Here is a 71,134-nt window from a genome sequence, read left to right on the forward strand (position 1 = left end):
AAAAGCTATCAATCTTTTTCTATTTCTTTCTTTTTAACTTTAATTACTTTAGTTTTGTTGATATTATAATTTGTCTAAAATTCTGGGCTTACTAACACTCTCTTTTTTTAGATACACCTAAAACACATGACGTTTTTTAACAATTAGTCATCAAGAAACAATTTAAACAATTTTATTTTCCTAATTATTTGGCACGCGATTGAATTTTCTTAAGTGATTTGGTATGGATTACATAACTGTCAAATGTGATGTAATATCTTAGCGAGAAAAATAAAACTAAGAACATTGGGTTAAAATGTTGGAGAGGTAAACATCTGTTATTAAAGTGAGTAGTTTGACATTAGCTTATAGACTTCAAAACATGTATGTGTTATTATGTGTGTATGCATATTATATATAAGCATATCAAAGGTACAGACATTCATGAATAGATGCCTTAGAGAGATATTGAAACTGAGATGGCAGGACAAAGTGCCGAACATAGACAAATAGTGCAGCTGAAGTAGAGTTCATTGACCTCTATGTATAAGGGAATGTATAGTCAGCAGTAGGCCCTTTGTTTCCCTATCATGTGTCAGGTACCCATCAGAGTAGGGTCATCCAGAGAGGTCCTACACACTTGAGCCCGGGATCTGATCTCAGGACTTTTGGTTTAACATCCATAAGCAACCAATACATACAGAGATAGGTATTGATAAATACATACAGAGATAGGTATTGATAAATACATACAGAGATAGGTATTGATAAATACATACAGAGATAGGTATTGGTAAATACATACAGAGATAGGTATTGATAAATACATACAGAGATAGGTATTGATAAATACATACAGAGATTGGTATTGGTAAATACCTACATAGATAAGTATTGATAAATACCTACAGAGATAGGTATTGGTAAATACATACATAGATAGGTATTGGTAAATACCTAAATAGATAGGTATTGGTAAATACCTACAGAGGTAGGTATTGGTAAATACATACATAGATAGGTATTGGTAAATACCTACAGAGATAGGTATTGGTAAATACCTACATAGATAGGTATTGATAAATACATACAGAGATAGGTATTGGTAAATACCTACAGAGATAGGTATTGGTAAATACCTACATAGATAGGTATTGATAAATACATACAGAGATAGATATTGGTAAATACCTAAAGAGATAGGTATTGGTATAATATGTATACCGCAGTGGGATAATTACGCAGGTTGGCAATTGAGAGAAGATAATTAAGGGGGACTAATGACTGGGTGATGACTTGCAGTGGGTAACTATTCCGTGATTTTTTTTTTTGGGTAAATTAATTGTTTCATTTAAGGTTGTTTTTCACAAGGAGAGGGAATGTAAGTAACATTGTTGTTTTCTCTATAATGATATGTCACTTTATGATATTTATGTAATGGCAGATGATGCATAAGTTAAATTTTTAAATCTGGCAAAAGTCTACTTGTTCCTGCTTAGGACATTGCTTTATGTAATGCTGTCTATTTATTACATTTTAAAAACACATTCATGTTTCAGTAATAATTTAAATTTAGACATTGCTTTACTTTATGAGCAAAGCCTATCCGATAACAGCTAGTAAACACACACACATTGATATATATATATATATATATATATATATATATATATATATATATATATATATATATATATATATATATATATATATATATATATATATATATATATATATATATATACACATATATTTAATGGTCAAAGCCTGAAATCACCATGCTAGACAATTCAAAATTTAAAGAAAATATTATTTATTGACTTCTTTACTTTACTACAATGATCAAAGGAAATTCAAGAAAATGAACAAGTTATATGTTTAATTAGTTATTATTAAAGTTGATTCCCAAGTTTGTGTTTTGTGGACCATGTGTCTGCTGAGATCTGAAAAAAGATTAAGTTGAAGCTTTTAAAATATTCTTCTTTTGATTAGCATATTCAATATTATTATGTCATTTATATGAGTTTATTGAAATTGATTAAATGCAGATGGCTAAGGGCCCTATATGTTGCTTACTAATATAAGTATACACATACTTCTTCTAATAAAACACTGCATAGATTATAGTTTTTTTTTGTAAAAAGAGACAAATCACACTAGCTGCCACCCTGATTGAATTTAAATCTCAACATTATGCATGCAAATTTTAAAGTAAATCAGATATGAATTAATGTATGTATTTTTACTGTACCCTCTCTCAGTGATGCAAACACTTTGACATTTAGTTAGTCTGTTAGCACCAAACTCTTCTTCCTCATCCATCACATCTTGTGAGCCATTTTCATATCTGATCACCACATCATAGTCTGCAGGGTCTAAATGTGGATCTAAGTGCATCTCTTTAAACTGTAAAAATACTCAGGTTAAAGTTGAGTGTAATAATTTATATAAATTTACAAACATTTGACAGTTGGAAGAAATTACATTCTAGCCCATTAGAATATTCTTTTAACTTAAATTCCACTTAAATTTAGCCAATTTTTAAACACCACCCCCAAATCATAACAATAAATAACCAATAACATTTCATTACTTAAAGCCAAACAGACATCACCTCCTTTATAAATCATAAGCATAATTATAATGAAAATTAAATTATTTTAAAGATAGGCATCTGTTGCCAGGCTTGGATTTCAAAAATGCACTATAAATATTCAGTTCGGGAGCGGAGGGGGGGGGGGGGGGTGAGGCTGTTTTTATTTATTTTGCCTGCCGGTTCAGACACAACCAAATACACCCCTGAGGGCTACTAAATTGAATTGAATGACTCACTGTGTAAGCGGATAAATCTTCAAATACACGTTTCAACACAGGACTACTCCCAAGGACAATTACATGGCACTCTATGCCAGCTTCACTAACAGCCTCTGAAATATTTTTACAAATGTGTTAGCCCAGTGGAGTAGCGAGGTTGGGTGTTACCCGGTGCGGCACTTAATGGTGTCACCCCCCCCCCCCCCCCCCCCAGAGGCGTAGCGACCCTTCCCGGGGACGAACTTTCAAATTTTAGATTTGCACCCCCCCCTCCAAACTTTTGATTTGCACCCCCACCATCAAGTTTTCTCTATATATTTTGCTATTTTTGCCTTGGTGTCACCCCCCTAAATGGTGTCACCCAGTGCGATCCGCACCCTCCGCCCCCCCTCGCTACGCCTCTGTGTTAGCCTAACATATTCTAGTTTTTAACATTAAAAAAAATTAAAATCCTTTAACTCATAATTAATATTTCACATTTTGTTAGTAATACTAGGAAATTTGTTTTATACCTGAGATTGAAACTTTCTGACTAGATAGCAGTAGATAATCATTTTGAGAATAGATTTGTTTATATAGGGAAGTACTAAACTGGCAATGATAGAAGTGCTTTAATTTATGGCCTAGTGGTAAAGCGCTAGACTGCTAGTTCAAATCTGGGTTCAAATCAGTAGAACGTCTTTGAGTCAATCCAGCTCTGATTAGGTACCTAACCCATGTTAGGGAAAATTAATGCAAAGTGCTGACCTAACTATCCTTTCATATGCCAAGGTCACTGAAACAAATGAACTCTACTTCATCTGCCCCATGTGTCTTGGGCACAAAAATAAAATGATGACAATGAATATAAACTTGAGAAAATTATGTTTATTTTTATTAATTATTAAAAATGCATTTTTTGCATAGAAAATATTTTCTTTTAGCAGAACTGTTTATACATTACCTGGATCTACAAGAACAGGTTGACTAAACTTGTCCATATCTCCTGAGATGTCACTGTGTATATGAATAAGAATGGATTATGTATGGGATGGTGTAGTTGAATAGTAGAGTGTTTGAGTGCTAACCCAAATGTCTCAAGTTCAAATAAGGATTGAAGTCCATAGAACTCCCCTGAGTCTCCCTGCTCTGACAGCAACCTACCTCTTAGTAGAGAAAATTAACGGTGGCTGGGCATAGTGCTGACTATGTTATTCCCTCATATGCTGATGTCACAGAAGCAGGTGAACTTTTCTTCCATAGGGATCAATGTAGGCCAATTCAACCCAATATAGGCCTACCATATTTCAAGTTTGTATTATTTTGTATGTTCCATTTTATTTAAAATAGTGTACCTAAAGGTTTATATTTCAAAATTGTTTAAATAAATACATTCAGTACCCTTTTATTTTTAATATGATGATATTATAGTTATAAGCAACACATACTTCGACACAAAATTTTACACTTAGAGTAACGAAAAGTGAAAGTTTTCCTGTTTGTCTTCACATCCTCACCTGATTTATAAAAGTAAAGTGCCCTTTACTTTGAAGCTTGGGGCAGAATGAAGTAGAGTTCACCTATTACAGTGAACTTGGCATATAAAGGAATAGTGTTGTCAGCACTATGCTAAGATGCCTTTAATTTACCTGAGTCAGGTATCCATTAGAGCTCTAACATCATAAAACTTACAAAATATTTAATATTTAAATTACAAAATATAGTCTGATTACTTTTATAGAAATGCATAGACTCTAACATAAAAATCAAATTAATTTTTAATGACTAAATTTGTGACTAATAAAACTATTTGATTATTGGCTTCCAAGTAAGTTGATTGGTGTAAGCAGCTGTGTCAGTATGTATGTGTATATATATATATATATATATATATATATATATATAGGAAAATATATAAATAGGCATATATAATATAGCCTACATTATAAATAGGCATATATATAATAATATTAATAATTTAATAGTATTTGATATATAGTATATAGGCTATAGGCCTACACACATATAGGCCTATAATATATATGTATGTATGTATATTGTATATAATTATATAGGCCTATTTATATAATATAGGCCTATACATTAGGCCCCTATGCAAAAGAAAAAGCTGTCTAAATGTACTTCGAGAATTTTAATTCTAGATCTAGACTATTCTAGACTATACTAGAGTCTATAGATTCTCTATATTATATATCTTTATTCATCAGTCTGCAAAAAAGTGGGCGGTTATAGATCTAGTTAGTAGTTACATACATGATATTATATTATATTAATAATATTATACATGATATAGTTAAGTAACTTAAGTAGATTCTAGTAGATCTAGGCCTAACACTACTAATAACCTAATTGAAAAGAAATGAAACTTGTGTTGTCAATTAATTGTATGTTTTATTTTAAATGTAGGTATAGTTCATACCTCAGTTCACAAATCCACCTACAAATTTATATTGGTACCACAGCTTATATTTTATAGGTCTACTGCATAATATAGATCTAGCAGCGACAGGTTTTTATTATTTTAACTTAACTAAATGCGACTGTTTCTTTATACACATTCTATAATTAGTAATAAACTATTATAACTACGGGAATTTCCGAAAAAATTCGTTGGCATTTCGCTACAATTTAAAAATTACATTTAATATTTATTTATTTTAAAAAAAAATGAATTTTATGCAATTTATAATAGAATACATAATTTTTTGTTGAAAGTTATCAAAATTATTATTTAAATCTTTTTTTAATTAGGGGCTATAAGGCCAAGATCTAGATCTAGTGTTATTTATTAGTTGTGTATTTTATTTGGAAATACCCAGTACGATTTCATCTGACCTTTTTTACTTTCTCGTATATACGAAGTATAGAGAAAGTATTGTAATCGTGCAAAAAAAAAATCGAGATTTTTATAAATCTCGACGTTTTACACCTCACTGATATCGGAAAAACATAATTTCGCAATCTTGTCCGTATGTCTGTGTGTCTGTCTGTGTGTCTGTCTGTCTGTCCGTGTGTAAACACGATAACTTGAGTACCGTTACAGCTAGGTTGATGAAATTTCATATATAAGTATTTTATCAAAATCGTAGATCCGTATCAACTTTTGAGCGATTTCCGATAACCGGAAGTGGTACTTTTCCTACTTTGAATTTTTCAAAAGCCTATAACTTGAGTACTATTTCAGATAGATAAATGAAATTTCACATGTAAGTAAAAGATCTAATTCTCTACCTTCTGTTAAATTTTGAGTAATTTCCGTTGACTGGAAGTAGTACTTTACGCTACTTCCGATTTCTCAAAAAACTAATGTAAATTTTAAAAGTACTAATAATATTGCGCACTATTATGCGCTTTTTTATAAGGCGTTCACTTGGTGTGCAATTAATTGTCTACGAGATTTTATTCTATTTTTAAAACTTTAAGTATTTAAAATGGACTAAAAATCATGTCTATAGCCCGAGTTCCCATCCCCTGTTATTTTATATAAGAATATTCGAGAAAGTTTAGGGGAGATCACTCCCGGTTTATTATTATTTTTTTTTTTAAGAATTAAAATATGTACCTACTAGATCTAACTTCCCGAAATTTATCAACGAAAAAAACCAATATATATATATATATATATATATATATATATAATATATATATATATATATATATATATATATATATATATATATATATATATATATATATATATATATATATATACTAGGCATGCTGCCTAGCTTCGCTTAGGTTTTTAAAAAACATTTGAGAATTTGAATACTTAATTATTTAGCGATGGATTGGGTGGAGGGTGCTTTAATTTAAACAGTAAAGCTAACTTTAGAAAAAAATGTTTTGTTTGTCATTTAAACCCCGTTCTAAGAGAAATAGTGGAAAGTACGCAATGTATAAATAAAATGGAATTAGAACTACACAGGTTTCATGAACAGTATATCTAATGGTTTATATTACATTGCCTTTTGAAATTTATTTGATTATCTAATTAGGATACGTAACTGAATTAACAACTTAATTTTGTACTACAACAAATGCTATACTTCGTCATTTTCTGTTTCTGTTTAAAATAGTATACAATTATTTGAAAAATAATAATTTAAAAAACGTTACCTCCCTTGAAAACTGAACGTATGACGTATGTCTTTGCTATGCTTATATAAGAAATTATGGTATATGAACATATTTAACAACTATAATGGCTGTTTCCGACGGGAATACATTTTTTTGTTACCCTCCAGGGTCGGTCTACGACGTCATATAATATTAAGGGGATCGTTCGTCAATTTATTTATATATATATCTCATATAAGGTGAACTTCACTCACGATTATCTTTTAGCCCTCGTCGAGGGCTTTGAGTCTGACCAACAGTTTTTCCATACGGCATAGTCATCTATAGTAGTGTATGCAAAAACTTAGCATGATGTACAGACGTTAAGTAACCTAAAAATTGTGTTAAATTTTCCCGGTTTTTGCCATAAAATACAAAGATTATATAGGGAAATACAACTGGTCAGTTTTGACCGCTTTACGAAGTTTTCCCAAATATGCCGCGTTTTTTGAGACACCCCTAGGTGTTCTTCTACCACCTCACTAAATATCAAGGGGGGTCGTCGGAGGAAATTTTTTTTTTCGTAATAGAGCTCATATAAAGAGAATTTCACTCGCGGTCACTTTTTAGCCCTCGTCGAGGGCTTTGAGTGTAACCGACAGTTTTCCCTAAAGGTCAAGCCATTGTCCTAGGAGCATGCAAAAAGTTAGCCAGATATACTGAGCTTAAGTACCCTAAAGTCTGCATTGAAATGACCCTCTGTTTTTCCCATAAAATACAAAGATTATATAGGGAAATACAACTGGTCAGTTTTGACCGCTTTACGAAGTTTTCCCAGATATGCCGAGTTTTTTGTGACACCCCTAGGTGTTCTTCTACCACCTCACAAAATATCAAGGGGGGTCGTCGGAGGAAATTTTTTTTCGTAATAGAGCTCATATAAAGAGAATTTCACTCGCGGTCACTTTTTAGCCCTCGTCGAGGGCTTTGAGTGTAACCGACAGTTTTCCCTAAAGGTCAAGCCATTGTCCTAGGAGCATGCAAAAAATTAGCCAGATATACTGAGCTTAAGTACCCTAAAGTCTGCGTTGAAATGACCCTCTGTTTTTCCCATAAAATACAAAGATTATATAGGGAAATACAACTGGTCAGTTTTGACCGCTTTACGAAGTTTTCCCAGATATGCCGAGTTTTTTCTGACACCCCAAGGCCTTCTCTTACCACCTCACAAAATATCATGGGGGGTCGTCGGAGGAAAAATTTTTTCGTAATAGAGCTCATATAAAGAGAATTTCACTCGCGGTCACTTTTTAGCCCTCGTCAAGGGTTTTGAGTGAGACCGACAGATCTGCCCTACGGTCAAGCCATTTACCTATAAACATGCCAAAAATTAGCCAGATGTAAAGAGGGTAAGTGCCCTAAAATCCGTTTTGAAATGACCCTCTGTTTTTCCAATAAAATACAAAGATTATATAGGGAAATACGACTGGTCAGTTTTGACCCGTTTCCCGATTTTTCCCGGACATGGCGAGTTTTTTGTGACACCCCAAGGCGTTTTCCTACTACCTCACAAAATTTCAAGGGGGGTCGTCGGAGGAAATTTTTTTTCGTAATATAGCCCATATAAGGCGCCGGTCAGTCGAGGTCAGTTTTGACCCCCTCTCCGTAGACGTTTCGGCAAACCGTCACCGGCCCTCGTGTTCTATCGCCAGAAGGCACCATCGTGCCAAATTTGACGCGCCTGCGGCGCCGGGAAGTGCCCTATCGGGCACTTGACCACTTTGCTTTATATATATAGATATATATATATATATATATATATATATATATATATATATATATATATATATATATATATATATATATATATTATACTAATCGACCACAAACAAACCAAACCTATATAAGTTTTTAAAAATAGGACATTCATGACAAAATACGTAGACTCAGACATCTACAATAAAGTACAATAAAAAACAATTTTAAAATTAAGTTATGTACCTAGGCCTAGGGCTGAACCAAATTATAAATCATACTATTTTAGAGAATATCATGGTTTATACCCGTATTTAAAAACAGTCGCAAAGCATTATTTTTTATTAAATTTAAATATATAGTATTATATAGGGGCCTATCTAAAGGCTTGTAAAAGTTAGACTTTCAAACCTGACGGTCTATGGGGCAAGTGAAGTAGAGTTAAGTTAACTTATATTTCTGTGGCCTCAGCAAATGAAGAGATAGCGTGGTGAGCACTATGCCCCGCCGCCTTTACTCTCCCTAACGTGAGTTAGGTACCCATCAGAGTTGGGTGGACTCAGGGGCGGTCTACTGAATTGAAACCGGATTCGAACACGAGACTTACGGGTTAGTAGTCCAGCTCTCTACCACTTGACCCCTCCGTCCCAGTAAAGGCTTACAGATCCAGAATTATGCCAAGTTACGTCAGCTTTCAATTATCCAGCTGATAAAGTGGCCGCCTTCTTCTAGCACCCTTTCCTCTCATCAGAGTAGATCTGTCTCCACCAGGTCTTTTCGTACCATTACATCTATCAACCTTGCATCCCCATGGTACACATGCCTTTACAAACAATTCCAGTGCAGCCCAGTTCATTCACAAACTTTGGGCTGATAGACAGCTAAGGAGTCGTAAAATCAGGTGAAATGTCAGACTTTTTCCGGGTTTTTATTTACTTTGTAGAATATAATAGAGATTTATCAAAACGCTTAGTGCTTACCAAGCTCAGTAAATATTTTTGAAAGAAGTCGAACACACCACCACCTAGCATTCTATTTCGATTGTCGCCTTATTTCTTTCTGCTCGGAGCAATGTACTGCTTACATTATAGTACTAAAAGGCCTTCAAGTGTGTGCATATATTAAACGCGTTCCAATACTCAGACTTATTTTTTTCCTCAGAAAGTTTACTGTCGGGGAATATTTCTGGTGTTATGCCATCTTGTGTCAACCATCGTGTTTTAATGAGGGGCCTACCTATCGCTGGTATAATCGGACTCTAGGTTGGTTTAGTTGCTAGAACTGTTTACGTCGTTACCTGATGGGTTTGTACCTGTAATTAGGCTTCTCTTTTCCTCTCTATTTTTATTCCCTATTCTTTTTTTTCCCATCATGTTGATTTTGCTGTGTGATAACGCATTGTCTACTTCTTTTTCTAACGATGACTTAATTTCCATGATTTTTCCTATAATTGTAACATATAACTAAACCCTTTATTCCCTTCTCAAAAACCAATAAATCTACTGCACGGGCTATAATCTATCGGGTATTAGTGCTATTTCTGGTTTAACCCAGAGTGGTTGACTTCTAGTCTTAACTTAATTAAAACACAAAACAAGCATTTATTATCTAAGCATTTATTATCTAATCATAACTTTATTAAATAAATAGTGGAGTCAACTTTTAACAAAAAATATTTATAAAACTAAAGTTAAAAACGTAACCTGACACTAAAAGGAAAAAAAAGATAAGTAAAAACGATTTTAAAGAGAGAATGAAATTTATACACATAATAATAAATACATACATTATTAAGGAATGTTCACATTTTAAGTTCTACAAAGAGCTGATGTGATAAACTACTACGTCTACAACTAAAAACCGTACTTGTAAGTTTATAGAACCGAGTCGCACCAAGAACACAGATTGTTACTTCCTGTTACCAGAGTACCAACACGTTTATATACAGATCTAGTTATAGGTATAAAATAACTCAGAAGACAGTTTCACTAACAACACATATATCAGTCAGTAAAGGTTAATTAATCCACACTTCAGTAAATGTCAATTAATCCACACTGGTAGAGCAGCGGTTTGCATGGACCAAACAGTTCTTGTTTTGAAAGCAACTGTGAGTTTCGTGAAGCCTGCATAGTTACTGTTTCAGACTAGTTGTCCGTACTTGACTTTTGAATCGATAGATTGCTAGAGCACACAGGGGGAGGACGTCATTAGTCTTGTGCGACATAAGCAAAGCTATCACTTTTATTATACACTGTATCTTGATCGTTGCTGGCTAATATTACCTCAGGGCTACTAGGCATACTGTTTGGTTTTCTGTAGCTTTCAACTCCAAAAGCGCTGATATTGTTTCCATCACTCTGAGCTCCTCTATGCACATGAGTTGTTAGGTAACGTTTTTGTACACGCGGCATCGCATCACCTAAAATAAACACAGCAGCACCACTTGAACCTGGGCAGGTACACGTTGTATAAGTGTACCGTGTATGCTCATGATCTAAAGTTGAGGTGATCGATTCTTTATGAACCCATTGTCCAACAGATATTTGTTTAAAGCCTCCATGTGGATGGGAAACTATTATTGTTAGTTTATCTATTTCTGACATTGTAAATAATTCCTTTATGTGTTGTTCTCTTTCATGTAGACGTGTAAGTAACTGAGATAATTCTAAACCAAGATCTAAATCATGTGTTACAAACTGAACTAAAGATGTATCCTTTGCAACATTTTTATCAGTCACTCTAACCCCACACACTTTAACAACTGGCGAATACTCATCATCATACCTAAGTCTCACAACAGACTGGCGAGCTTCTGATGTATCAAATACAACATGGGCCGCTGTCTGCACATTTATTAAATAATAAACTTTAGCTGGTGTATCTGAATTTTCACATTCGTGACATGGACACGTTCTGCTGTTGGGGTCATGGTTACAATCTTGTCTGCTGACTGACACAATAAATCCAGACCCCGTTCTCAGACGATGCTGCCCACGTACATTGTAACATGGGTAAGGATCTCTAGAACCCTCCACATACCTTGGTCTATTTAAACTAGAAAATTTTGCTGTTACTCTCCCAGTTAAGTCTGATAAGGTTTTAATATAAGAAAAAATATCATCATTTTGATATCCTGGAGGCAAATGTTCTATTGTAAAGTTATATACAGGAATGAATTCGGGATGTCCTGGGTTTTTCCTACAATCAACCGTAGTTGTATGAAGATCATTTTCATGTTTATTTTCATCAAAGTCAACATCTTGTTGATCACCTGTAAAACAATTTTAAAATAAATAGCATATAAAACAATGCTATGTATAGTCATACATACTAAATATTATGTATAGATGAAACAGGAGAACAAATATTAAAATCAAAGATAATGTAAAAAGAGGTAATTACTCTGAATTTAAAAGTCAAAAGATATTAAACACAGTGCTTTAAAAGAAGTGCAATTCGAAATTACACCCGCGACTTCCTCCCTATAAAACCTATTTTTTGTCCAAACATGACGTTACATTAATTGGTTATGATAAGTACCAAAGGAGAGGAAGGGACTTAACAAAGTCAAAAAGAGAATTTGAATAATTAATTAATTGGTCATTAGCTGTTATGTGTAGTTTTTTTTTTTTTTTTTTTTTTTTTTAGTTGTTCCAAATTTATTCTGACATGTGCTATGTATCACAACTATGTATTATAAAATCTTTTTTTACCACACATCCATTTGAACACACTAATTCATCAACTTCACCCTTTTCCTGATTCAATACACATCAGAGCATGCATTTTTTCTCTACACTATATTAACTATATATACACAAAAAAACTGTAACACATATGGTTACCAGCCAAAGGGGGATAAAACTATGAAGTTTTTATTCATTGGGTTGCGGCCCCTGTGGGACTGCAACTGAACTGTTGACGTTTTTTTATGCTTTTGTGAGCGAAATTACCTGTGTTCCATGTCATGTGACATGTGCCTAGTCGTGTCGCACACGCAAGGCTGCTGTCTGTGGACCAAGATGTAGATCAAAAGATCAAAATAGAAACAGAAACTGTAGCCCTAAAACAAATGTAAAATAAAAAAGTTACATTCAGGACAACACCACGTGTAAGCTACAATATACACGGGTACAATAAATTATGTTTTCGGCCAGTACACAGTACTGCCAACAAGTACCAATAAGTAGTACTACAAAATAAATACTTAATTTAATACATCACCCTAACTAGTGTGCACATGCAGCACTAGCAGGAATACATAAGTAAGTATTTTAACAAACATAATTTAAATATCTACACTACCTTCATTAGGTCTACATCTTGGTCCACAGACAGCAGCCTTGCGTGTGCGACACGACTAGGCACATGTCACATGACATGGAACACAGGTAATTTCGCTCACAAAAGCATAAAAAAACGTCAACAGTTCAGTTGCAGTCCCACAGGGGCCGCAACCCAATGAATAAAAACTTCATAGTTTTATCCCCCTTTGGCTGGTAACCATATGTGTTACAAAACAAACAACTGAAAGTCAATTGTACACAATAAAAATATAATATTTTCATTTTCTCTTTCCTTTCATTTTGCTTGCAACCTTTGAACTTTTTGTAACCTTCTTCTTCTTCTTCTTCTTCTTCGTGGTCGAGTCGGCAAAAAGCTCATGGTTAATGAATTCGAACAAAGTCTAGAGTTCAAACCCACTGGCAGATAAATCTCGATCCCCTTCAACACTAATAATTAAGAACGAAGAAGAAGAAGAAGTAACCAATTCAGGTCCTTTATGCTTTTTGGGATTTTTTTCATCAACATACTCTTAAAGATAGTCTAATATTTCTAAATAGGAGAGGTTTCCTGTCTTGAATATCAGTTTTTTGCCATCATTGAATTCTACATCAATCTGAGGTTCTATCCTGTCTGATCTGATATCAAATCTGATGCCGGTTCCAACATTGGTTTCTAATACGTTAGGCAAGTGAAGGGTTGATGCCACATCCCTGATAGATGTTACATTATTCATATATGGATCAAAAGTAAATTTAATTTTCTTAACAGGACGCAAATGTAATATTTTAATTAAATAACTTGTAGCTTTTCGAAATGCGAAAGCCATGTTTTGTATTTGGTTTCACTGCTTGTTGCTGAGTAATTTCATGTCATGCAAAATCTGTGTATTAGCATTAGTTGTTCAATGGTAGTTATGTTGTTTTTGTCTTTTAGAAAACACCTATTTCGGCTGAGCATGGGTCTGACCACGCCCTTCCTTCATATGCTAAAAAGACAGAAAGAGGTGAACTCTACTTCACCTGCCCTTGTCCCGCCAAGTCCCAATAGGCGATTTTATTATCAACATATAACAAAAAAAATTGAAAAAAAATTAAGATTGACTGGGTGTGTCTCGAACCCGTACCACCCACATGGTATCAATTACACTCTCATCTCAACAACTATTTAGGCACCTTACGAATTATAAAGAATAAAAGGCTTACTTTAAAAATTTAACTTACGCGAATAGCCTTATTCTTTCAAAGTAAATTTTATCCGAGAAAATTGTATTGTATACATTTCATAGAGTACGTAGATCTAAATCAAATTTGAATGAAATATTTCTTTTCTTTTTATTCTAAAATCGGAATATGACGCCATGAGTTTCTGTTAACAATTGGCATGTGACATCATTGTATTCAGAGTTTCTTCCAGGCATCTCTTCCAGTGGGGGCAGAGCCTACCAGTCTACTGCCCACCGAACGAAATGTAATTTATATAGAAAATATATACATTTAACAGTGTCTCCCCCCCCCCCCCCGAAAAAAGTCTACCGCCCCCCTCGAAAATTTCAAGTGCCCCCCCCCCCCCCCCCCCCATGCAGAATAAAGTCTGGAAGAAATACTGATAGTTTTATGCGTTCTTTTTCACAACTATAAATACTTTTCCGATTGCATAATTAAAACTGTTTTTCTACATTCGAATACCCCATTATTTTTTGTTTCTTCTTTAAATAAAAAAATACATTAAAAACATCTATTATATTATTTTCAACAAAAGTCCGTATCAAGTTCTCAATATAACGCTGAAGATTCTGATGTGATATCCTGCGAAAATATTTTGTGGACAGAGAGAGAGAGAGAGATAGATAAAAGCATATGGGCTTTTACATATTAGGATTAGTAGTAATAGGGTGTCTTCTACTACTAGTTAACACAGAGGCGTAGCGATGGGGGGGGGGCGGGGGGGGACATATGTCCCCGGGCGCCGACCTTAGGGGGGGGGGCGCCAAATTTAAAGTTTGAGGGGGGGGTGTAAATGAAAAGTTCTAGGGGAGGGTGCAAATCAAAAGTTTGAGGGGGGGGGGGGGGTGCAAATGAAAAGTTAGAGGGGGGGGGGGTGCAAATCGAAAGTTCGTCACCGGGCGCCGGGAAGGGTCACTACGCCTCTGATTTAACACACTATTACTTGCGCATTATCATGTTCATTTGGTGTGCAATAGCTATTAGTCATGAAACTCTATTGTATTTAAAAGTACTGAGAAATAAAGCGAGAATGACCCCCCCCCTCAACAAAAAAACAACTTTGTTGAATATTCTTATACGAGATATATGGCCCGTTGAGGGAGAGGTACAACGGGCGCTAGGTTGATAGTGTTGTCTTTTTCTCTAAACCGAAACCAAAACCGAAATCACAACCCCAACTTCAAAATTTTTTTAAATACATAAAAAATGCCACTATTTCAATCAATCAATTCATCATCGCATGACAAAGAAAAGGAAGGGATGGGCGAGGTGAGTCGTTTGAGCACCACAATTTACACACATATATATATATATATATATATATATATATATATATATATATATATATATATATATATATATATATATATATATATATATATATATATATATATATATATATATATATATATATATATATATATTTATATATATATATATATATTTATATATATATATATATATATATATATATATATATATATATATATATATATATATATATATATATATATATATATATATATATATATATATATATACTAGCTGCATACCCGTGCTTTGCCACGGTAAATCTTTAAATGTATCAACTTGGGTACAGAGATTTAATGATTTGTTATACTATAGTGCTACACTTGTATATCCCCTTAAAGCAAATAAAGCAAAATGAATACGCAGCTGACTGCATCATTATCTTTCTATAAGGTGTGTATAAGGAGTGTGTAAAAAAAATGGCGCAATTGTAATCTTTATGCTTTTTTGGAAGGGTTCTAAGAGAGCAATAGTTTAGTGAGAATTAAATACATTAAAATAACAGAGCCGACCTCCATAAAATAGACCTTACGAGACATGAACAGCAATCTGAAAAAAATCCAACACTGTACCGACCCACACCTAACTCACCGTCATTCTCCTAGCCCAGGGGTCGGCAACCTTTTGAAACGCAAGAGCCAAAAGTTACAATTTACAAACTTTCCCATATTTTAAAGAGCCATAACATTTTTAGTTCAATATTCGGTATTTGATTAGGATTAGGTAAATAAAGTTGATTTGTTATTTAAAATAAATAGCTTTAAATATGAAATAATATTTATTCATATAAAAACATAGACATGTTTCGCCAGAATAGTAAAATTAGTAATCAAATAATATTATTCTATGACTATCTCAATCCACTTTAGAAGCTGTTAATTTTTATTTTATTTTTTCTTTACGGATATCACCGACTCATGGGGTTTCTCCCATTAAGGCCTCAACACGACAAACGCCGACTAACTGGCTTGGATATCGGTTTGAATAACTTGCATCGTTCGCTTCTATCCTTTGGTTCTCACCAGGCTTATCTTCTATCCCACTGAACGCAGGGTAAAGTCGTACACCACCGTCCAGTAAAAATGAAATTATATAACTATTAATATTTGTGCAAGGAGCTAGAGAGCCGCATCTGGACGTCAAAAGAACCGCATGCGGCTCGCGAGCCGCAGGTTGCTGACCCCTGTCCTAGCCACATCAACCCGCAAGCACCACTCGTACATCACTGTATTATCCAAACTGCTGCATCTGTGATGTTTTTTATGCTGATATAGCAACCAAAACCGTAACTCATAAACCTCTCTAAAATTTAATTTTACATATTAAACAAATTAGCATTTTAGAAAACTGGCGCAACGCTCTAACTGATATCTGCTGAGATTTCTCTTCTCCCCTTCCCCGTGGTATAATGTAAACCGCCGACGTACAACATGTATTAAACCACGTACATTTAATTTAACTTTAGCCATTCCGTAGATTATAATAATTTAATTATTTAGCGTGAGTTGAATTTATTTTTATATTACCTCCATTGGAAAATGACAAAACAGTTTATTAATTTGTTTTTTCGACCCTATTATTATTAAAATATATCTACTTTTTCTAAGAATCTAAACGAAAATGATATTTGACATTCATCCGCATATATGTTTTTTGCAATGTGCGTGTATTTAATATTTTCTTTACGTTATTCGAAAGAGTAAAAAAAGAGTGGCAACTATAAAATAAATTAAAGTCGTTATATAAACAAACCCTACTCTATTACTTATAATAAGATACTGCGAGGCCCTGAAAAGCACTGCATGGTGCGATGTTTACTTTTATGGTTCCAAAATCTATAGCGATTACGGACTGACACACTAACAGCCGGCTTATATTATACTAGCTGCATCCCGTGCTCCACCACGGTAAATCTTTTTTTAAATGTACCAAGTTGGGAACAGAACAAAACTAAACACAACACAAACGAACGCAAAAAAAAACACAAACGAAAAAACAAACACAACACTCATAACATAAACTCAATTTAAATGCAATCATAAAGGCATATTGCTCACAGTCTATCCCGTAGCGCCAAAATCGCGCCCTTTCCGAGCGCCGGCGGACGCGTCTGACACAGGGAATGACTATAAACCAGAGGCGTAGCGACCCTTTCCAGCGATCGGGGACAAACTTTAGATTTGACCCCCCCCCCTCAAACTTACGATTTGCACCCCTTCCCCTCAAAATTTCAATTTCCACCCTACCCCCTTAAACTTTCGATTTGTACCTCCCCTCAGACTTTCGATAAATTAAAGGCAGTATTTAGAATATCCGTGTTTTACCGACCATATTGCACTTTATAAATTTATGCATTTTTTCAGTACTTTTTAAAATTTACAACAAAGTTCCATGACTAAAACCATTGCGCACCTAATGAACGTGATGACTTAATATAATAATGGAGAATAGTTGATTAAAAATTATAATTAGTAAACAGTACATTCAGTGAATAAAATAAATAAAATATAGCCTTTTATCAATCAATGCTAATTATAATATTCCAACAATAATGTACTCTTACAAGTCTGCATAATTTGCATTCACATTTTGCTAATTATATTATTATTTAAATTATTATTGTTATTATTATCCAACAATTATTCCGTCTTGGAGATTTTGCATTCACATTTTTTAGCGTGAGTTTAATTTTTTTAGCGCAATTTCCATTCTTTTTATTAACTCGTCATTTCTGGATGTATGAATGAATGGATGGATGGATGTGTGTCCGCAGCTTTAAGTCGTATCTCCTCCTCAACGAAGCAATATCAAGGACTAGTTCCAAAAGCAATTATGTTAAGCAAGTTACGAGGATGAACATAGGCCATAAAAACTCCGGGTTTCTTTCATGGATTTCCCGGAAAAGCCAAAAAAAAACTCGAAAAAATGCAGTTTTTGGCCCATATCTCGGCAACCAGACCACTTAGCGACTTGAAACATGTACCAATCGACTCCTGCCATAATTTAGAACAATATTGCCGAAGAAAGGTTTCAAAAATATCCTTTCGTTCAGTCACAAATTTTTTTTTGAATTAATTAAAATTTGGACCGAGTTAGTAGGCATTTTTATCCAACCACACCACACGCGTCATCACGTTCAATAGCTGCGCCATCACGTTCAATGGCTGCGACATCACGTTCGGTAGCTACGCGCGCAATGGTTTTTAGACATGTAACTCTATTGTAACTAAAACATGTATTTTAACCAATGGTTTTACTAACCCTGCTCTTGATTTACGCTACGACAGAGCTATTTTTAGATAACATAAGGAAATTGCGCTAAAATTTCACTAGACTTTTTAATTACCTTGTTTTAAATTACCTCCTATCGCATCTTTACCTTCCCTGCCTTGTGTGACTATTTTCGATAGGACGTAGTATAGTGTCATTTATTCTTACAATGTTAGTTTCTCAGCTTTGATGATACCAAGCAGGTTCTCAAAAGTATCTATCCATTTGTCGCGCCACTATTTAAGCTGCTATAATAAAAAGCTTGGGTCGCGCTAATGGTTTTAATAATTGTATTAAATACATGAAATATTAACTACGCTTTTCTTATAGTTACTTTAATACTGGTGCGTTTTGTATATTTAAAGAATGTCAATTTATTTTGTTTTATTTTATTTAAAGTGCAAAACATTTTTACTTTCTCGTTTACTGAGAATATAGGAAGTAGTGTAATCGGGCACAAAATAAAAATCAAGATTAAGACAAACGCTCGAAGTTTTACAAGTTTCTTAGTAGGAAAATCATAGTTATTAAAAGTTGGTTGTAGGTTTTTCTGTATGTGAATGTTTGTAAACACAATAACTTGAGTGCTGTTTAAGTTAGGTGGAATGAATTTTGTATAAAGCATTTGATCATGTATTTTACTATCGACTTATGAGCAATTTACTAAAACTTGAGTAGTCTTTTAATTAGAGGGACATAGCTTCAAATATAAGTCCTAGAATGAATAACGAGACTTTATTGCATTTTCGCGTATTTGCGATAACGAAGTACCGTTTCAGTTAAGTGGACGAAATCTCACGTGTATGTATGAAATACTAAAATAATATGTAGCGTTTTATACATTTTCGAGCCATTTGCGGTCACCGTAAATAGTACTTTACCTTCATCATTTGAACATTTTGTACAATATTTTGTCGGACAGAATATTATAAGAAGTTTTAGCCACAACGTGTATTCTCAAAAAGAAAAAAAACAACAACTAAAAACAAATAATCAACAAGGATATGTTACGAAGTTATCTACCATGTCAAGAGCTCAATTCCACTAAAAGTGCCATCCAAACCGTTATATGAATTTACGTATAAACGAGAAAGTTTAGAGGAGCCCATTCCAGTCTTTTACCACTTATTTTAAATTAAAAAAAAAAACATTACCGTTATTCTCATCGGTTACTGTAGGGTTCAATTCTTTTAGATCTAGAAAATCCTGTAAGAAAAAAAAAACAAAAAACAAAGTAAGATATTTAGGGACAACTTAAAATTTATATCCATTCTCCATATAAATACAGACGTATAAACAGAGTTAGGCCCTATATAGCCTAACCGTCCCCGCGCGTTTCCGCGGGGGTAGAAGTTAGTCTGCCGTAATATATAAGACAGGTTTCATCAATCCCAATCAATACCAATCCTATGTTCTTAGACGCGTGACTTTGTTTTCTAAAACTGAGTTATTTAAATGTAAACAATGCCAGCGCTTGGATCATAATTATCTGGACACGGGTTTACCAACACTACCGCATGAAAACCTTGAGTGTACATTAATCACTCACCGAAATAAGGAGATATATAAGGAACACACTTCGGTTACCACCCATGTAACAAAGAAGTAGAGGGGCGCTCTCGGGGGCCCCCAGTTACACTACCGCAGAGGTGCCGCGTACGGCCACTGGCTACTCAAAACTAACAAAGGCTCAATTGTGCTCATCGGATAACCCAGAGCGCCAAATAGCATCCTGAAACAATGATGCAGATTGCGTCAATCGCTAAAGTGAAACAAATCAACAGGATATTTTCTTTAACACGCTGAAAAAAATAATATTTCACGTGTTATAAACATCTGTGTGATTTGGTAGCATTACTAATGTGGTATTATTAGAAGTTCGATCTCAATTTCTGATTGGATCTTCTAAAAATAGATGCTAATTGCATCATTCGCAAAGTGACGAAGCTGTTTGGATTTTTTTACGGATAAAAGAAAACAACCCAGTTCATAATCTAACCTTGGTTAGATTTTTTTATTATTACAAAAAAATTTATTACAGGCCCCTCAACGGCATGAGCATTTGGGGCCGAAACTGAATTTTTTTTTTGCAGCCTAATCGCACCCTACCAGGCCAGGCGGACATGCCTGATCCAATTAAGTGAGCAACTGTAGCGCCCCATCTTATCCATTATCTATCACACTGTTTAGAACGAACGTGGTCGCCATAGAGCTAATGGGAAAGACCAGAGCGCCAAATCGCATCCTGCCGGGGGCCGCCCGTGCGAAATTATTATTTTTTGTGCAGAATCCTTCCCTGCAATGTTCTAATTAACTCCCCCAACCGCTTCCTCCCGTGGCGCCGCCCTTGCGAAATTAATTTTTTATGTGTGCAGACACCTCACCTCTAGTGTTTTAATGAACTCACCAAAGTTTGATGGCGATCGGATAAACGGTGTGAAATCGCAATCGACCTTTATTTTTATATACCGTATATAGAGAAAAAACAAATCGCGCCCCACCGGCGCGCAACCCCTGTGAATTTGAATTTTTTTTCGCAGAAACCTTCCCAGAAAAGTTCTCATTCCCAAAGTTTCACGGCGATGTGGTGAGAGGTGTAGTAATGCACAAAAGACAGACAGGCGGACAAACAAACAAACAGACACACACGCACTAATACATTGCTTTATAAAAATATATACATATACATATATATATATATATACATATATATATATATATATATATATATATATATATATATATATATATATATATATATATATATATATATATATATATATATATATATATATATATATATATATATATATATATATATATATATATATATATATATATATATATATATATATACTAGGCATTCTGCCTAGCTTCCTTTAGGTTTACAAAAAACTTATGAGAGTTTTAATGATTAATTAATTGGTATCTGGCTGTTATATGGAGTGCTTAGGGCTTAAGTTTAAATAGTCTGAGTATTTTCATGTCATGAAAGCGTTTTTGTATTCGTAAACTTATAACTCGCAAGGTAATTAGAACTGCAAAGGCTTCATTAATAGTGAAAGTCATATATTATATTAAACTTACTTTTACAATTAATTTTTACAATTTCAGTAAAATAAATAACTAAATGTATAACGAAATATTTATTTAAACGAATGCTATACACTGTGTTTTTTTTTTATATATGAAACGAGCCGACCCGCGTTGTATCATACGCTGCTATTTAGTTGTTGTTTTTCTACTTTTCGGTAATTCATAATTTGTGAATTCGACAGTACCAATGCTGCCACTGAAAATATTTGCTTTAAAACACTAAACCCCCCTTCCCTCCCCCCACCCCACCGAAAGCAGCCTCCTCTTAGTTACCTCCTCTAAGTTTAAAATCGTTTCAAACTAAATTATCTGCCCCTAATAGCAGTCACCAAACCCGGCTCTACGATTGTAAAATGTAAACATTTAGAGTGAACCACAGCTCACCAGACCATGTGGGGGTGGGGGGTGGGTAGCGATAGAGAGAAAGAGAGGGCACTGCAAGGCGCGCTTGCAGCTTGTTTTCTAACGTCTCCCAGAAAATAATTATATATATAGAAAGAATACAAATTATTTAAAAATTACTACTTTAATAAGTTACCTCCCCTGTACATGGATCGAATGACGTACTCTTTGTTTACATTTTCCCAAACAATGTTTTATATGAGAAAATATCGAATCTGGACAAATCTAACGTCCCGAAGGGTTTTTTTCCGACGCAAATAAAGTGTTTTTGTTCCCTTCAGGATCGGTCTACGACCTCACAAAATAGGGGGATCGTTCTAGCTAGGCCAATGCAAAAATTTAATTTCAGTAAAACAATATAATAGTTACATATTTGGATAGGGGCTGTCAATCTGATTACAGATCAGTTTGAAAAATCTGACCATAAACAAAAAAGTTATGAATTTTTTAGTCATTAAAAAACAGCAGTTTTTTCAGACAACCGGGGTAGACCCTGAAAGAGGAAAAATACTGGGAGGGTATGGACCAAATTTTTAAGCGTTTTTCACTAAAAGTGGTATAAAAGCCAGAATACTTTATCAATAGATGTAATTTTAAGACATTTTATAGATTTTTGTATGCTGAATCCAATGATGCTATTTTAAAAAGTGTCCTTCGATTACTCAACCTACTAATCTCATAGATTATGTAATACCCCCCTTTCAATTTTTTTTAAACATCAAATAATCAATGTGATAAGAAGTCATTCTTTAAATGTAACGCTGTTTTAATCTAAAATATGACATTTGTATATGCTTAAGCTAATAGTAGATTTAAAATGGTCCAACATTGTTACATAACTATCAAATGTTAAGGTTATGTAATCCCACCCTTTGCTCAAAATATACCATGAATTTGTTTTAAAATCACTTTTGCTCATTGTCAGTTAACTTCAAGTTAATAGCCTACTAGAAGAAAATATAACTAATCAAGTTTTTCAATACAAAGAGAAGAATGCTATAGTACATTTGTGATTATGTAACTTCTTAAAAGATGTTATGTAATCTATGTCCAATACTATAGGTCTACTCTATTCCAAAATGTAGGCCTATTTCATTATAATTATATTTCTTGTTATTTTAAATATCATACAACTTTTTGCTATAGAATGAGTCTAGTTACAAATGTGTCTGATCAGAATCAGAGTGTGCTTTATGATAATTATGTAATATTATTACCCATATTAAAGTTAATCATTTTTACAATGTCAATAAAATAAACATAAACTTTGGAGGAAAATATTTTTTTTTTAAAAACTTGCACAAGGTATAGTTAAGTTATAGATATATAACATAAATTTATATTTATGCCCAATGTTTATGCTAGTAGTAAGTAGGTTTATGTATTTTGTAAGCCTACCAGTAGGCCTTTTACAATTAACAACTTTCTTAAGAAAAAAGCACGTGTTTGAGTGCTTGACTGTGTAGATCTAGTAGATTCTAGAAATTGTGTAAGATTACCGTGTTTGGCTATACACAGACACGTGTACCACCACCAGCTTTTGCCTAGACTTAGTTCAGACATGTGGGTAACCAGGTCTTCTGACCAACGAATTTTATTGCCCTATTACGTAAACACGACCGCTGGATAGGCTAGTCGGCCAACCCAATGAACGTGTCAGATGAATATTATGTAATCACAGAGACAAAAGTCTGGCAAGATTTCCTGATCTATGCCCGAGGGTTAGTAACATCAACTCCACAAAGTGAAGGGGGAGGGAGGTGGGGTATGAAACCACCGTGTACCGTACGGGTGTTATACAACATCAAAAGCGATGCTCGTCGGCTTGTCGCGTCACGGACTAGTGGGGGCGGGGTGAGACTATGGGTGTTACATACGGTGTAGGATGGTCAGTGGCTACCCCCATCCACCCCGGTAAACGGAAAAAAAGTCACAGGAAGAAAAAACACAGAAAAAAAGTCACAGTTTTTGCTAGGAAAAAAAGTCACAGAAAAAAAAGTCACAGTGGAAAAATTTTATCGGAAAAAAAGTCACAGAAATAAAGTCACAGAAAAAAAGTCACAAAAATCTTTTTAGAAATATTTTTATTAATTTGCTAAGAATTGTTAAATTTTGTATATTTATTGTTGAGGGTTGTATTTTTTGATAGCATAAATTATTTATAGACGTTAAAAGCATTATGATTCATAACAATTGTAAGTAAAAATACTCTAAGATAATTAACACAACAATCTCAACTTTTGTTACGTATTTAGTTAAATACGCGGTAGAAAAGTTAATTATAAAAGAAATTTAGGCACATTTTGCCGTAGGCTATTCTCTGGTCGGCCTCTCCGCAGTAGGCATTGTCCGAACATATTTTGTGTTGTTGACGTTATGCGTCAATGACAGCCTCTGAACCTTGTCGGCTTTCTGTTTTGATCCTAAGTTTTGTTATGTAATGAGCGTGATAAATGTGGGCAGTAAAGGTGGTTGAACTAAACATAACTATTGTTGCCATGAGTTGAGGACAGCAAGTCAGATGAACTTACCATTTCACGGTAATTTTATATTGGTAATTAAAAAAAACACGATGAAAAACGTGGACTTTGGAGCCTTCTATTAAATGCTACTAATCTTAAGTTTAAAATAATTACAATCTACATACTTCATAATAAATATTTTTAGATGAAATATAAAAATTCCTATGCGTATACAGCCTACACACATTACATTACATTTAATTAATCCTAAGTTAATTTGCACTCTCTAAATATTTAATACATAAAAGTATTAACAAATATCATGCAAATATATATTTGTGACTTTTTTTCCTGTGACTTTTTTTCCTGTGACTTTTTTTCCTGTGACTTTTTTTCTGTGTTTTTTTTTCCTGTGTTTTTTTTTTCCTGTGACTTTTTTTCCTACAATCTCCACCCCACCCCATTTTGGTCGATTTGACAAGCTAGTATCCCCCACGTTGTTAGTGATATTAAAATTTGTAGAAAAGAGCCCCGGATATAATTTAATTTATTTTTAAAGCCATTTTTACGAAAAAGTAATGTACACAATAATGAAACGTTACACGAATCACATCACAGCATTGTTTGATCGGGCCGAAGCTATTCGGATTAATTTCTAAAGAAGATTAGTTTTTACGATTGGTCCTCAGCCGTAAATACTAACAAAACTTTTGTTTGACGTTTCAATGGGTTAAGACAAAGTTATGCAACATGTCTGTGTGCTTATAAATATAAAGTAGCAATAGTCGTCGAGTCAAACACGGGAACACATGTATCTATCTTTAGACATTGTTTATAGTATCATCCAATCGGATCAAGCGCCTAGCGTCACGTGACCACACACTCGGCTGTGCCACACGATGTGTAGATCACTACAGCAGAGCGATTCAGTCGGACGGCGGCCGACGCGTTAATTTTTATTTTCGTTCGGTTTTAAAATGTATGGACGGCTTTATTACGAGGTGCTATAATACATGTCATACATTAAAATAAACGGCGGGATTTCGGGAATACAGCTCAGGGTTCAAATGTAAAATATTCCAATAATAGACCGGGAAACTTAGTTCAACTTTGCGGTCCGTTATCTCCACAAGTATTTAACTTATTTTGACCACGAACCCTGAGCGTTATACGTCTACATATGTATTCGTCTGCCAAATTTAACTGTTGTAGTACGTAAACTCGATACGTGTATACAAATTTTGTAACGCGTCATCAGGTTAAAGACGGCGATTCGAAGCACAGCAGGGCGGTTCAGTCAGACAGCGGTCGGCGCGTCGTGTTTATATTTTCGGTCCACTTCAAAGTCTATAGACGTCCTTATTATAGGGCCTTATAGGACATATCATACATATTAATAAACGTCGAGATTTCAGGAATACAGCTCAGGGTTCAAATAAAAAATCGATCCATAAATAGCTCAAATAACTTAGTTTAACTTTGCGGTCTGATATCTCCGAAAGTATTTAACATATTTTAACCAAGAACCCTGAGCGTTATACGTGTACAATTAATCTATTCTTCTACCAAGTTTCACAGTTGTAGTACGAAAACTCACAGAGTCTATAGACTCCAAGTAACACCCCCCTTTTAAAAAGGTGAAAAAGCCTCCCCCCTAATCGGCACGTCGCCGCGGAGGGTAAAAAATGCGATTTAATCGGCGATTTCTTCAACGTCTGAAATAATAGAGAAATCAAACTAATACAGTTAAAAAGGTTATTCAATTACGAACAGAATGATGTATAACATGTTAATATAAACGCAATAAAAGCATGCAAAAAACAGAGTTGAATATGCAAGGGGTAGGGAAAAGCCGATTTGTCCGATTTTCTCGGCAGCGGCATTGGCCTAGCTAATCGTTCGTCAATTTATTATATATATCTCATATAATGACAATTTTACTCGCGGTCATTTTTTAGCCCTCGTCGAGGGTTTTTCGTCAAACCGACAGCTATTCCATACGGCCTAGTCATCTATAAAGGGACATGCAAAAAATTAGCATTTGCGAAATCAAAAATTATTTTTTTACAGAACCATTCCTTAGAGTGTTATAATGAACTCCTCAAAGTTTCATGCCTATTGGATGAACGGTGTCAAACAAAAATCGACTTTCATTTTTATATACCGTATATAGAGAAAAAAAAAACAAATCGCGCCCTGCCAGGGCGCCACACCTGCGAATTTGAATTTTTTTTTTCGCAGAAACCCCCCCCAGGAATATTCTCAACTACTTCTCAAAGTTTCACGGCGATGTGATAAGAGGTGTGGTAATGAATAAAAGACACACAGGCAGACAGACACACATACATTGCTTTATTTATATGTTTATATGTATATATATATATATATATATATATATATATACATATATATATATGTATATATATATATATATATATATATATATATATATATATATATATATATATATATATATATATATATATATATATATATATATATATATACACGCACGCCTTAAACTGCATTTTTTTATGTGAAAGTGGTAGTAAGTAACTCTAAGCAGCAACATAATTATCTAGCGGCGATATCTTTAAATGTAGATCGCTTAATGCTTCGTTAAAGATACAACATCAAACAGTAACTGAAAATAAATTGAATACTAAATGACAAAATGCAGAAAATGAAATAAACCAAGGTTGATTTATTTACTTGTCTTCAGGACCTTTAAAAGCTCAATATTTTAACGGTTTTAAAAATATGTGCTTTATTATATCTTTTATTTGCAGATGTTTTTAGAACGTTTTAAACTACACACTTTTGGGCTGAAATAGACCTTTATTTTTATAACCTTTATTGTTTTTTTTCACAATGTCGGTTTTCTTGTTTTAATTTTAAGCTTCGTGGTAAATATTCTACCTCAATTTTACTTCTAATGCAGCAATGTCAGAAATCTACTTTTGATTTAACAAGATAATATTTTGTAGTTAAAAATTAAATACAGATTACATTACTTAATAATGAAAGGGGAGAGCACAAAATAATGAGTTTCAAGGAATTGCTTGATCAGATTGTTTATAACAATAAGTTGTAGGTCACATACGGCTAGTTTCACTGGACGTTTAGAAAGGATAGAAAACCATATATCGCGAGCTACTTCTCTGGTTTTAACGTAATTATTTTAGTCGCATATTGTGTCGAGTAGAAAAAAAAATGTACTAAAACGGCGAAAGTAAAACATAAAAAGCTTATAGGCTTTTAAACACACAGGTAGCTTGTGAAATCTCTTACTTATTTTGGCGATCAATCTATCTATATCTATAACACACACACACACACACACATATATATATATATATATATATATATATATATATATATATATATATATATATATATATATATATATATATATATATATATATGCATTACTACGCCCAGGGCTCAAACGTGAGAACCGAAACACCTACTTTCATTTTAAACAGCGCAATAAGCTGTAGATATAATGGGTTGCTATATTCGCTCACTAAATCGAATCAACAGTATCATCCGGCGTGTCTGAAGGGTAAGCCCCTTGTTATCCCGTGAGCGCTATAGCGCCTACGTTAGTTTCAAACAGTGCGAATACTATGGATACAAATTACTGTCGTTAACTAAACATAATCAGGCGCGTCTGTCGGCACACCTTTCGTTATCCCGTGAGCACTACGCGCCTACTCTAGTTTTAAGGAACACCCAACAATATTGACAAAGCGGCACACGAAATCCGTAGATTAAACTGAGCTATGGACCGTACCCAGCGCTCAAGTGTTAGTGTAATTTTTGGGCTCCCGGGAGCATCCCTTTACGTACCCGAAACTTAGACGGTGAGTGATCAAGGTACACTCAAGACATTCACACAGCCCACCCCATTTAACTACTTGTGGAATTTTGTCAATGAAATGTTTATGTAACTCAATTATTGATGACGCTTTAAGTTTGAATATTTTACTGTGATTGGCTAAGAAGACAAAAAAAAACTATACCATACCACGTAAGTAACACGGACTCTCCAAATGTCCTACACACCCAACTCCCAATTCATTTTATGAGGATTTCATGAACTTGATACCAATCGTGTACTTTCAAGTATGCGGCATGTTTTCTAGAATTGATTTATTAAATTGTAAACATTGTCGGCAGTATATTTCTTGTATGTTAGTTGTGGGGGCGCTGGTTTGTCTACTCTACTGCCCAGACGTCACAGGGCGTGCTGTATAAAAGCCTCGAGTTTAGGTCAGCCAATATCCGTATTGTTGAGAAAGAACACATCTCAGAGAACTCTAAGAGTCATGGGATTCGCGTGCGCTCTTGAAGCTACCAGTAACACTACCGCAGAGGAGCCATGCGCTAGCATTGGTTCGGTCTAATCATCGAATATAGTTGCCCATCATATTCACAGTGTGGGAAGTTTTTGAAAACTAATGTAAGTGTCATAGAATGTAAACGCCCGGTGTTCCCATATAACAATATAAGCACAATGAGACCTACATTAAAAGAAAAACAGACGTCTTAGAAGTCGCTATTACGTCTGTTATTCTTTTTAGTTCGTATGATTTCCCCAATAGCAAAATTGACAAACACTTTTGCGGTTACGATGCAAAAACATTCTACCAATACTATGATATAAATACTATTAATTAAGTGCTTTGCCAGCGCGTAACGAAAATCTTATAGAATTATATTGGGTTTTAAATTTTGTCGGTAGTATATCGACCTACATATCGATGTAAAGATTTTTGATAGTTAACATCAAGACTCTAATTTTATAATCTTACCACCGGTATGTTTTTATCATACAATGTCGGTGTTGCAGCGACTCCACTGAAATTAAGTCCTCCTGAATTTGCCCCTGAGTGAATATGAAAACTTGTTATTATCAGGTTTGAGTGCCTTCCTCTAAATGTGTCATTTAACTTTAGAACTGGAGCTCCACTACTTCCGGGACACGTAGCTGTGTTGTATTTCAGTTCACTTAATGTAAACATAGATTCATCTTTTGTGTGTTGATGGGTAGGTTTACCAAAACTGATGTGCTTTGGCATTCCATGTGGATGTGAAATGATAATTATTGCATCATTATCACCGGGTAAACTCTTATACAGCTGTTCTAGTGTATTGACTTCCTGATCTAGCTGAGTAAACAAGCTCTGGTTGCATGTGACACACTCAAGGATACACGAATCCCCTTCAATTCTACGTTCATACAGTCGAACTCCACTGATTTTTTTAATATCCTTTCTCTCACTTTTGTCATGATAAAACAGCTCAGCTGTTGTACACTTAGCCTCTGCATGATCAAACACCACATGCGTGGCTGAGGCTATGTAAACACTCCATGTCTCATAGTTTTTTTCAGACATTCTTTTATGTCTCAGACAGTTACACTTGTTATTTGATGGCTCTGTGCCCACAACGATACCACTGCCTGTAAACGTATGATTTTCGCCACGTTTATCAGCCAACTTTGTATAGAAATCTGGTCGGTCCTGGCTGACAAAATTTACCACAAGCCTCACAGTTAACGCTATACAGGTCAAAATGTACTTTTCTAGGTTGGCATCGTAAATAATGTTTGCATCATTTAAAAACCTTGCCGGGTTAGTGATGAAATCTTTGCATTGGACAAAATCTTTATGCCGAAGTTTTTTATTGCACTGATCCCATTGCTCTTCAATACTGACTTCGTCATCCTCAGTTAGTTCTTGAATTTCTGGGTCAACTAAAAATAAAGCGAGGGAAAATATTAAAATACAAATTTTATAAGAATCAACAGCAAGAATGTCCGATACCAAATAACATATTTAAACTCTCAACTTTTACCGAATCTCTAAACTTACATTTAATGTAAATGTTTGGTACCGTAAAAACGTAATCAGTGTTTATGTAAATGCATTTGATAAATCCTTGAACAGGTCAAGGTATTAAAGCCTCTAGAATGCATTTGAATGCGAAATATCAGGAAATTAAAAGAGGTGGTAACAATTATTTGAATTGCTTATTTGAGCATTTCACGAAAAGTAAATAAGATCTCAAATAGAAAGAAAACTTTTGATCAGCGTAAAAGAAAACAACAAGTACATCTCTTTGCAAAGAACTTTAATTTCATCAATCTACTTGATGAGTTAACATAATTATATGCATTAGGAGTAATCCATAAATGACGTCACCCTTTTTGGCCTATTTTTACCCCTCCCGACCCCTTAACATATTACTATGGATGGCTGCCTAAATATTACATTTAACTTCTCTATACTTGTATTTGCTTTAAACTTTAACAAATACAGTTACTATATGCCGTAAAAATATTGAAAAAAACTTTTATTGGCAGAAAGTTTTGTGGAAACTGTATCTTAATATATTTTGTGGATGTCAACACCAAACTGTCTTTCCAAAATTAACTCACATTATTGTAGTAAAGTTGCGTGTGTATGTGTGATATTCAACTTTTGTGTAGGCATTATACTTAAAGAAAAATGTGTCAACGGATCCCTTATTTAAAATGGTATATACATCAAAGAAAATCTTCTGGTAAATTAGTTGTGAAAGTTAATTTAGACACTATTGCAGTGGTCACATTTTATTTACGCTTGCAGAAAACAACTAAATAGTGTAAATTTAAACAGGAATATGTTAACATTTTTCAAAATCTACTTACCTTCACATGGTAAGTTACTGTTTGTACTCATGATATCGTTTGAGGAATTTTTTTACAAAATCTGTAAGAATGAAATAAGATTATTTGTGACTGCCACATACATAAGTAGGCCAAAATAAACCAAAACTAAGCCATAGCCATAATAATTTTATTTTACCTTAACCCCTGCCCTCAAAATAAAATAATCAGAAACTTCACAATTCTGACATATACATTGAATCTGCTGCTAACTTTGTAGATGTGTTTTGTGAATTATATTTTGTTTTAAATTCCAACTGATCTCAAAATTAATTATGTAAGTATAAGGTACCTATTAAGGGTAAATTATAGATACCGGCCATACTAACTGTATATACCACAATAAAACTTAAAGCTGTGCAATCCGAGTTGAAATCACGTTATGTTAACAAATTAAAAACATACCATTTACCCCATATTATTACACAACAGTTCATAACCCCCCCCCATAGACCCCTCGGTATATATAAAAAGTATGAGGGGGGTGCAAATCGAAAGATTGAGAGGGGGGGGGGCGCAAATCAAAAGTTAGAGGGGGGGGGGGGGTGGCAAATCGAAAGTTTGTCCCCGGGTAAAAATTGGAACCCCTCCCCCCCCCCTTGAGACGATCCTGGCTACGCCACTGTATATAACACAATAACGGGAATGGTATCACCAGTGTAATCTGGATATTGACGTGTTTTTTATCAATTTTAAAATAGGCCTACTTATATTTTTCGTAAATAGAAAAAAAAAATGTTACCTTAAAATATAGAATTATAGAGGTTTCAGGCACAAATTAACAGCAAACTGTGGATTTACTATGACATATGATGTATAATAATATTTATTTTTTAAGAAAAAAAAAACATTAAGGAAGTGTCTATATCCAGTCGGCAGGGTATAAATCTAGTGAATAAATATCAGTCAAACCTGAAATTGATTAAGGCCAGAGTGAAAGGGATTGCCCGAAAAGTTCGGAATTTCCCGAAATAATTGTGTAGCATGGGGAAAAAAATTAGGTCTATATTTATCCAGTATGGTAGTGCATTTTGAAACTAACAAGCTGACACAGCGCTTTTTTTGTTGCGTTCTAAGGTTGGAGAAGAAATTATTAAGATTAAATATACGTAGGCCTATGCAACTACGAAAATAAAGCATCCGCCAAACGTCAAGTTTAGTAACGTAATAAGACCAGTATCAAACATAATTTCTATATAAAATGTTAAAATAACATCGAAAGATATAAGTTTGGGTCATAATCTAGTCAAAGATAATATATTGATAATTGAGTTATTTTAATGAAGCGAGTTTGGTCGCATTAACCCCCAAACGTTAAATAGTGTGAAGTATGAACATTTTTCTTCTCTTATACGAAGTATAGAGAAAGTATTGTAATCGTGCAAACAAACAAAAAAATCGAGATTTTTGCAAATCTCGACGTTTCACACCTCCCTGAGTCGGAAAACATAATTTTGCAATCTTGTCCGTATGTGTATGTGTGTGTCTGTAAACACGAAAACGAGTATCGTTACAGAGAGATTGATGAAATTTTATATATAAGTATTATAATTATCAAATTCGTAGTTCTTCATAAACTTTTCAGCGATTTCCGTTAACCTGAAGTGGAACTTTCACATGCAAGTTAAAGATTTAATTCTCTAACTTCTGTAAAATTTTAGTAATTTCCGTTGACCGGAAGTAGTATTTTACGCTATTTCCGATTTCTCAAAAACGCATGTGAATTTATAAAGTACTAATAATATTCCGCACTATTATACACAGATTTTTTGGTGTTCACTTGGTGCACAATTTTTTTTGTACGAGATTCTATTTTTTAAATTATTACGTAATTAAAAACGGATTTAAAATATTGTCTATATCCCGAGGTGCTATCATCCGTAGTGTTATATAAGAATATTCGAGAGAGTTTAAGAATATTAACCCTATCCCTACAACCCTATTTCACTGTATTCGACTACAAGGCGGGTCATTTTGACCCGTAAACTTTTTATATAAGAATATATTATTGCATATGTATATTTTTTATGGTATAACTATTATTTTAATTATAAATGGACACTAAAATTATAGTATATACATTTCTACACTAAATTTTAGTTTTAGGAAATTTATTATTATACTTTTTAGGCATAAATAAAACTAGACGTTACAAAATTATAAAGACTTATACCTTTACTATAAATTTATTTTTCATATGCAAGAAAACTTAATCACAATTAGTATCAGTTTGCACAGTAAAGCTATATAGACTAGAGATAGAATTTATATATTTGACAAATAGTTATTTTACCATCTAACTTGTTATCGTATCTCGAAAAAAATAACTTGTTTGGATGACGCTATTGGGCCCAACACTCAGTGGGTGGTTTCAGAAGGCTTCATTTTGTCTACTATTTGATCTAATGTGAATTGCAGTAGCTTGGACATAGTTCTCTGTGCTCAATGCTCAACTTGGGGCAGAACCAACTCTTTTGTAAATCTGCTGCTGTCTATTTGTAATAGCTGTCGCTTTATATTTCAACTTATTGGGGACATTAGTTGCAAATTGAAAAATATGGTCATTAGCTACCACTTAGTTTACCCATTGGGGCATATTGCTAGAGCAAGGTCATCATTTTGGCATCAATATGCATGCTTGACACAGATTAGTAGCCAAAAACTTAGTTCAATGTAACGTACAAAGTTATCAGAGATTGATACATTAGTTATTCTCTTGGCTATTTCAATATCCATTGATTTATCAAAATATGATTCCATGTACTTCAAAGCTGTAGTCAAGGAGTTGGTCCTATTTTACCCAACTATGGTTGGACTGTCTGAGGTGACATGGTCTAACACCCACGGGCCATAAAACTGACCTCATCAGATGGCTTTTATCGCAAAATACTGCATAGATACACATCAATATTGACTTCCTGCTGTATCTTTATTATATCAAAGCCTATTGCACAACTTCCTAAATACTAATTGACAGTATGGCCCTAATTTCCAAATTCTGCAGCAAAAATAAGTTCAGGTCTGATTCATCGCTTTCAAATTGATACAGTAGCCAATGAACCCATGCAGTCATCAGTTGGTACGTCTTTGTATCTACTTACAACTTCTCAATGTGTAGGTCCAAACCTAGCAATGCACTCCAGTTTTATTTGTAACAAGAAGGTTGAGTCTAAAAACATGCTATCAACATTGTTGAACAAAGGATTGTGCGATTGTTGTGCTTCGACGCTGAAAAAAATGTTTCTAATTGGTGTCTTCAGTAAGCAAGGAAGGGATACTAACTTAGGAGCCCAAAAGGTCTAGCCCCAAGGGAAGTTGTTTGAAAGTTCTATAGATTTATACCACTTTCCCCAACACTAGTAGAATTTTTCTCTATATAAATGTGTATGGGTCAATTTGACCCATGTTTGTAGGGAGAGGAATAGTGAACCTAAACCTGCTCACCCTCATGCACACGTGCAAAATTAAACATTCATTTTTATGTTGAAATCAAGCATTGTATGTGTAGGTAGCATATCTAGAAGCTCAAAACAATTGGTCCAGTGGTTGACCAGTAATTAACTAAAATGTAGCACTGTCGGGTCAATTTGACCCGCCTTGTAGGGATAGGGTTAAGTACGTTAATCACTTGATTTCACTGAAGTATTTTTAAGAATTTTTGCCTCATGCTTTCTGTCAATTGCCCAAGCATGGGACAAGACGTCGCATCCTTGACCAGAAAATATTTTTAATTCATATGCTATCGCAAAGAAATTAAACTAACTCTTTTTTATTGTATACTTTTTTAACTTACCTGGAGTTTATCTTTAGAAAAACGGGTTTACTAGAGATTAGATCTAAATAGTAGTATAGTATTAGTAAGATATTGGTTACGCTCTGACCATGTTCTTTAAATGTCTAAATGAGACAGCTATATCGTATTGTATTAATTGAACAACCAAATTAACATTAATTTCAAACTGAATGAATAAAAATTTTCCTTTATTTATTCTTTAACCTAGATCTAGATGAAATTGTTCCTTAGAAGTTAAGATCACTGCTAACGTGTGGTTCTAAGCACAGTGAAGCAAGTAATGCCGCAGTAAAAGTAGGCCTGCACTAATTGTGTAGTCTCAGAAAAAAATAGGTGATTCCCAATTTTATTTAGTTATGGAAATACCGATTTTTGGGAATCCCATTTCTAAAATTAGATTTTTACTCAACTTGACAACGCAGATACGGTTTAGAAGAAAAGTATCTGCTCATTTTCTTTAAGGGTGGTTAGCGGCCCCGCAGCTACTCCACCCCATTGACGATTTAGTTAGGGGCCCCGAATATTATAAAAAAATATCATTATCATACATAAAAAAGTATTATTTAAGTTTTTCAACTAACATTACACATTTATTTAAAGAATATATTTAAATGAAAACATCAAGCACACATAAGAAGATTACAACAAAAACGTTTCTAACGCATTGTAACAAGAGTTTACAATATTTTGTAATTGAAATATCAAACGGGGCCCCCAAATATCGAGTTTTTTTTTTAGTGCAAACGAAGAAAGCATCTCTCAGCAATAGTGCATAGAGTTGTCGTCGTGTTGATGTAGAGAAATTTTTCTTTTAAAATACTACAACTTTTTTTCTTTCAACAGTGTTGTGAGTTGGCGGCATAAAAGAAAACAAACTATATATGTTTCAAAGTGGAAGGTCATCTTTGTTTATTCTGATAGGAATTTGGGGGGGGGGGGGGGGATACAAAAAAGGTTGAGAATGTTATAAGTGATGGGCACCTGAGTTTGAAAGAAAATAGACAGATCGACATTTTGCAAGTATATCCAAGACTTTATATGACTGAAAATGCTGGGAGTCGTCTAATACACCGTAGGAAAGGCCCACGAAGTATCCATAACTATTTTAAGAACGTTAAATTGTGGTTTCATTAATATTAATTAATTTTAAATTGTTGTGACCACGTTGGGTTAATACAACCAGACTACACAACATTATGTATTATATAGTTTTTTATAGATTTCTAGTAAGTTTACTATTGTTTTTTGTTTCAATATATGGTCAAAGGAGCACAGCATGCTGTCTACAGCTGGGAATATCACTGAAAAGCCTCACTGAAAAGGCCTATATTAAAATATTTAAAATATCACAACTTTAGTTATTTTAGTCCTAATAATTTAATATATATATATTGTATCTATTTTATAGGCCTCTTCAATATATTATTTTTAAATATTTAAAAAACTCTATTCTTTCAGATTTTAGAAATACGCTTTATAATTACTATGATTTAAAAAAAAAATTACAGAATAATTAATGTGCCAATGAGAAATTTTTTTCCCCTAACTGTCAAAGCTCCTTTTTAAAATCCAAATTTTATCATTGGTCTGTTTTTGAACACACTATATTCCTATATCATACTGTAATGATTAGACATCACCTACATTTTATAACTTTTAGAATTAATAATGCAACCATTAAACATCACCTAAATTTAAAATAATCTGTGTGTGACTCAGCAATGTAATCATCAGATGACACCAATGTTTGTGTAACCTTAACACTGTTCCACTAATGAAACCCTAAGTTTAAGCCCACAGATATCTACCCTGTCCACAGAACTTGCTTGAGTTACATCCTTCACCGCCAATGGTGCTGACATAGACCAAGTGGTAGCACCCAACACAACAGTTATCTTTAAACGTGATGGTACTAGAGCTTCTCTTCCTAGCATAGTGCTGAGGCATAATTGAAACAAGACTCACCATTTTTAACTCAACAGCCAAGAAGGGGAGTATGGACAACAGTAGAATAGCTAGACAATATCCTTGTCAAGCAAGTAATGAAGGCTTTCAAGTGCCAGCTGTCAAATACATCAATTTGTTCAGGTGCTGTAAATTGTTTTTTTCTGTCGAGAAAACATTAATTTTATTGACATCTTTATCAATTACAGCATACAGCTTGCCACAAAAAATATTTGTAATTTTAAAAAAAAATGTGTTTTTTAAAACCGTTACCATAAAGTTTAAATTAGATGCTTTTGGATTAGAGTAAATTGTGAACAAAATGTATAATGTATGTAAAATACTGGAGATTAATTTCTTTAAAATTTTCAAATGTTTACTTTTTATATTTTTGTGTGTATGTTTTAAAATTTAATTCAAATTCACATTTTAATTTTAAGTAGCTCAAAATATTATACTGAAGTCTGTTAGTCTGTTTTATAGTGTAAAATCTAAAATACATTGGTCAAAACAATAATATTTTCTCTTAGAGACAATGATATTTATTTTCATAAATAATAAATGTAACAATAAAACAAGATCTGCTAGGATAGTAACTTTCTATTGATGAGTCAGTCAAAACTGATATCTTTTTCCTTTTTAAGAGTTTAATAGTCACAATATATTAAAATATACTTCAATTGAAAACAATGCTATCAAATATAAATGTGTTAAAATTAGTTTCTGAATAAAGGCCTACTTAATTCTTCTAGGATACACTACCCTGATTAACAAAATGTCAACCATATCAAACTTGAAACAGTAATACTGCAAAACTGTTGTCAATCTGACCGACTTAATTTTGGAAGTCTTTATCTTCTTCTTCCTTTTTAATTGTAATTTTGGATGTGAATTATGTATCATGTACCATATGGCCAGTTGAGTCAGATTTTAGCCAGGTTTTCTTTTTGAATTTGCTTCCATAGCCTTTGTCACTCCAATTGCAATCTGTATGAAAGCATTGGTTTGATTTTGGAGTTTTTTCTCCTCACCCCTAATCTTATTGTCCCCCTTAACAAACTAGCCTCTAAATTATGTCTTCAATTTTTCTTTTTTTTTGGTAGAATAATTATTTGAATAATAAAATGTCTTCATTTTTAAACTTCAAAATTTTATTTCCACAAATTAATGTGATTATTTTCACCCCAGGACCTCAAGTTATCTTTGACTGCTATACCCCCACTGAGTACTATGTGCTAATGGGCACTAGGGCTGTGGTCAACATCCAACTGATTGGCTACCCAGCACCCACCAAGCTAAAGCTTGAAAAACAAAGTGATGTCAACATGACAGACTTTACTGTGGTATACAGCAACACTACTGGCCCCATTGGGAATGTCAGTGTTGTGTTCAACAAAGCTGAAGAGAAACACTTAGGCTGGTACATACTTGTTGTTGGAAATGGAGTTGGTGAAGACCTACTATTTTGACATTTACAGAAGTCAGTTATTAAGTAATGGTGAGACTAAAATAATGAAAAATGAATTGCTTAATCCTTTATTGTCTAAATGAGTCTAGAACTTTTCTTACTTTTTTTTACCAATGTGCCTAAACTCTATAATTTATTTATTTACAAGTTGTAATAAAAGTCTTGCTATAAACAGGAATTTGAATATACTACAGAAGTTTTATCACTAACAGTCAATTTTGTATGGGTTGTTTTTCAAAATTTTGACAATAATATTAGTAAAATTCAATAAAATTTCTCCACTGTTCAATACAGCTTTGTTTATAATGTATCTAATTTAGTGATACAAAAAAAGTAGTTCCGTCAACAACATTCAATCTCTCTTAATTAAATATTTTAATTTTAAAAAAAATAAGGTAATTGTAAATATACATTATTTTCTAGGGTTGACATTAATTTTATTTATTAGGTTAAAATAATAAACTAGAATGATTTTCAAGTGTTTTCCTTTTTCTTTTCTTTTGATAATAGTGTATTTGTTGAAAAATTCATTATTTAACTTGCCAGTATGAGAAGTATAATTGATTTTATTCCTGGAATAGTTAAAACACCCAGTCCTGTCCCTTTGTACTATTTTGCATTGGTTTTTTTTTTTTGTTAACTTATGATTGCTTTTATTCTACTGCTCTGATTAAGTTTTATAATATACAATAAAGGTCTATTAAACCTCTATACTAGTCTATAGATCCAAAAGTAGACCATGTATTAAATCCATAGAGAATTATCCATGTAATAAAGTGTTTCTTAAAATACTAATAGAATCATCAACCTAAAGAAATGACAATTACTTCTAGTCAATCCAGACAGTTATTTTATAATCATGTCATTTTCTGGTTATTTTATCTAACAGCTTATAAAACATAACAAAATAACAGTTCCAAGAAAACTTAGCGCAAACAGAAGTATGCACAAATACAAACTAATTATACAAATACACTTTCATTTTGTAATATTTTGTGAAAAAATGTTTTATTATACTACAATGCACATTCTTTGTTAGTGTTAATGGTCAATTTAAAAAATCACTTGATCAATTAAAAAAATAACATAATTTTGTGCGCAGTTATTCATTGCATAATTTCCTAGTATCCCAAAATAACGCAATATCAATCCCTTCAGGTCAGTACTATGCACAGACCAAACTATACCTCATATACTGAGTTTATTTAATAAGATGGACTCTACTTCATCTGCCGTATGTGTCTTGAACACAAAATGGAAGTGATGATGAGAATTCCTTCTCATGTAAGGTAAAAAAACAAAGAAATCTTAGATTTGATGTCACATAAGGTACAGCATTAAGGAGCAGTCACTATTGTGAACTATAGGGCAGACCTGTTATTAATCTTACCATTCATAGTTTAAAATTTTTTTTTCTAGCAGTATAACATTGTGAGTATAGTAGCTATACTATACTCATAATTAAAAAAAAAAGACTTGCCAAAAGCTTGTTCATAGCACCAAGTTTCCCATTGACAAGAAAAAATATTCTAATATATTAGCATTATAAATTTGATTGTTGCTTTTATCAGCTGCTTATTATTTTCGTTAGTGCAATTACAGCTCTCTGACAACACAAAAAAAAATGAATTTAAAAAAAATGCAATTCTTGTTTATATTTTACAAAGTAAGTATCAAATGCAAAAATAAAAATGTTATGGAGACTAATAAATTACAATACTAGTAAGAAACATTTTACAATTGTTCATTTTACCAAACAAAGGCAAGAAACTTTACTACTGGTATGAAAAAAAAATTGAAAAAAAAAAACAAAACGATTTAACGATTTAAGCACATTTCATGCTATGTGTAAATCTATATTGTAGGTCTACTCCATTATGAAATAAAAGCAATCGCCCTGATGAGAGTAGACCAGCCTAGAACTTAGAACCACATTGTGAATTTTATGCTGTAACTAACTGGAGCATGTTTTATGTTTGCTATATCAATTCAAGAGTCATGGTTAATAAAATTTACGTTTAAATCTTACTATCCAAAATTATGGTTTTGAGCCTGATGCTAGATGGGGATTTTTTGCGGAAACTTTGTTGATGCGATGCTCAAATGATAGGGGTTCGAGTCTGTTTAACATTACAGGTAGCATGCCAAACACTGTGCAAACAACAAAGTAGTCATCATTACCAAACGTTATATTGCCTAGAAAAAAATTTCGGAATATTATTCATTTGAGGAAAATCTGTCTACTTCAAAACAACTGGTACTTTTTCCATCACCGCTTGTTTCTCTGTGAAGGTGAGGCGGAATTAAACGTTTAGTAACGTGAGGAATGGATCCTCCTACAATTAAAACAGCACCTCCGCTAGAGCCGGGGCCTGTTGGTGTGTCATATATGAAACGAATAAAATAGTTCATCTGGCGTGGCGAAGAACGTATGTCTTTGTGCAACCACTTCCCAAATGAAACACGTTTACACGAGCCGTGAGGATGAGAAACTATTACAGCCAAATTTACATCATCAGACCTTTTAAATTTAAGATACAACTGTCTATCTAATGAGTAAAGACAACTTATTGTTTCAGACAATTTAATGCCTAATTCTACGTCATGAGTAACATACAGAACTAGTGACCTCCCTGTGTTTATATCAGATTCAACTACTCTCAAACCATGTAACAATACCTCAGGAGATGCATCATCATCAAACCCAATACGAAATGAACTTTCACAAGCTTCACTGCTATCAAAGACAACATGATTAGCTGTTTGGACATAGATACAGTATGATTTCTTATCAGTTGATTTCAAAACTTTACAATTAGCACAGGTGCATATAAAATCAGCATGATCGCTTTCAACCAAAGAGACGATTGTTCCTGATCCATACCTAAGACATTTCGTACCTTTTAATTTACAACTAGGAAATGTAGCTTGAGTTACTGGGTCAATATCTGGACGACCATGGCTTGTATAGTTTACTGCAATTCTGCCAGACAATTCTGAAACAGTTTGTATACAGCTATCTATCAATGATCTTTTTTCACTAACCACTGGCAAATTCAATTCTTTAAAAGAATTCACTGGGTGGAAATGTTCATGGGATGGATTTTTCTTACAAGATGATTTTTTGCCTTGTATGTCATCGTCATATAATATTTCAAGGCCCCCATGACCTGTTGAATAGAATAGTTTTATCAACAATAAAATACAATAAAAATACTCATGTGTATGTGATTGTGACGACTGCAGAGCAGAAATGTAAAAAAAAAAATCCTTTCAACTCTCTAAGAAGATATAAAATGTCACACAACGAGTTACCAGATTTGAGTTTTTTTCCATCCTTTTGAATTTCATCATTTGAAGAATGGATCTCAAATCCTAGATGAAAACTCTGAAAAAATGCAATTATTTAAAATAAACTAATAGATTTTCACACACTATAATTATACCCGTACTTTAAAGTACATCTGCAATGCATTTACACGGATCAGACGGAAGATAAAAATAACCAGCTCGTTTTAATCATATAATGTAATTATCTTTGAACGTAATGACATTCCGGTCCGAATAATACACACTCAGAATACAAAACGTGTCACCATCTTGCATAGATTAACAAAAAATAATTACTTTCTGGTTAATACAGAGACCAAAAACTAAAATATGAATTATTACCTCATGCAAGTATTCTGCTACAGTCATCGGTATACGCGCCCATCCGCTATTACCATTTCCTTCGCTTTGAGAAAAAGTATGCAACAGAAATTCTGCTATGATGTGTGTTGAGTGCCTTTTTGTGAAGGAGTCATTCAGCTTTATCACTGGAGCCCCTGCACAGCCATCGCAAAGTGGTGCATCGTATTCCAATTGATTTAAAATGAAAATTGAATCTTTTTTAAAATTAAGTTCGTTCTCTGAACAGGAACCGAAACTGATGTGTTTTTCCATTCCGTGGGGATGTGAGATCACAACAACTTTGTTTTCTGCGTACTCCAATATTTTGTACGTGTCTTTTTGAACTTGAAGTGAATCTCTCAATTCTTTGCAGATTGTTTCATCACAAGTGTAACCCATTACAATGCACGTTTCATCTGAATTATATTGGTATATTTTTTCTACATTAATTGTCTTTACACTTCCTATTAAACCATCAAATGTGATATCCACTTTGGTAACATTTTCAGCTTCCAAGTTGTCAAACACCACAAACCTAGATGTGGCTATGAATAAACACCACGTAGGGTGAGGCTTTTGGACTTGGTCTGAGCATTTACATTCTCTCTCTGATTTCTTTACCTTCACAACTATACCATTTCCATACAGTTGTTTATTATGAGCATTACTTTTAAAGAATGTTTCGTAACTACCGAATCTCTTTGAACTTGGGAAATTAACAGTTATTTTCACAGTAAGCTTGATGCAGGATACAATGTATTTGTGAACGGAATCTATTGTACTGTCTACGACACGTAGTATAGTTCTGAGGTGCTCAGCATTATTTAGCATATATTCTGTTACTGGTATCATGCCATTGAGAACTGATTTTCTATGACATATCTCCAATTTTTCTGATTTCTGTGCAGCTGAAACATTTAGAAATGGTTTTCAATGAAGTAGGCTAAACTTGTTAACTATAGCTTTAAAATAAATTTAGATCTAGATGATATAGACAATTTGAATTTTTGAACATTGGCAGTTATTTCTGATACTGATTTAATGTTCTAATAAATTTTTAAAAATTACGCTATAACAATTTTAAAACGTGGGCAATGTGAGCGGATATAATGCAATACGTGTAGGTTAAATAAAACAAAAGTGAAAACAAATATGAATTTTTTTAGGGCCATCAATCCCGAGCGGTTCAACAACTAAAGAAAATATCGTATCTTGTCACTCCGTTCATTTTTTTTTGTCTTTTTGTCCAGTACGAATACTTTCTGACAAGCACCGTTTATAAAAATAACTTTAGTTCATTTAATAATAAAATGTCCATATTCGTCTTTAAAGTTAAATATCACAAATACGAATTGTGTTCAGTTTTTGATAAGGAATACAGTTAAGTTCATACAACCTGATAGAGTGCGTGGAAAATGGGTTTGTTCTTGTCTGCTGGAAAAGAAAACAATTTATTTTTATTTTATTTCTTACAACTAAAATTACTTGGGTAACACAAAATAAGAGATTTCACAAATTTAATAATATTAAAAAGTTATTAGAAATGTTGTGTCAAAGAGAGATGATAATCATTAGTTAAGTATTCACATTAGTACAGAAGATAAAATCCAAAATAGAGAAGTAGCGACCGTTGTTTTGTTTAAATACACTACACAGCCTCTCTCTAAGATACCCAAAACAGGTGTAGCATTTGTTTTCATATGTTTTATAAGCTGTTAATTGTTCACTTTAGTTAAAAAAAATTAAAGTTTATTGCATAATCGCCACTGTGTTTATAGAATAACATACAATGCTCTGAGTAAGAAGATAAAAATACTAATTACCTTTGTTCAAGTAAGGGAATTGTATTATAATTATTTCTGTAAACGAAGAAAAGATGACATAATACTAGAATAAAATACAATAAATAATTTTGACAGTTTATACATTTCACAACAAAGACGAACAATGCTAAATTGTGAACTCAATATTAATATGTAAAATGGATCTTACCGTGTGTCATATGTACTTCTGCGTATTTTTCCAAATATTGCTTGGCATATACAGCGCCTCTTTAATATGTATATAATGATCAAACCTAAAACCACTAAATATATATATATATATATATATATATATATATATATATATATATATATATATATATATATATATATATATATATATATATATATATATAAATTACAACCATAGCGTGTTTGGACATAATATATTGTCTATATATATATATATATATATATATATATTATGTAAATAATACTTTAGCTAAATCCTACTTTGTGTAAAAAAAAACAACGTACATATTACTGTTGGTATTCCTATATACAAAAAAAGATTCAAATGATTTGTATCTGTAAAAGCAAATTGCAGAAACAATATATTACAAGGAAATGAGTTTAAAACAACTATTTATGTGTAATTTGTTAATTAATCAGAAATATAAACATATGAACGCAGCCTTATAGTCATAAATCAAAGTTTTGATATACACTCTACTATATTTTCATTCGATTGAATACTTCTATTTTAATATTAAACGATTTTTCTTAACTATATGTGTTACGGTCCTCCTTTATATGTAATGTATACGTTTTTGAACCATCACTCACTTGATCATACTACTGAACTATATTTGGAGTTATAAATGTAGGAATGATCGAGACATACCATTTTGAGAATCAGTGTGTGAATTTTGACACTCAGTTCTACAAGATTTATTGTTGTTTATATGTTCATCAGTTCTGATATGACACCATTCTTTCAATTTTTCTGGCTGTGAATCGTTACAGTAATGGACTACTCCTTGTAAACAAAACTGCTCGTTATTGTAACATTGATTAGAGCAGTTGTTAGGATTTTCCGAAGAACATACGCTTTTGCTGCTCTCTGGAAAAATCATTTTAAGTACCTTTCAATATTTTGAACAAATACAAGAATATAAATGAAGTTTAACTGTCTACGAAGCAGCTTGTGTTATTATTTGAGATAATGTCAAGGCTTAGTTTTAAGGTTTATTTAACATCATACATTTTGATTTTGGATACGACATTTAGTTTTCGTTTTTTTTAGGTTTTTACTTTCTCGTATATACGTAGTATAGAGAAAGTATTGTAATCGTGCAAAAAAAAAAAATCGAGATTTTTACAAATCTCGACGTTTTACACCTCACTGATACGGAAAAACATAATTTTGCAATCTTGTCCGGATGTCTGTGTGTGTGTCTGTGTGTCTGTGTGTCCGTGTGTAAACACGATAACTTGAGTACCGTTACAGCTAGGCTGGTGAAATTTCATATATAAGTATTTTATCAAAATCGTAGATCCGTATCAACTTTTGAGCGAATTCCGATAACTGGAAGTGGTACTTTTTCTACTTTGAATTTTTCAAAAGCCTATAACTTAAGTACTATTTCAGATAGATAAATGAAATTTGATATGTAAGTAAAAGAGCTAATTCTCTACCTTCTGTCAAATTTTGAGTAATTTTCGTTGACCGGAAGTACTTATTTACGCTATTTCCGATTTCTCAAAAAACGCATGTAAATTTATAAAGTACTAATAATATTGCGCACTTTTATGCGCTTTTTTATTTAGCGTTCACTTGGTGTGCATTTCTTTTTTCTACGAGATTATATTCTATTTTAAGAAATGTGAGTATTTAAAATGGATTAAAAATCATGTCTAGAAGTCTATATCCCGAGTTGCCATCCCCTGTAGTGTTATATTAGAATATTCGAGAAAGTTTAGGGGAGATCACTCCCGGTTTATTTCATTAAGTTTGAATAACAATAAAAAAGATCTTAGTGAGACAAAATCAGGCTTATTTGTATATCCCGCATAGTACATAGTATTATCGTTTAGATATTTAATGTAGTATTTTAATATATTTTGACTGATATGTTACAATTCGATTTGAGAGTAACTATTAAAACGAAAAACAAAAATACAGGTCATTTGAGAAATTGGTTGTTGAAAAATAATAATTTAAATTTAAAAAAATCTGTTTTTATACTAACATTAATGTCACAAATTTGAGGAGTACAGAGCACTTGAAATCTTGCTTACTTACAATAAGAAAACTGAACAGTTAGTAAAATTTGTTAAATATTAGTTGGAACGAAAAAATAACTATCTAATAATTTCATTTCAAACGATAATAATATATTACCTAAAGTAATTGTGTAATAAGCTGTCTTCCATGTGTTGCAAGCCATACAGTTTATAGTATAATTTAGACTGTACTGGTACATTACAACATTAACATCTAGTATCCCAGGTAATAAACCTTGCGTTGGGATAGTTATGTAACACTGAGTTGCGTACAACTTTGGATGTTGCGAAATTACTGAATGGTTGTACACGGGGGTTTTCTCACTCAGCATATGTTTCTAAAAAAATATATAGTTATGTAAACATAATGTATACAACATATATAAATATACACTCAAGTTTTCTATTTTGCACACTCTGGGGTTTCTGAGTGGTAGTGTGAACAAAGCAGCACCTCAACAACAAGAAACATCGTGCAAATTTTATTTACATTTAAAAATGCTCATGTTCCAAACACAATTATTTAAGTATCCTATACAATTAAATTCACCTCCTCTAAGAAAGCTATTCTTTCTAATATATATATATATATAAATAAATAAATATATATATATATATATATATATATATATATATATATATATATATATATATATATATATATATATATATATATATATAAATATATATATATATATATATATTCAACGATTAATCACTCACGTTGCTTGACTGCAATTTAAACATGCAAGAACCTTTTGGGTGTATTTTATGGCCTGTACAACTTATTTGTATGCTATCATTAGTTTCTAGATGATAACATTCCAAATTTTGAATTCTTCCTGTAATAATAAGATATGTTTTCATTAAAACAAGATTTAATGCTAAATTTATTACCAATTTGCATTTCATATGTCCTTTTCTTATCTAAATCAAAGGTGATATCTGTTGTGTCTAAATGTATGTGTAAGCTATGTGTGCATATATATATATATATATATATATATATATATATATATATATATATATATATATATATATATATATATATATATATATATATATGTGTGTGTGTGTTCATATGTAAATATAAGTAAATTTGAATCTGTAAAAACAAGTGAATATACTTATAAGCCTAAGTAAAATTTCACTTTATATATAGGGGAAAGTGGGCAATTCGTACCCAGTAGGTAACAACAAATTAAAAAAAGAACTTCATGTTTAATTAAACTGTTTAAACTTTTTATTTTCACATTTTCCTTATAATAAACTGCAAAATTGGATTTAAGAAGCAATTATTTTAATTATTATTAAAAACACTTTTTATTAACAAGCTTATAAATTCTCCTTTTTAATGCATAATATATATATATATATATATATATATATATATATATATATATATATATATATATATATATTATGCATTAAAAAGGAGAACATAAAATATTGACTTTAAATATATAATCTTGCAGCACTATTTAAATAACTATAAAGAAAAGTGTGGATCGAAGTTTCAGTTAGGCAGACTAAGTTTTGTATATTGTATAAGTATAAAATCTCATACTTGGTATTTTACTCTTTTTTCGGTTCCTAAAATAACTATAACGTAAGTACCGTTTTATTTAGGTGAACGGAATTTTATACATATGTATAGAATCTTATTATCTTGATTGTTTAAAATTTTTAATGATTACCGAATACGGATGTGGGACTAAAATGTAACTTTTACTAGACCGATTTTTATCAAATTTTTACGTAGGTAAAGACTCGATGACATTGAACTGTGAGATAAAGTGTTACTTATTTATATGTTTAATTAAGTGTATAGAAAACAAATAAATGTTTTCTTAATAAATTACTTATATTCTGCTCAATTATGCACACATTGTATACGTTCATTTTTGTGTGCAATTCTTTTCTTGATTTGAATCTGTTACATTATTTTACAAAAAAGTTTAGTATTTAAAAAAATAATTTAAAAACAATAGCATAACAATCGTATTAATAATAAGATTTTATGTAATTATGCACTAAAAAGGAGAAACTAAATGATTTCCTTTAAATATATAATAACACATTACTATTTAAATAACTAAAAAAGCGTGGGTCACTATAATATATATTGAAAACCTTTACTAAAATATAAGAAGTGACCCACTCTTATATTTCTGTTGTATGTAAAACATTAACATTGCGATTAAATATAACAATTGTTAGTAATCACTCATCGCTCTTTGGGGGGGGGGGGGGGGTAATGCTGATCATATTGTTAATGATCTGGGAAGAAACTGATTTTTGTTTCTACCAGGCTTTGTTTTTCTTGCCTATTGTCAGAGGAAGACCTCCAACCTCAAAAGCTGTACCAAGCTCACGTCTTTAGTTTTATTACCCAGCGTTCACTAGCTAGACCATGATCCACTCTATTTAAGACAGACATTAATTATAAGCACGTTTTCTGTATTTTTTTCAATGGTTAAATTTCTTGTCTATGGAATAGCTGGAAAATCACAAGATCAAGATAAAGAGTTTGTAGCGTCAGATCAATGAATGTTGTGATTTAACACAGGCCCATATTGAAACCGCATAAGAAGCCCTAAAATGTTTTTTTTATTTTATTAGTGAATTACATTTAACTTATAATACAATGAAAGTAGTGTGATAGCAACTATCTGATACCAAAATTTGTTGATTAAACAGGTGATGCTGTAGGCAAATCATCTAAAACCTTTCTTATTCATCTTAATTTACTTTCGAGTAATGAATAACCTATTGTAATTATATTTGAAATCTTAGAAAAATGTCATTCAAATGTATACAATCATTATAATATAGGCATATTAAAAAATAATGAGATAGTAACAGAATCACAAGTTTACCAAAAATAATGCTAATACAAAACCTTTAAAAAGTGAATGCTAGCAACAAAAAAATGTATGCTTGAAACATTTATTTTACTAAACGCAATTTAAGGTTACTGATTTTAAAAATAAAAGTAGGCTATTTGACATATTTTCCGAATTTGTACTGAATCTAAAAGAATGCTGAGTCTTTAGTTCCAACAAATATAATCCGAAATTTTTTTTTTAACCGAGTTTTGTTGAAACATCTAAATTTTGAAAAAAAGGAACCTTTTAACATACGTAATTATGCCAAATCATTTTTAACTCACTCCTCTTCTAGCAAAATCCTGATTACACTAATGCAAGATAGCCAGACATTATCTTGGTCGCTACTGTGTTGGTATGAAGTAACTTAAATATACATTTTAAAAGTATTTTAAATTATTTTTGTCAATTTTCAATGGTTTGCACATAATAGCAACGCCGTCTCCATTAATTTTGATAAGTAAATAAATATGCTAATATTATGTGAATTTTTAAGAATTTATTTTACTTACTAAACATTTTGATGTTGCAAGCATAAAGTTGCTTTGATGGTTCATTCTTGTAATATGCAAATAGTGTCATGTTTTTTTCTGAAGGTATGAAATAATCTTCTGGATTTTTAAAAACTAATTTGATGTAAACTGTTAATTTGCCTTCTATTGTTTTTGTATATGCTTCGATATATTGATCATAAGGCTGGTAAGCAACACATTGTATTTCAGTTATTTCATGATCATGACTGCATGAGACAATTTCTTTTCCATCATACTTCCAATATAGTTGGTTCGGCAGTGTCTCGTCAGTTATTGTGTGAAAGAATGTGCATTCTGAGTTTTCATCGCATGGCTCACACTGTTGACCTAATAAAGACAATGTCATATTAATTTGAATTTTGAATTTGGTAATTGTAAGAACGAATATTCAAGTGCAGGAAGTGATTATCGTTGCATACGTAAGTTTTACCCAGATGTTTTAGCAATCATGCTTTTTCATGAAATAGTATGCGCATTCCATATCAATGGAACAATAGCAATATATTGCGTTCTAATTCGCCTCGACATTTTTTTGCAATATTGTACATTTAAAAATAATATATAGATCGTTGTAGTTAACCCTGATCATTAATATTTCTATGACTTCTAAATATAAAATACACGAAATTAAATGCTATTTTAATGTTGATGATATTAAAACATTTGTATTGTATTTTAACGCATATATATATATATATATATATATATATATATATATATATATATATATATATATATATATATATATATAATCAATACAACGTAGAATTTATTGTACATGATCTGCTTACCTACACATGAGGAAAAATATAATATGGTCAAGAAGGCTAGCTGTTGAAGGGCTAGCATTCTGGAACTTAAATCTGTGTTTCCGTGCTGACTGAAGTTCAGCAGCAATTGTCAGATATCACTACTCTCTTTGATGCCAGGTTTTGTTCATTAGGCAGACAGACTGCAAAAGTTTAGAATTTTTTCTCACACATGATAGCCATGCCTCTTCCTCTCACATTGCATAGCACTGGTTTGTACATTAGGGTTAATTCGCTAACGGGACGACGTACGGGCCATTTAGAGGGTTATCATGCGCGCGGGCTACATCTAAATAAAAATACTTTGAAGCAATATCACTATTAAATGTGGAAGCTTAAAAGGTCAATTCCTGAGATACGAGGCTAATCAAAAAATGATTTATTTTTAAAAAAATTAAGTCGAAGACATAACTTTCCTAACAATTAGACGATGTCTTTAGATCAACCCGTAGGCAGAACACCAGCTCTATGTAATAAGTAGCTGCATGTCGAAATTATTTTTTTACTAATATTTGTTTTAAGAAACATCAACCGTGTCAACATTGGTTAAGAAACCCATACGCTATAAATGTAAGTGTTTAGTGAATAGGAAGTTTAAAAGAAACAAAAAAAGTATTTTACATTAAAATTGTTTGTAATTATGTTGCAATTACGTTAACCTCTATGTATAAATAAATAAAATATAAAATTATGAAGGTTATAATAACCAGGCACGCCCAATAATTCTCTGTATAAAGTAGGGTGATGCATAAGATTCAATACTGTTCAAGATAACTTAAACCATTATAAACTAAGTATATTTGATAATTTGATACCAGTTTAAATTCTGAAACATTAATCGGTAGCCTAGAAGTGAAAAACACGTGTTTGGTTTAATTTGCTACGATGCTATGACTGATACAGCGGGTTAGTTTTTAATGAGTGTTGTTGTGACGCTATTCACTGTTCAGCAGAACTGTGTCGTCTGTTTGATTTTCGATTCAAATACATGGCGGGCAAAATGGGCAGGCTTAATTTGCTGTTGTCTCGATCAATTTTTTTTCAAGTTTTCTTTTTTACCCCACATAATTTAAAAAAAAACTAATAAATGAAATTAGTTTGGTAGAACGAAACATATACATTTCTATAGTTTAAAGAAAGTTTGTTTCTTTTTTACAAAAATGTTAAATACAGTAAAATATTAACGCTTTACTTACTTAATGTTGTGCTCGATATTCTCAGCGAATAGGCAAAAGCAATGTACAAATGGAAAGTTTGCATCACACACTAATAGTTCATTGTTAAAACTAGATCGTTATCGTTGAATAATATGCAAAAATGACGATTATAAGTATGTTACTGAAATGTTAATTAAACGTCGGTTTTTGGCGGCCATCATTACCATGACTACAGGTCGAAAATCGGATTTTCCCAATTTGTTATAAGCTCAAGTTATTTCCCGTGCCGTTTTCATTCACATAATTAAAGTAAGATTTACCTTTTTAATCAGGCAAGTTTGTGCTTTTAAACTATCTTATAAAAAATTGATGTTACATTTCTCCGGATTTATTTTATTCAAATTAACTTTTAATAGTATTATTTGCCAAATAATATGAACAATATATATAATTATAATAAATATATTATAATAATTATAATATAAATATGCCGTTAATATAAGGAATTATTAGGTAAAATGCATCATCTTTCTCTCTCTCTCTCTCTCTCTCTCTCTCTCTCTCTCTCTCTATATATATATATATATATATATATATATATATATATATATATATATATATATATATATATATATATATATATATATACATTGTACTTTACTGTAAAGTACAATGACTTGTGTGTTTAGTAATCACCATATACCCGGCATTGCCAGCTCTAAGAACAACCTACCAAAACCAAACCAACACAAACACTAAGAAAGCATAAACGCAAACAAATAAAGCAAACGATAGCAAACCCAAATCCAAACACGAACCAAACCACAAATGCATACCCAAAACCCAAAAACCCATAGCGCACACAAAAAGCAAACACAAACGGAAAACCCAAAACAAAATCTAAAGAAAACACAAACACAAACAAAAAAAAGGAAACAAATAAAAAAAGAAACACAACCGCAAACCTAAACGCAAACAATAACTCAAAATAATGCAAAAAACGCAAACATAAAGACCAACTTAAATGCAAACATAAACGTATACTGTTCATAGTCCAGCCTTGGACGCCAAATCGCACCATGCTAAGGGGCCGGCAGAAACGCCTGATTCAACTTTGTAAACGACTGCAAACTGAAGGATAGAAGTAAACATAGAGGACAATTAAGGGTTGGCTTCTAAACTGTAATTGATTAAAGTTAATATTTTCGGTGCAAAGCAATGTCATCTGATATATATATATATATATATATATATATACATATATATATATATATATATACATATATATATATATATATATATATATATATATATATATATATATATATATATAAGTGTTAAGGAAGCTACATTTGGTACACAATCTTCCAATTTTGGTTATACTATATAGAGAAGAACATTTGATTTTGACATCTGCTTAGGAAGCTTAGGAAGGCTCGTCGAAAAATCATAAGTATCAAAATTTTTATTAGCATTATACATTAACGATTAAAGAATATTATGTTGTCCTAATTGTTGGAACATCTCTTTCAAAGACTGTAAACACATATCCAAGATACTGTAGAAGATTTCTACTTTGAAATTCTGTTTAGGATCTTGTGGTGTCAGCGATTAATTTAGTTTGGTAGATAGTATAAAAGCTCAATACTGAATAATATACAGTCGTAATGAAAAATATAGATGACCTATTAGTTTTCTACATCAGTAATATGACATCAAAAAATATAGTCAAAGTGACTAGCAAAAAGCGCCCCTACATTTCCAATTGAGGGAGGGGGAGGCGCATTTTCACCAACGCAAATAACTATATATTGGCCTAATTTGACGAGAGTACGCAAAATTGATAGTTCGCTCTGGTCTCGGAAATAGATCGCTACGCCTTTGTATATTAGTCTGTCTATAGTTTATATAATATAATCAAAGTTATTCATCATAAGGTTCTTTTTAATATACAATTTGGCTCTCCGCTTTGGATAGCGCCCTAGGCGACCGCCTAGTTCGCCTTATAGGTAGCACCGGCCCTGGGTAGAACACACTTCAGTGACCTCCCATGTGTCAGGGACGTAGAATGGCAATCTCTGGAGCCCCCGATCACAATACCGCAGAGACGCCATAGTGCTTGCAGGGGAACCCGGGGGGTGAGGGTGGGGGCTTTGGGTCGTACAATCTACGGGGCGCCGGCAGTTGCGCCTGTTGAAGTTTTAACGCTGAATATAGTAGTACCCCTTACCCGCTATGCAGGACGCGCGATTAACAGAACTCTGGGCGCCAATTTATGTATTGACGAAAATCGCCCCCTCCTTAAATTTTTATAGCACTCGGATGATAGGTGTCGAACCGCATCTGACTTTCATTTTTTAATATACCGTATATAGAGAAGAATCGAATTCTCCCGGGGCTCCACCCCTTGAGAAATTGATTTTTTTCTCGCAGAAACCTCCCCATGAGTATTCTCAACAACTTCCCAACGTTTGATGGCGATCGGATGAACGGTGTTAAACCGCAATTGACTTTTATTTTAATATACGCTATATAGAGAAAAAACAAATCGCGCCCTACCAGGGCGCCACCCCTGTGAAATTGAAAATTCTTTTTGCGCAGAAACCTCCCATAGAGTGTTTTCATCAGCTCCCCAAAGTTTCATGGCACTCGGATGAACGGTGTCGAGCCACATCCTACTTTTATTAATTTTATTTACCGTAGATATAGAAAAAAAATCGCACCACTGCAAATTTGAAATATACCGTTGACTTTTTCAAATCAGGCGCGTCCTCCGGCGCCTCTTCAGGCTGCGATTTGGCGCACGGGGCTTTCCCGATAAAGCAATGACGTTTACGTTCATTTAGTGTCAAACCGTAATCGACTTGTATATTTTATATACCGTATATTGAGAAAAAACAAATCGCGCCGGGCGGTCGTGTAGGTAAACCCATGTCCCGATAAATATGATCCGAGCGCAGGCATTGTTCACATTTTAATAACTCAATTTTAGAAAACTGTCTTGTATACATTACTATTATACTAAACCTTTTAATTCGATCGCCATAAAACGTTGGAAAATGCTGAAAATTCTCCTAGGGAGGTTTCTGCGAAAATAAACTTTTTATTTTGCACGGGCGGCGCCCCGTGAGCGCTGTTGCGCCTACCTTCATTTTTACAGAGCGCTATAGATGTTGTAATATAGTCGTACACTAAATCGAATCAGGCGCATCAGCCCACGTCCCAGTAGGGTGTGATTTAGTGCCCCCGGGCTATCATGTGACTAGCCGTCAGACTTTTTTCTGAGCCCGCGGCAACCCGTGGGGACGGGCACGCTAGTAAGTTTCCCTTTCAAACCTGACGGTCCATGGGGCAAGTGAAATAGAGTTCACTTGTTTCTGTGACCTCAGCATATGAAGAGATAGTGTGGTCAGCACTATGCCCAGCCGCCTTTACCTTTCTTAACGTGAGTTAGGTACCCATTAGAAGTGGCTGGACTCAGGGACGGTCTACTAACTTGAACCAGGATTCGAACTCGAGACTTACAGGCTAGCAGACCAGCTGTCTACCGCTAGACCACTCTGTCCCATCACGCTAGTACTTATTGAAAAGAATAAACTAACGTCTATTGAATAGGCATGACACAAAAGATAGTTTATCGCGAAGATCAACGTACTAAAAAGGGCTATCCGACATTACTCCCCCCCCACGTCAATTACCCTCCCCGGACATTTCCGTGGGGTAATTGACGGGGGAGGGGGGTAATGCCCTTTTCCCACTAAAAGATAGTTCAAAACGGAAAGCCCAAATAAGGTTGTTTTTTTTCTTTGCAGAATAAGGCGGAGTGATCTTCCCAAACTTTCTCATTTAATCTTGAACAACAACGAGTTTTGAGATGGCAATCAGGCTATAGGCAAGTATAAGTTTAAATAAAAAAACTCTAGTTTTACGAGAAATAACATAAAGACGAACAGTTATACAATTTTCAGCTTTAAAAAGTCAGTTATGAAATCATTAAATTCTAATGCTTTTTTTTTAGAAAAATTTAAAATAAAGTGAAGTACTACTTCCTGTCACAGGAAATCACTCAATTTGAAAGAAACCAGTTCAATAGATTCTATGCCGATTTATGAAAATCCGTCCATCTAATTGGAATGATTCTCACATTATCAGTATTTTAGAAACTGGAAATCGAGTTTAATACCCCTTCTTGTTATCGGAGGTCATTCAAAAATTTATTAAAGATGAAGAACTTATACTGAAATGTAAAATTGCGTATACTAACCTGAAACAATACCTAAGTTAAACCTTTCAACCCTTAACTTTTGACAATAATATCCACCTGCCCCTGAACTCCTGGAATACACCCAACAGACTTTCAGTAAGAAAAATAAAGACTACGAATATAACAGCAATATTAATTTAAATATTTTAAATAACATCGAGTCAACATCAAAAATGCAGATACCGAAAACGCACTCAGACCACACCGCCGACAAACATAAAAATCTTAATATCGCAAAATATATGTTACTGCATAGCTCCTGTTTAGACAACCATTATAAAACGAAGCTAACGGCCACGGAATCATCGCCCACATGCAATAAGGCTGAACGCTGAGAGAAAATCTTAGTTGCTACCCTTATAATGTCAACAATCGGGTCCATGCGACTAGAGATAGCGGGAGTGTACAAGGAATAAACAGGTAGCTAACAATACCGCAATATTTCTCGGACAAATAAAACACAGCCAAGCAGAGGCGTAGCGACCCTTCCCGGCGCCCGGGGACATACTTTCAATTTGGCGCCCCCCTCGGGAGCAAATTTTCGATTTGCACCGCCCCCTCGAACTTTCGATTTGCACCCCCCCCCCCCTCGAACTTTTCATTTGCACCCCCCCTCAAACTTTCAATTTGGCGCCCCCCCCTAAGGTCGGCGCCCGGGGACATATGTCCCCCCCGGCCCCCCTACTCGCTACGCCTCTGCAGCCAAGGAAGTGCACCTTTAGGCACCATTTTTTTTTTTCATTTTTAAAAAAAATCAATCCAAATTTATAGAGCAGATTAAGCTTTGTGCTCTGGGATTCGTTCATATTTTCTTTTACACATTTTTATTTGAAACTTGTCTCTCGGCTTTTTGAGTGTCTGGCTTGTAAATTTTGGCCTTCTAGTCTGTCGGCCTAACGTCGGCCTTTTTATGTCGGCTTTTTGGATGTCAGTATTTTGTTTCCTGTCGACATTTTTTCCTTTCGGCCTTTAGTCTTTTCTGCCTTTTGTCATTGTCGGCCTTGTGTCCGGATCCCGTCGATTAGTACAAGTTGAATACTGTTTTAATATCTCATTTTCATGTACGAACTGTCGATCTGGGGTAAGGAATCTAATACCGCTTTATCGGTATATCGGGGCATGGAGATTTACCCCAGGTTTAAAGGGTTAAAGTGTAATGTATAGTGGAAATGTTGAATTGATATTAAATTCATTAAACAATTAGTAAACAAATAAAACATTAACAGCTTCTATCGGGTTTAACCGTTGGAAAAATCTCTTTGGTCGGTATATTATAACTAATCTATCTAGCAAAACATACACATGTTTATACACATACTAGCACGTATATATGGCATATATTTATTCATTCAAATTTCAAATTTATTCAAACAACGGTTACAATTGTAGGCACAAAGGCCTTTTTTTCACATTGGCCGTTTAAACAAATAAAACAATTCAGTAACACATAGCAGTAACACATAGCACTAAAACTGTGGAATAAAGAAACAATGGTACATAGCTATCATACATAATGAGATAAAAAAGAGAATATAATAGATGAATTAGAAATGTTACAATGAGTCAGTTAGGTCATTAAATAATTTTAGTTTTAGTTTAGATTTGAATATATTTTCAGATCCAGATAGCTTTATTTTATTAGGAAGATTGTTCCACAAATCAGAACCAGAGTAGGCGAAGCTATGTTTTTGGAAAAAGGTTGAATAAGGGAATGGTAAATTAAGACGACGATTTAATTTTATGTTAAAAGAAAATAGATCTGATAAGTAAGAGGGGGCTGTTTCGTGGAATATTTTATATAAGAAAATTATAGTATATTTAGTATATATTATCTTTTTATTTAATGGAAGTATTTTAGTTTTAAGAAAAGAATCCAGACTACTAGACAAGCCAGTAACCAGTTTTATAGCCCTTTTTTGTAAAGAAAGAAGAGGACGCTGCTTCGTTATAAAGCTGCCGCTCCACACTACAGAAGCATAATCCAACCTGGATTGAATAAAAGCCTCATAAAAAACCAGCCTGCTCCTATAGTTGAGAAAGTTCTTTATCCTTGCTAATTGAAAGGTTGTCTTTAATAAGGACATTCTTAGAAAATGAATATGGTCAGACCAAGTGAGGTTGTGATCTATAAACAATCCTAGGCATTTGTAACTGTCTACCTGTTCAATGTTTGAATTGTCTATAGTAATGTTTAATGCGGTGGATGGAAGACGAAGGCGTTTCTGATGAGTTGTAATAAACATTGACTTGGTTTTATCGGGGTGAAGTTTCATTTTGTTAAATTTTGTCCAAGTAGCAAGCTGATTGGCACATGTTTGAAGTTTGTAACTGAGTGACTCAGCACTGTCTGCAAAGACATGCAAAGAAGTATCATCAGCGAACATCTCGCACTGACCAGCGTCAATATGTAATGGAAGATCATTAATGTATAAAGAAAAAAGTAAAGGACCTAAGATTGAGCCCTGTGGAACCCCTATATTAACATATTTCTGTGAAGAGATGGTATTAAGGTGAAACACGCGTTGAGATCGGTTAGATAAAAAGGAGTGAAGTAACCTAACTGTAAAGTCGTGGAATTTGTATGGAATTAGTTTTTTAAGAAGTATGGTGTGATCAATAGAATCAAAGGCTTTTCTGAAATCGACAAACAGCGAGCCACAGAGTAGGTTTTTGTTAATATTTTTAAGCCAGTTTTAATTCATCTTAATCAGAGCAGTGTGACAAGAATGAAACTTTCTAAACCCAGACTGATTACTATGGAAAAGCTTGAGCTTTTCTAGGTAATTTGAAATGCATTTGTTTATATGTATTTCTAGTGGCTTGGAGAGGGAAGAAAGTATAGTAGTCATATGAAGGTCTACTCAAACAATCTCTCTCTCTCACACAGAAACACACACACACACACTGAGCATTATAATCATATTGAAAATTTTAAAGTATGTACTTCCTCATCCCGTCTATACATAGTTTCTGTTCTTGTTACAGGAAATTCTTTGATACTTTAACGTTGAACTTTGTACTAATTCTAAATCACTCAAAATCTTTTAAGTGTGCTAAGTATGCGCAAGTACATTTAATTGAAATATTGGCATAGCTATTTACAATGTTAGATTGATTTCTAACACGGTAATAATGTGCACAAGTGTATTGATTTTCTATTTAGAAGTGTTGTATATTTGGGTTTTTTTAATTGTAATTTCTTACGGTAAGAATTTTATGTTATTTTTAAAATAAAATCCATTAGATACAAAAGAAGCTAACTCACTGGAAAAACTATAAAATGAAATGTTAGAATTCGATAAGACTGCTTTAATATATATATATATATATATATATATATGTATGTATGTATATATATATATTTGATATATATATTTGCACACAAAAATAAATAAATAAAACTGTAAATTTATAGATTAAACATCTACAAGTTTTTGTTTTATTCTTATGATTTTTAATAATCTAATACCGGCTATTGTTAAATTAGATGTGTTTATGTATGATATTGATGAGGAATATACTTATTTTCTTTGTCATTCGTATAATAAGTTGAATTTTAGCTGTAATTAGTTTTAAAGAGCTCAGCCTGTTTGGGCCATGATTAGACATGTAAGTACTTTTTAAAAGAAAAACGACGAGCTTAATGAAAATTGTAATTATAATCTGTAACAGACCAATAATGTTTTACAATTTAAGAATTTTAGCTATTTTTTACATTATTGTTTAGTATTAAACTAAAACTTATTCATTTCTTTACTTTGAAAATTGCAATTGTAAAGAGGATATATGTATGGCTGAAATCAACCTGGAATGGTGTGCCTGTTAAATATAATCGTGCGATAAACTTTTACTTTTTTATTGTGACGGTTTCCATTCGATAAATGTAATATATAATGCAATATAAAAAAAAATACGTGAAATTGAATATCTTAAAAAGTACTTGTGATAGACATCAATTTTATTACTGTAAAATCACGGTTAATTATACAAAGTATTGCGACATCAGATATTATATAATATGATCTTTTAGCGTAAGAAAAATCGAGGGTTAGTTAAGTTTGAGATACCAACTCATATACACACATCATTACCTGTCTGTTATTATTAATGTAATACCTTCTACTATATTTCATATACATTTTTTACATTTCACACTGTTCATCTAATCCAGTCATGTAATTGTTTTGTTTTTCAGCATCCGCTATAGAGTTGGTGCGTATCGTGAACCCAATCAAGTGTATGAATGTCTCTACTAACTACAAGTTAACCATCCGGGTGAACGTCACGAGTTTTAATGACGAGTTACAAAACATTCAATTTCAAACTGTCGATCATAGTCATATTATAAACAACAGCTCAAATAATGTACGTTTTACTCCATGTATGCATTAATAATATGTGTATTTTGAACGATTCCCCCCCCCCCCCCCCTCCCACGTTAATTCTTGATAAAACACAAACCAATGATTATTTGGCTAACAATTTATAAACATTACTAACTAAAAATCAAGAATTTCGGTAGAACCTAACATTTTTAAAATCGTAAACAGTAAGAGTTAGGAAATATGTTAAAGCTTTAATTAATTTTGTATGAGTCCATATTAAACACTTGGAAAACATACAGTAAGCTATCCTATTGTATAATAACTCTTCTTTAACAGCAATGTTAGGTTTAATATTCATACACCATAGTAAAAACTGTATTATAATAAGAGTTTGACAGTATGCTAATATAAGTAAGAGTTTCCCGTTAGATCCTGGCGGTCTAAAGGAAAATGTAAAGTTGTATTGAACAATTTTTGTCTACTCGGCGATGAAAGGAAATATTGCTCAGCACTAAGCATGGGTCTATAATATTAACTTATTGGCATTACAGTATGATAATCACATTGCTTTCGCTCCGTATTTTCAGCACATAGTCCATCTATCCTGTAGCTCTTCGTTGATCATGGAGGGTTTTGGCCTGCTGGGTCAACTCTTACACTCAGACTTGTCTGCTATTTTTGTATTATCTGGACTGAAACTTAGCTTGAGAATGCTGTTTGTATTTTACTTTCAGGGTTTTTGATATTCATCACTTTCACACGTCTGTGGTGTGATCTTTTTCCAGGTTACCTAACTATAAATGCCTTCCTGTTTTTAAATTTTTGCCACTAAAATTCATAAATTTTATGATTGTTCTGACGTATTCTTTTTTTTTAAACTGTTTACTTTTTCGAAGTTTTGATTTTAATTGTGATCGATTATTTTACTTGTTGTTCTTCTGACTATTAAGAGTTTAGTTTTATGGCTTATTACTTTAATATATGTATGTAGAGATGCAGCATTTATTTCAGTTACAAAATTGTGTGATGTATGTATCACTTTATAGTGTGGTTATGCAAAATGCTAAAGCAGTTTAAATAATTTGAGCTATGATCAATAATTCTAACTTACGTTATGTTTCCGTAACCACAAAGATTTAATAGAAAATCTGTTTTCCTGATAGATATGTCTGATTCTAATTAAAAAAAGAAACTGCAGGGGATTTCATTACAACTGCGATTGCAATGAATTTGACAAATTAATCCTAACATTCAGTATAAAAAATGTATTAATCAATCAAAATACCATTTTAAAAACAACTTTGAATCGCATCATAAGTGAAATAAAAATTTGTGGTAAGTACTATTTTAATCCTTTTACTTTTGATACTAAATATTTTCTTTTTAATGTTTTGATAATTTGAACGAATGATTTCGTCATGTATGTGCACATTTCTGCAGATATATTATAGTTTTATAATCGTCTTTAATCTTCTAAAAGACTTAGCCGTAATGTTACCACACTGCCCCAATATAAATGGTATTTTCTGTATTCATACTTTTACATCTTACAGCTAAAGACATTAAATGTACTTAGGTTTAAAGTTCTAATAGATTTAATGTTTCATTTTAGACAGAAATATTACTGTGGAAAGAAACCTTTCAGGTCAGTTACACAATTTATACAGAAGACATAAATGTGCTATAACAAAAATTTGTCGAAAATGCAATTAGAATAAAAGTAAAATGTTTATACAGAATACTATTTCATCAATAAATAAGTATTAAGAAATAAAAACAAACGTTCAATACGTTTTCAAAAAAAATATTATATAAAATTGTTTTTTGGCTGAAATTGTCTATGACAACAAAACTATTGAACAACATTTACAGTTTTATAACTGAGTAATAAACTAAAGTACCCTTTTGCACGGGGGAAGTGGAGTTCACCTATTTCTGTGACTACGGACTAGGATGGGAGCGTGTGACGGCATTCTGTCAAGCCGCCTTTCGTGGCCCACCGTGAGTCTGGTACCCATTAGAGCTGTGTAGACTATAGCACGGCCGAACTCCAGACTTTACAATTAGTAATTATAGCCGTTCTCAGAAACAAGTAATGCTTCATTTAAATATCTTTGTACGTATACGAACTATAGTTATTACATTATCTTATCACATGTTTAAAATGCGTATTTTTTTATTAAACGCGTTAACAAATAGGCTACTGTTTTATTAAATGTAAACGGTATTTCAGAAGTTACAGCAGATTCAATTAAATCGATCTATTTACATGTGGCTGCTGCATCTGGAGGTAGCTTTGCCCTAATTTTGATGGTTTTGGTTCTGGTAAAACTAAGGAAAGGTACGGATATTTTATAAGAACACAGATTGTAATATATTGTAATAGATTTTGTAAAATTAAAAAAAAAGTGTTTTTCTCACAAATTAGCATGCCCGTCCCCGCGTGTTGCCGCGGGGTTAAAAGAAAGTTCGATGATATCCCGGGGCAGATCGCCCCTGCAGGGGCGTGGTCTTATCTTTATTCCATCACTCTTTAAAACGAACGTATGCGCCATAGCGCTACCGGGATAGCCGGTGGTCCCAAATTACACCCTGTCGGGCGCAGGTAAACGCGCCTGATTGAATTTAGTGATATAATGTGACACCCCATCTTATTCATAGTCTATTGCACTGTTTAAAACGAACATAGAAGTCATAGCACTCACGGGAAAAACGGGGCGCCAAAATTCCACTCTGCCGGGGCGCAGCCCTTGTGAAATTAAAAAGTTTGTTTTTCAGAAAAGTCGTTAGTGTTCTAATCAACTCCCCAAAAGTTTCACGACGATCGGATGAAAGTTGTCAAACTGCAATCGACTTTTATGTTATATATATAACGTATATAGAGGAGAATCGAATCACGCCTTGCCAGGGCGCCATCCCTACGAATTCAAAATATATTTTTTGCAGATACCTCCTCAGCGGTAATTTAAACAACTCCCTAAAGATCTGATGAAAGGTGTAGAAATGCATGAAATACAGACAGACACACAAACACACATTCATTGCTTTTTATATACATAGATAGAATATATTATATAGATAATATACATTTTTACTTATCTGTTTGTTACATTTTAATATATAAAAACATTTACAAATTACATTTTTAAATTTGGATGATTAGAAAAAAATATGTATTATATTTGTTAATTCATACGCAGGCCTTATATTCAGCAAAATACAATTATATATGCGTGTATGTCTTTGTAGGAACCAATAGTCACTCAGATATGAAGAATTCAAATGTAAGTGCCGATGTAGCGAATGCCTCTGAAGGATTCGAGGGAGGGCAGTTTACAAATGCATTTGATTTCAATGACTTTAGTGAAAATCCGTACGACGAGATTAAATCTTCTTTAAGCGATGCATCTATTTCTTTCGATTTCGACACAAACTCTATAGTTATTGACAACAATGAAATTATTGCAAAGTCGGACAATCACGTACTTTTAACAAATTTAGAAATTATCGTTTTCAACAATCTCAGCCAATTTGAATTGTTGTAACTATCTCTTGTCAAAATAATGTTTATAACTTTAAAAACGTATAATATATACGTCGGCTATACGTTTTCTCAAATTCGAAACAAATAATTAGATGCAATTTATATTATTCACTATATGTTTTACTTATTTGTGTGTTTCTCAATAACCACTTTATTTTTAAGAAAACCAAATACTGTTTTTGTGTGTGTATTTTGAACTGAAATATGAAAAATTATATATCAAATAAAGAAAGCACTGAGAATAACTGAATTAATTTTTATAAGGATGTTTTATTTTCAAATTTTCAAACAAATATCACAAAATAAAATAAAAGAATCATATGTATACATAACAGTAAAGAAAAGCGTCATTCATAATCTTATGTAATTCGCAATAACCCCAGTTAGTTCACTTGATATATATATATATATATATATATATATATATATATATATATATATATATATATATATATATATATATATATGTATATATATATATATATATATATATATATATATATATATATATATATATATATATATATATATATAAACATTACAGTTTGGTTCTCAAAAATCTACTGGAAATATGCTATATTAAAAAAATACTCTTTGTTTTTTATTCTTTAAAATAATAAAATGTATTAGAATACATGAAAATATTTAATCAAATATCATTAACTATAAGTGTTTTGACGGCTGTGGTATAAAATCGAGTAACTGCAGCGTGCGACTGCGTTTCCGATCAAAAGTGTACTGACAAATATAGCGATATTTGTTTTGCGCCTAGATTTTTAGCGCTAGAAGTAATAGGCGGTTTGTTAAAATGATTATATCTGAATAATCATTCTACAGATTTCTATAATATTTTCAGGCATTATAGGGAATCATACTAGCTTTTGATTTACGTGAAAAAGAGAATATTGAATTTTTTTGAGATAGCAGTCTGCGACCGAGACCATCGATATATTGTATCATACAAAACATCATTCTAATTGAATTTGGCTTTTAAATATATACCCTAATTTAAAACAATAGTTTGTTTCGCGTTAGTAACACACAGTTGCCTAGGCTCTGTAAAATATTTTTATTGTCATAATAACACTGCTACTTATTTAAATATATTTCTGAATCAGAATCTATAATATAATCGGGCAAGTAGTGTGTCAGTCCTTCCTTCCGTCATCGCTATAGATTTTGGGACTATAAAAGTAAACTGCGCACCATGCTGTGCTTTGCAGTGCACCGCAGTGTCTTATTATAAGTATTAGAGTAGGGTTTGTTTATATAGCGGCATAGAGCTATTTTATAAATGACACTGTGTTTACTTTTTTGCATAACGTTATGAAAATATTAAATATTCGCACATTGCTAAAACATATTTAAAAGATCAATGTCAAATATCATTTTAGTTTATATTCCTAGAAAAAATGGATACATTTCCATAAAAGTAGGTCGAAAAAACTAATTAATTCAACTTTTTTTTGTGGTAATTTTTTTCAAGGGAGGTAATTTGAAAATATATTTAACTCAACAATAATTTAAGTTAATCTTTTTTTTGTATTACTACCGCATTGATTAGTATATGTTAATGTTCATAATTAAAAGAGAAAAATGTTAAGATTATTTATATTATTTATTATTTTTTTCTAATTAGTCTATGATTTCTCTAAAATCTTTTTGCTTTTGTTTTTCGGTGTTATGAAAACAGATGGTGAAATTAGACTTTTTGAGAATAATGGAAAGGCTCTCTCTGAGCGCGGACGTATGGGAAAATGTTTTTTTTTTAAATATTCAACTCACTCTCAATAAATTAAGTTAATTTTTTTTATTACTTCCACATTGATTATTATATGTTAAGTAAAATAGAAAAAATGTTAAGATTATTTACATTATTTTCTAATTAGACTATGATCTCTCAAAATCACTATTTTTTTTGTTTTTGTTTTTCGGTGTTAACAGATGGTGAAAATTTAGAATTATAGTATAGAGAATGCTGGAAAGGCTCTCTCTGGGCGCGGATGCCTAAGAAAAGCGTGTTGTTCGTTGGTGATTCTATTGTTGTGGTTGTGTTGTGGTTGTGTTGTGTTGTGGTTGTGTTGTGGTTGTGTTGTGGTTGTGGTTGTGTTGTGGTTGTGTTGTGGTTGTGTTGTGTTGTTGTGGTTGTGTTGTGGTTGTGGTTGTGGTTGTGTTGTGTTGTGATTGTGTTTTGTTTGTGTTTGTGTTATGTTTTTGTTTGTTTTGTTGTATTGTGGTTGTGTTGTGGTTGTGTTGTGTTGTGGTTGTGTTGTGGTTGTGTTGTGTTGTGGTTGTGTTGTGGTTGTGTTGTGGTTGTGTTGTGGTTGTGTTGTGGTTGTGTTGTGGTTGTGTTGTGGTTGTGTTTGTGGTTGTGTTGTGTTGTGGTTATGTTGTGGTTGTGTTGTGGTTGTGTTTGTTGTTGTGGTTGTGTTGTGGTTGTGGTTGTGTTGTGTTGTGATTGTGTTTTGTTTGTGTTTGTGTTATGTTTTTGTTTGTTGTGTTGTGGTTGTGTTGTGTTGTGGTTGTGTTTTGTTTGTGTTTGTGTTATGTTTTTGTTTGTTTTGTTCTGTTCCAAAGTTGGTACATTTAAAAAAGATTTACCGTGGCGGAGCACGGGATGCAGCTAGTATATGTATAATTGTATATGTATGTTTTGAACATTCATCTAAAAACTGACGCTATGTTCACTCCGAGATGGTTATCTCCCCCCACCCACCTCATCACCTAAAACGGGAGAGGCTGTAACAGTTGAGAACGACATTAATGTCACACTTAAGTATACGCTGGGTAGGATAATTGACCCAAAGTGACCAGACAGTGGTGAATGAAGTTATGGAAAATTGTCTTTTTTACAAGTATTACAGCACAAATTGTGTTGCGTTCACTGTTTTTGATTGATAAATTGTTTTGTAGGCCTACATTTTGTGTTTTTTTTTCTTTTTTTTCATATTACTACTTTGAATTTATTTTACATCATAGCGAAGCAATGTCATACAGCTAGTATATATATATATATATATATATATATATATATATATATATATATATATATATATATATATATATATATATATACATATATATATATATATATATATATATATATATATATATATATATATATATATATATTTATATATATATATATATACATATTGTTGCGAAGTGAGTTTCGGTACAGGGTCGATGCTGAACGTGACGAACAATAGATGACGACGATCCAAAGGGAGAACACTGAACGACGCCACGATGTTTCTATATTTTATTACATATAATAAACAGCTACATCAACAGCAGACACAGGACGAAGACTTCCTAACACAACCTCACATGACGACGACAAGACGCAGACTGACTCTCAACTATCTTCTTAACAACGAAAACATTCTCCCCTACGTCACATCCTTATTTATTTATGCATTCATAATCTTTTATTAATATCGCTACACACATACTCTCAAACCATCCACAACTATATTAACTCTATTCAACTACACACATACTCTCAAGCCATCCACAACTATATTAACTCTATTCAACTACACACATACTCTCAAACTCATTCCATACATTTAGGTCCATTCACAACATACCCCTCTCCTTTCCTCAGCTGAAAATACATACCAGAACTATCAAACTATTTTCAGCTTCAACTTCATAAGACATGCATCCATACAATATGCTACATATATACATGCAATATGCAACAAAGACAATGTTCTGTGGTCCATGGTTCTTCATCACCGTCGTCAGTCAACCTGAACACACAAATCTTTTGGTCCCAACCAACACCTTGTCCACCCACGTCTTTTGGTTTCTTGTCTCTGGACATCAACACAAGCTAAAAGAAAAATAATCCAGGACCAGCATGTTCCTAAATCTTAAAATTCATGTTTAATATATAAGTACCCCTGTTGAGCACCTCTTCCTGTCCTTAAAATATAATATTACTACCAAATAGCAAAGTCACATAGCTTCTAAAATGTGAAAATTAAATCCCAACTAATATTTTAAATCAATACGATTTGGCCATATATTATATAACTCAATAGTTCCCTAATCATCATAAAAACTACTATCCAACAATCAGGAAATCAACGGTTCAAGCAAATACCAGCACTCCATATTTGAACCAATTACCACCTAAAGATATTATAGTCAATCCATACAATGGAGTACACCAATTAACTAAATTAGAACCATCAACACTTCCAATAAGCCAATACAATATCACATGGAGGAGTATTTCCCGTGAACCCCCAAACACAACAACCAGGTACTCGGCACAACCTCGAGATACCAAAAAATAACGCGGACTGCATCCTCAGTCTCGCAAAACAAAATCATTATCTAGCGAAGATCAATTATCTCAAAAAAAAAACAACAACACTAAGCTAATGGGTTCATTATCCAACCAAGAAAATCAAACCTCTTAGGATATAATAATTTAGCACATTGTACCTAAAATACCACCATATTGCTATATCTCTAGTATAGAAATATAATATCTAATGGAGGACAATTTTCCATGACCCCGGGACAAACAAAATATCTCGGCAAACCATCGAGATCCAAATAACCATAATCACTATCCATCATATAACTAAGTTACGTATCAACCAGACAGCATCTAGCATGAATGGGTGACTACGACAATAAAATCAACTACTCTACACGGGAAACAGGGAAAATACTGGGTCCAACAGCCAAATCAGAAAATATATCCTCAATTGATATCATATCTAATACACCAAAGAGTCCCTAAACCTAACACTAACAAAGTAACAAATTCCATATAGTTAATACATATTAAGACCATCCACAAAAAGGGAACCTAACGCTATATATTTCAATAACGCCCTCTCTAAGGCGCTTCCCTAAATGAGAATGGTTAATTGTAATTAACATAAGACACGTTAATTATACATTTAAATTTAAATTATAGTAAACAGTATAACTACCACCAAAATTATATACATAATGACAAAATACAGTACTCTATCTCCATGATGGTATTTGGAAAGAGTAAAACCATATAGATCTACCAATATTAATTAACAGGTATTGTTGAAACTAATCATTAGTGAACCAGTAACTGGTTGTTATTATCTTACACTAGAATTCACCAGATCTAGACCGACTTTTATATAGATGGTAGATAGTGTCTAGTTGTCCTAATTATTACATGATTTGCTTCTAAATATTAAATAAAACTAGATTCAAAATTAAAGGGCAAATGAAATGTTACACAATTAGTGTGAACTATGACATTGGTAACTGGATTCTAGATCTAGATCAATGATGTTGGGGAAAAAATTTATATCCAGTAGGGCCTAAACAAATATTACTAAAAATGAACAAAAAAAAAATTGTATTAGATCTTAGTATCTAAAAAAAATGGAAGAGGTGTACTCAACTTAAAACAATCCCAGACGTCAGGTCTTCATAACAACTCCAGATCCCACACTCCATAGGCCACATCAGATTCAGGCGATGACTTGTAGTACACATGCCGGTATAGTCCAGGACAGTCACACACACTGGATTGATGACGCAGATTGACGTCGACTTGTACCTCGAGAATCTATGTAGATAATGTCGTTCTTGTAGTTCGGGAATTCATCTCGACCAATACTGGGTTGAACAAACGAAGAAAATTCTCGTCTGCACTGTCGATAAGGTCAACCACTAAGAAATTTGACATGATGAAGGTCAGGGACGTCATCAAAACATGTAGGCCAAACAATTCAGCCGATCACGACGATGTGGGTTATACGAAGATGATAAAGTAAACCCTTCCGACGAACAGTTGGCGATGTAGGTGGAACCCGAAAATGAAGCATTCTTCAATGGTCATGAAGAAAATCTGCACAAACGATAGATTCATCACGACGAAAACAGCACGGTCATTGTAGAGGGTCGGGGACGAGTGGCGATGACGTCATAATAAACAACTGTGGACATCAAATAAATGCCGGCCTTTGAACTACTGCTCAGCACGAACCAAAGATGAAAACGGCCACATCCGTAGTTCTAACCTTGACGGGAATCAATGGGCGATGAGAGACCCGATATAGTCGCTGGATATCGCGCCGGTCAACCAGAAGTCCGTCTCCGGCAAACGACGACGACTCGAGCAGGCCACATCACGCGTCGAAAAGTCCATTCATCACGGTCCAAGGTCAGAGTCTGGCACACAACTGAGTCCCGATCAAATTAAACAACCGTTGATAGTGATAATTACGACGTACTGCTGTAGATAACGGGCGAATCTAGATGAAGGCATACTGCTGGCCACAGATGAGATGACATTACGGCATGTGCAGATGGGAACGTACTACGACAGATAGGTTCAGCAAACCGCTGCTTCCACCATATGTTGCGAAGTGAGTTTCGGGATCACGACGATGTGGGTTAGACGATGGTGATGACGTAAACTCTTCCAACGAACAGTTGACGATTTAGGAAGAAACCCGCTGCTGCTCCACCATATGTTGCGAAGTGAGTTTCGGTACAGGGTCGATGCTGAACGTGACGAACAATAGATGACGACGATCCAAAGGGAGAACACTGAACGACGCCACGATGTTTCTATATTTTATTACATATAATAAACAGCTACATCAACAGCAGACACAGGACGAAGACTTCCTAACACAACCTCACATGACGACGACAAGACGCAGACTGACTCTCAACTATCTTCTTAACAACGAAAACATTCTCCCCTACGTCACATCCTTATTTATTTATGCATTCATAATCTTTTATTAATATCGCTACACACATACTCTCAAACCATCCACAACTATATTAACTCTATTCAACTACACACATACTCTCAAGCCATCCACAACTATATTAACTCTATTCAACTACACACATACTCTCAAACTCATTCCATACATTTAGGTCCATTCACAACACATATAATGCTGGAAAATATTGAACCTCCCCCCCCCCCCCCCCAATGTTACAATCCTGGCTACCCCACTGGTAATACATGTTTTAATAATTCAAAAACTTAAAATACAACTAAACAATTTAGATTAAATATGTTAGAGTTGTATACCTTACAATTAAACCTTTTCTCGTACTTATATTATTATGTTTAAAATATCAACTGACACCAAACATACAGTGAATTTTATTTTTATTGATTCCAACGTACTTCTTACAAGATAATGAACTTTAAATTAAAATGTATGACTATGCTTGCTTTTTATTGCACCTAGAGTGTGTGTGACTTATTAACCAATGGATTAATATTTTTTAAAAATTCTGTCTATATAACCCTTTGAAAGAATAAAGGTAG

The 71,134-nt window shown here is 33.0% G+C and overlaps 3 protein-coding genes across 5 annotated transcripts; all 3 read right to left on the reverse strand.

The window, feature by feature from the left end:
• Nucleotides 1–1,775: 1,775 nt before the first annotated feature.
• On the reverse strand, nt 1,776–5,352 carry LOC131950130 (uncharacterized). The gene is made up of 5 exons (XM_059312169.1): nt 5,213–5,352; nt 3,737–3,789; nt 2,812–2,906; nt 2,231–2,385; nt 1,776–1,922 (listed from the first exon to the last, which is right to left on the reverse strand). Exons 2-5 carry the CDS (start codon nt 3,771–3,773, stop codon nt 1,862–1,864), a joined length of 348 nt encoding a protein of 115 aa, XP_059168152.1. The 5' UTR covers nt 3,774–3,789; nt 5,213–5,352; the 3' UTR covers nt 1,776–1,861.
• A 4,912-nt stretch (nt 5,353–10,264) lies between these two features.
• LOC131950136 (uncharacterized) lies at nt 10,265–35,216 on the reverse strand. Of its 3 annotated transcripts, XM_059312185.1 has the most exons (6): nt 32,116–32,284; nt 31,356–31,416; nt 29,946–30,419; nt 29,476–29,549; nt 19,853–19,904; nt 10,265–11,878 (listed from the first exon to the last, which is right to left on the reverse strand). In XM_059312185.1, the coding sequence occupies exons 2-6, from the start codon at nt 31,384–31,386 to the stop codon at nt 10,815–10,817; spliced, it is 1,695 nt and encodes a 564-aa protein (XP_059168168.1). In that variant the 5' UTR covers nt 31,387–31,416; nt 32,116–32,284; the 3' UTR covers nt 10,265–10,814. The 3 variants fall into 3 exon arrangements, with proteins under 3 accessions (XP_059168168.1, XP_059168167.1, XP_059168166.1); XM_059312184.1 differs by lacking the exon at nt 32,116–32,284 and adding an exon at nt 35,167–35,216 and having other exon boundaries at nt 29,476–30,419; XM_059312183.1 differs by having other exon boundaries at nt 29,476–30,419.
• A 5,005-nt stretch (nt 35,217–40,221) lies between these two features.
• Nucleotides 40,222–44,596, reverse strand: LOC131950124 (uncharacterized). The gene is made up of 7 exons (XM_059312163.1): nt 44,551–44,596; nt 44,243–44,336; nt 44,074–44,109; nt 43,647–43,684; nt 42,251–43,158; nt 41,894–41,966; nt 40,222–41,748 (listed from the first exon to the last, which is right to left on the reverse strand). Exons 5-7 carry the CDS (start codon nt 43,100–43,102, stop codon nt 40,796–40,798), a joined length of 1,878 nt encoding a protein of 625 aa, XP_059168146.1. The 5' UTR covers nt 43,103–43,158; nt 43,647–43,684; nt 44,074–44,109; nt 44,243–44,336; nt 44,551–44,596; the 3' UTR covers nt 40,222–40,795.
• Nucleotides 44,597–71,134: the final 26,538 nt, after the last annotated feature.

The sequence above is a fragment of the Physella acuta genome, unplaced genomic scaffold (assembly GCF_028476545.2).
Source record: "Physella acuta isolate Inbredline_101_S28 unplaced genomic scaffold, ASM2847654v3 ptg000738l, whole genome shotgun sequence".
NCBI lineage: Eukaryota > Metazoa > Mollusca > Gastropoda > Physidae > Physella > Physella acuta.

Coding starts and splice junctions, on each gene's coding strand:
- LOC131950130 (XM_059312169.1), bottom strand. CDS start 3,773: ATGGACAAGTTTAGTCAACCTGTTCTTGTAGATCCAG. Junction 2,907..3,736: donor ACCTGTTCTTGTAGATCCAG/GTAATGTATAAA, acceptor AAAATATTTCAG/AGGCTGTTAGTGAAGCTGGC. Junction 2,386..2,811: donor AAGATTTATCCGCTTACACA/GTGAGTCATTCA, acceptor GTATTTTTACAG/TTTAAAGAGATGCACTTAGA.
- LOC131950136 (XM_059312184.1), bottom strand. CDS start 31,386: ATGAGTACAAACAGTAACTTACCATGTGAAG. Junction 30,420..31,355: donor CAGTAACTTACCATGTGAAG/GTAAGTAGATTT, acceptor CTTTATTTTTAG/TTGACCCAGAAATTCAAGAA. Junction 11,879..19,852: donor AGTAACCGATGAGAATAACG/GTAATGTTTTTT, acceptor ATTGTTTTACAG/GTGATCAACAAGATGTTGAC.
- LOC131950124 (XM_059312163.1), bottom strand. CDS start 43,102: ATGATACCAGTAACAGAATATATGCTAAATAATGCTGAGCACCTCAGA. Junction 41,967..42,250: donor TAGCAGAATACTTGCATGAG/GTAATAATTCAT, acceptor GCATTTTTTCAG/AGTTTTCATCTAGGATTTGA. Junction 41,749..41,893: donor TGGAAAAAAACTCAAATCTG/GTAACTCGTTGT, acceptor TCTATTCAACAG/GTCATGGGGGCCTTGAAATA.